We start from the raw sequence: 72,089 nt of genomic DNA on the forward strand, positions 1-72,089 counted from the left end.
GGACCCAAAGAATTGGCTCACAATGGTCCAGGAGAAATACTTAGATTTCAGTCCGGAAAATGTAAGGTTGGCGTTCAACTTGCCCATGATGCAAGGAAATGCACGCCCCTACACTAGAAGGGTCAACTTTGATCAAAGGTTGGACCAAGTCCTCATAGACATTTGTGAAGAGGGCGCTCAATGGAAGAGAGATTCAAGAGGGAAACCAGTTCAACTAAGAACGCATGACCTCAAGCCCGTGGCTAGGGGATGGTTGGAATTCATCCAACGCTCAATCGTTCCCACTAGCAACCGGTCTAAAGTTACTATAGACCGGGTTATCATGATCCATAGCATCATGATTGGAGAGGAAGTAGAAGTTCATGAGGTTATATCCCTAGAACTCTACAAGGTGGCGGACAAGTCCTCTACTTTGGCAAGGTTAGCCTTCCCTCATCTCATTTGTCACCTCTGCAATTCAGCTGGAATTGACATAGAGAAAGACATCCTCATTGATAAGGACAAGCCCATCACTAAGAAAAGGATGGAGAAAACAAGAGAGCTCACTCATGAACCTCACCAAGAGCATGAGGGAATTCCTCATCATGAAATCCGTAAGATGCCTCAAGGGATGCATTTTCCTCCACAAAACTATTGGGAGCAAATCAACACTTCCCTAGGAGAATTAAGTTCCAACATGGGACAACTAAGGATGGAGCACCAAGAGCATTCCATCCTCCTCCATGAAATTAGAGAAGACCAAAGAGTCATGAGGGAGGAGCAACAAAGGCAAGGAAGAGACATTGAGGAGCTAAAGCACTCCATAAGATCTTTAAGAGGAAGAACAAGCCGCCATCACTAAGGTGGACCTGTTCTTTAATTTCCTTGTTCTTATTTTTCTGTTTTTCGAAAATTATGCTTTATGTTTTATTTATGTTTGTGTCTTATTACATGATCACTAGTGTCTAAGTATCTATGCCTTAAAGCTATGAATGTCCTATAAATCCATCACCTTTCTTAAATAAAAAGTGTTTTTAATTGCAAAAAGAAAAAGAAGTACATGAATTTTGAATTTTAAAACAGATTAATTATTTTGATGTGGTGGCAATACTTTTTGTTTTTCTGAATGAATGCTTGAACAGTACATATTTTTTGAATTTGTTGTTTATAAATGTTAAAATTGTTGGCTCTTGAAAGAATGATGAAACAGGAGAAATGTTATTGATAATTTGAAAAATCATAAAAATTGATTCTTGAAGCAAGAAAAAGCAGTGAAAAGCTTGCAAAAAAAATAAAAAATAAAAAAAATAAAATAAAAGAAAAAGAAAAAAAAGAAGAAAAAGCAAGCAGAAAAACCCAATAGCCCTTTAAACCAAAAGGCAAGGGTAATAAAAAGGATTCAAGGCTTTGAGCATTAGTGGATAGGAGGGCCCACAGGAACAAAATCTTGGCCTAAGCGGCTAAACCAAGCTGTCCCTAACCATGTGCTTGTGGCGTGAAGGTGTCAAGTGAAAAGCTTGAGACTAAGCGGTTAAAGTCGTGGTCCAAAGCAAAAAAAGAGTGTGCTTAAGAACTCTGGACACCTCTAATTGGAGACTCTAGCAAAGCTGAGTCACAATCTGAAAAGGTTCACCCAGTTATGCGTCTGTGGCATTTATGTATCCGGTGGTAATACTGGAAAACAAAATGCTTAGGGTCACGGCCAAGACTCATAAAGTAACTGTGTTCAAGAATCAACATACTGAACTAGGAGAATCAATAACACTATCTAAATTCTGAGTTCCTATAGATGCCAATCATTCTAAACTTCAAAGGATAAAGTGAGATGCCAAAACTGTTCAGAAGCAAAAAGCTAATAGCCCCGCTTATCTAATTAAGACTGATCTTCATAGATATTTTTGGAATTCATTGTATATTCTCTTCTTTTTATCCTATTTGATTTTCAGTTGCTTGGGGACAAGCAACAATTTAAGTTTGGTGTTGTGATGAGCGGATAATTTATACGCTTTTTGGCACTGTTTTTAGGTAGTTTTTAGTATGTTTTAGTCAGTTATTATTATATTTTTATTAGTTTTAAATAAAAATCACATTTCTGGACTTTACTATGAGTTTGTGTGTTTTTCTGTGATTTTAGGTATTTTCTGGTTGAAATTGAGGGACCTGAGCAAAAATTTGATTCAGAGGCTGAAAAAGGACTGCATATGCTGTTGGATTCTGACCTCCCTGCACTCAAAGTGGATTTTCTGAAGCTACAGAAGCCCAATTGGCACGCTCTCAATTGCTTTGAAAAGTAGACATCCTGGGATTTCCAGCAATATATAATAGTCCATACTTTGCCCGAGATTTGATGGCCCAAACTGGCGTTCCAAGTCAACATAAAAATTCTAGCGTCAAAACGCCAGAACTGGCATAAAAGCTAGAGTTAAACACCCAAACTGGCACAAAAGCTGGCGTTCAACTCCAAGAAAAGTCTCTACACGTGAAAACTTCAATGCTCAGTCCAAGCACACACCAAGTGGGCCCGGAAGTAGATTTCTGCATCATTTACTCATTTCTGTAAACCCTAGCCTACTAGTTCTCTATAAATAGGACCTTTTGCTATTGTATTTTCATCTCTAGAAGACATTATGTAATTTATACGTTCTGAGACCTCCATGGTAGACTGGCCACTCGGCCATGTCTACCCTATTTTCACTTATGTATTTTCAACGGTGGAGTTTCTGCACCCCATAGATTAAGGTGTGGAGCTCTGCTGTTCTTCATGAATTAATGCAAAGTACTATTGTTTTTCTATTCGATTCAAGCTTATTCTTATTCCAAGATATTCATTCGCACTCAAGAACATGATGAATGTGATGATTATGTGACACTCATCACCATTCTCACCTATGAATGCGTGCTTGACAACCACTTCTGTTCGACATGCAAACAGGCTTGAATGTGTATCTCTTGGGTTTCTAATCTAAGATTGGAACCTTCGTGGTATAGGCTAGAATTATTGGCGGCCATTCCTGAGATCTGGAAAGTCTAAACCTTGTCTATGGTATTCCGAGTAGGGTCTGGGAAGGGATGAATGTGATGAGCTTCAAACTCGCGAGTGTTGGGCGTAGTGACAGACGCAAAAAGATCAATGGATCCTATTCCAACATGAACGAGAACCGACAGATGATTAGCCGTGCGGTGACAGCGCATTTGGACCATTTTCACTAAGAGGATGGGAGGTAGCCATTGACAACAGTGAAACCCAACATATAGCTTGCCATGGAAAGGAGTATGAATGATTGGATGAAGACATTAGGAAAGTAGAAGTTCAGGAAGAATAAAGCATCTTCATACGCTTATCTGAAATTCTCACCAATGAATTACATAAGTATCTCTATCTTATTTTATATTTTATTCATCTTTTAATTATCAATTCTCTATAACCATTTGAATCCGCCTGACTGAGATTTACATGATGACCATAGCTTGCTTCAAGCCGACAATCTCCGTGGGATCGACCCTTACTCACGTAAGGTTTATTACTTGGACGACCCAGTGCACTTGCTGGTTAGTTGTGCGAAGTTGTGACAAAAAGTTGAGATTACAATCGTGCGTACCAAGTTGTTGGCACCATTGATGATCACAATTTCGTGCACCAATTCAAAACAATATAAAAGGGTAATCTAAATTAAAGGATTTTCTAACTAACAATTCTCTGCTGTCCCACAGCCTTCACCATCCTATCCTCCATGCGATCCCATCGCCACTGCCTTCCGAGCCTCCTCAATCCCAGTAGAAAGCACAATTAAGTTCAATACAAGTAAAACACAAGTATAGGCATATATATCAAGTAATTCAAGTAGGCAACTAGACATGTTAAACAAATAGGCAAGCAATTACAAGTCGGCAAAGCATACAAACAGACAGAAGATGCATATGATGAATGCCTATCCTACTGGCTATAATATCACATTGTCAATTCAACTACCAACCCGACACATCTCCATGGAGATGTCGCCCTTCGGAATCATCATTGGGAACCCCCGATATATGGTGCTCGGAACACCGTCCAGGATTTTGTGCCTGCACACTCTATTGATCCGAAGGGATGCGAGCGGGATACTCTTGCCACAGACCTCACATCTCAACGCAAGCAGGACGAACCACCGTTCTTACGCCACCGCCACTACCTCGACAGGCGGGATCCAACCGCCGTCCCTGTCGGGCGCATAGCGTCTCAACAATCTCAATATAAAACAGTGATACAATGGTTTTCAAAAAAACATTTTTTAGTATAGCATAGATCCATCATTTCATTCCGAGTCCTCGACTCATCTCAACCACTGTCAATTCAACATTTCCATTCCAAACTCATTAGTTCGTCAATTTCTCAATTCATATACCATTCTTCATTCTCACTCCACCAAACCTATCCTCAGTACACCAGAAACCTAAGCCTCCGTTCTCTAACTTTTTACAATAATACCAAATTAAATCTCCTAGGACCTTTCCCATGTTCTAATATCCAAAAACAAGCTAAAGAGTCTTAAATTGGTGTCACAGAAGTTTACAAGCTTGTTGGGAAGATGAAATAGTCAAAAACAAGTTTAAGTTGAAAAACAGGGCATGTGCGTACGCACAGGGCGGGTGCATGCGCACGCCCAAGGAGATTTTCAAAAAGTGTGCGTACGCATAGAGGTGTGCATATGCATGAGTGCAAAATTTTCCAAACTCTGTTTGCTCACACAAGGCGTGCGAACATCCTCAACAGAGTGCACCTTCCAACGTGTGCGTGCGCACAGGGTTGTACGTGCGCACAGGTTGTAAAACTCCATTAGTTATGTGTGCGCACAGGGCATACTAGCGCTCTTACCAGTAGCCATGTCCCCGTGTGTACGTACGCACAAGGCTGTGCATGCGCACAGGTTTTAAAATTCACGGGGTGTGCGTGCGCACACAAACCAAAAATCACAAAATTCTGCAACATTGTAGGATTTCAGATTTTGACACCAAACTTCCCACAATCATATCTTCCTCTACCAAAATCGGATTTCCACAAAACTTAAACCATTTTAAAGCTTGTTCAATCATCTTTCATTTGGTATAAAAATCATTGAATTTCAAGCAAGGTAACTTAAGATATGATTCATGGAAGTTCACTAAAATTTTAATTTTACCAAAAGTTCACAAACTTCAATTTTCCACAATCCTCAACCAAAATCAAACCAAAACCCTTCCAAATTCAATTTTTTACATCAAAACCTACCCCTTTTTGTCATAATTCACCCCTCATTCAAATTTTCCACCCACATTACCATACCATCAACCTCAACATCACATATATCATACTAAATTATTTTTCAATCCACACAATCATTCATCACCATCATATCATTATCAATCATTGATGAGCGAATAATTTATACCCTTCTTGGCATTGTTTTTACATAGTTTTTAGTGTGTTTTAGTTACTTTTTATTATATTTTTATTAGTTTTTATGCAAAAATTACATTTATAGACTTTACTATGAGTTTGTGGATTTTTCTGTAATTTCAGGTATTTTCTGGCTGAAATTGAGGGACCGGAGCAAAAATCTGATTTAGAGGCTGAGAAAGGACTGCAGATGCTGTTGGATTCTGACCCTCCTGCACTCGAAGTGGACTTTTGGGAGCTACAGAAGCCCAATTGGCGCGCTCTCAATTGCGTTGGAAAGTATACATCTTGGGCTTTCCAGAAATATATAATAGTCCATACTTTGCCCGAGATTTGATGGCCCAAATTGGCTTTAAACGCCAGCTAGAGACCATTTTCTAGCGGAAAATGCCAGAACTGGCACATTTCTTGGCGTTAAACGCCCATTTTGGCACCCAAGGTGGCGTTTAACTCCAACTTGAGGCATATGCACGTGAAATCTTGAAAGCTCAGCCCAAACACTCACCAAATGGGTCCCGAAAGTGGATTTCTACACTATCTGCACTTAGTTACTCATTTTCTGTAAACCTAAGTTACTAGTCTAGTATAAAAACTACTTTTAGAGATTCATTTTGGAACTCATGACATTTTACATTTCAGATTGTATCTTATACGGCATGAGTCTCAAAACCCCATAGGTAAGGGTGAGGAGCTCTGCTGTGTTTCAATGGATTAATGCAATTACTACTGTTTTCTATTCAATCACGCTTGATTCTGTTCTAAGATATCCACTCGTATTTCAATATGGAGAATGTGATGATCTGTGACACTCATCATCATCCTCAAACTTATGAACGCGTTCCTGACAACCACTCTTGTTCTATCTGAGCTCAACGTAGTCATTGGGCGACAGCTTCAGTGCGTATCTCTTGGGTCTCTAATCCACGGACCGAGTCCGTGAGATTAGAACCTTCATGGTAGAGGCTAGAATCAATTGGCAGCATTTCTGGGATCCGGAAAGTCTAAACCTTGTCTGTGGTATTCTGAGTAGCATCTGGGATGGGATGACTGTGACGAGCTTCAAACTCACGAATGTTGGGCGCAGTGACAGTGTGCAAAAGGATAGAGAGATCCTATTCCGACGCTAGTGAGAACCGATAGATGATTAGCCGTGCGGTAGCTGTACTTGGTATTTTTCATCCGAGACGAGAAATCTGACAGTTGATTAGACGTGCAAAGATCGTACCTGGTATTTTTCATCCGAGAGGATCATACAACTTGCCATTGAAGGGAGCCATGCATGTTTGGAGAAGAAGCCAGTAGGAAAGCAGAAGTTCAGATGACAGAGCATCTTTGGAACCTCAACCTGTTCCTCATTACTGAATCACAAGTACCATTTATTTCATGTTATTTACTTTTCATAAACAAAATCATTTTTATCATTAATCTCCTGACTAAGATTTACAAGATAACCATAGCTTGCTTCAAGCCGACAATCTTCGTGGGATCGACCCTTACTCACGTAAGGTATTACTTGGACGACCCAGTGCACTTGCTGGTTAGTTGTGCGGAGTTGTGAAAAGTGTGATCACAATTTTGTGCACCAAGTTTTTGGCGCCGTTGCCGGGAATTGTTCGAGTTTGGACAACTGACGGTTTATTTTGTTGCTTAGATTAGGAAAAATTTATCTTTTTGGTTTAGAGTTACTAAATTTGAGTCTTTTATTTTCTTTTCAAAAAGCCTATTTTTCTTTATTAATCTTTAATTTTCCTTTGAGTTTTCTGTTTGAATTTAGTTTCATGCTTTAAGTTTGGTGTCAATTGCATGTTTTTACTTTCCTCCAAATTTTTTGAATTTTATGTTCTTTTTGTTCTTCATATTTTTGAGTTTTATGTTCCTTGTTCTTTCTTAATCTTCAAGTTGTTCTTGTTTATTTTCCTTGTTTGATCATTAGTTTTTCTTGTTTTGTGTCTTTCCTTGTTTTTCTTGTGCATTTTCGAATTATTAGTGTTCAAAGTATAAAAATCTTTAAGTTTAGTGTCCTTTGTGTTTTTATTTTCTTAAAAATTTCCAAAATTTGTTCTTGGTGTTCATCTTGATCTTCAAAGTGTTCTTGGTGTTCATCTTGACATTCAAAGTTTTCTTGTTTGTTTTCTTTGTTTTGATCTAAAAATTCTAAGTTTGGTGTCATTTTATTGTTTTTCTCTTTCCTCATTAAATTCAAAAAAAAAATAATATCTTTTCCTTTATTTACTCATCATTTTCGAATTCTTTAGGTTGACTTATTTAAAATTTTTAAAATTTGGTAGTTTCTTGTTAGTTAAGTTAAAATTTCAATTTTAAAATTTATCTTTTTAAATCTTTTTCAATTTTCTTTTTATATTTTTTGAAAATCCTTTATAAAAATTTTCAAAATCTTTTTCTTTTCTTATTCATAATTTTCAAATTACTTGTCCCATTTTATTATTTTGATTGAAGAATTTTAAGTTTGGTGTTTCCTTGTTAAGAAAGTTTCAATTTTTAAAATTTTAAAATCATATCTTTTTCAAATCTTTTTTTTATTATTTATTTTCTTACAAGTATCTTTAATTTTAAGACATATCTTTTTCAAAACTTCCTAACCACTTTCTCTCTCTTCATTTTTCGAAAATCATATCCAAAATTTTTCAAATCTTTTTAATTAATTGATCATTTTAGTATTCGAATTTCTTTTATTTTTTTTTCTTTTAGTTTTCGAAACATATATTCTATTTTTCAATTATTTTATTTTATTTTCTTTCAAATTCGGTTTATCCTTAATTAAATAAAATTAAAACAAAAATATTCTATTTTTTTTATTTTTCAAAAAAAAAGGGGAATAAAATTTCTATTTACAATCCGCATCATCTCCCTTTCTCCATCATGGACCCAAGTGGAAATGAACAGTTTAGAAGGACTCTAGGGTCGTATGCTAACCCCACTACTGCTTCATATGGGAGTAGTATCTGTATACCCCCCATCAGAGCCAGCAGTTTTGAGCTAAACCATCAGCTCATTATCATGGTGCAGCAAAATTGCCAGTATTCTGGTCTTCCACAGGAAGAACCTACTAAGTTTCTGGCACAGTTGTTACAAATTGCTGACACAGTACGTGATAAGAAAGTAGATCAGGATGTCTACAGATTATTACTATTTCCATTTTCTGTAAAAGATCAAGCTAAGAGGTGGTTAAATAAACAACCTACAGCAAGCATAAGAACATGGAAACAGCTATCAGATAAATTTCTAAATCAATATTTCCCTCCAAAAAGGATGACACAGCTAAGGCTAGACATCCAAGGCTTTAAACAAGAGGATAATGAATCTCTTTATAATGCCTGGGAGAGGTACAGAGAGATGCTAAGAAAATGCCCATCTGAAATATTTTCAGAATGGGTGCAGTTAGATATCTTTTACTATGGGCTTACAAAAAAGGCCCAAATATCTCTAGACCACTCAGCTGGTGGATCTATACATATGAGAAAGATAATTGAAGAGGCTCAAGAGCTCATTGGTACAGTTGCTAGAAATCAACATCTGTATTTAAGTAGTAAGTCATCCATGAAAGAAGAGGCTAAAGCAGTATCCATTGAACTTAGCCCTCCAGAACAAGTTGTTGAACTCAATCAGCAATTGCTTCTTATAACAAAATAGTTAGCAGAATTTAAAGAGATGCTCCAAGACACTAAAAATGCTAACAAGAATATGGAAGCACAATTGGATCAGACAAGACAACAACTATCTAAACAGATAATAGAAGAGTGTCAAGCTGTTCATTTAAGAAGTGGGAAGACACTGAATGTCCCAATTCAAGGCAACAGAAAGCTAAGAAAGGAACAACTGAAAGAGGATGACCAAGCCACTGCCCAAAATCCATCTGAGGACAGTAAGAGCCCAGAGAGGAATGATTCTAGCGTTCAAACGCCAGAAAATGGTGAAAAACTGGCATTAAACACCCACTGGATGCCCAATTCTGGCATCCAAACGCCAGAAAAGGGTGGCAGTCTGGCGTTAAATGCCCAAAAAGCACCCAATTATGGCGTTCAAATGCCAATAAGCAGACACCTGCAAGTACTGATAACAACCCCCTTAAGCAGGCTTCTCCAACCCCTTTTGTAGGAAATAAACCTGCAGCAACTAAGGTTGAAGAATATAAAGCCAAGATGCCTTATCCTCAGAAAATCCGCCAAGCAGAACAGGATAAACAATTTGCCCACTTTGCAGACTATCTCAGGACTCTGGAAATAAAGATTCTGTTTGCAGAGGCACTTGAGCAAATACCCTCTTAAGCTAAGTTCATGAAAGAGATCTTAAGTCATAAGAAGGATTGGAGAGAAACTGAAAAAGTTTTCCTCACTGAAGAATGCAGTGCAGTCATTCTGAAAAGCTTACCAGAGAAGCTTAAAGATCCCGGAAGCTTTATGATATACCATGCACATTAGAGCGTGCTTGTACCAAGACAGCTCTATGTGATCTTGGAGCAAGTATCAACCTAATACCTGGATCCACTATCAAAAAGCTTGGCTTGACTGATGAAGTTAAACCAACCCGGATATGCCTCCAACTTGCTGATAGCTCCATTAAGATTCCATCAGGCGTAATTGAGGACATGATTGTCAAGGTTGGGCCATTTGCCTTTTCCACTAACTTTGTAATGCTGAAAATGGAGGAGCACAAAAGTGCAACTCTCATTCTAGGAAGACCTTTCCTAGCAACTGGACAAACCCTCATTGACGTCCAAAAAGGGGAGATAACCCTGAGAGTCAATGAGGATGAGTTTAAGTTGAATGCTGTCAAAGCTATGCAGCATCCAGACACATCAAAGGACTGCATGAGCACTGATATTATTGACTCCCTAGTGGAAGAGATCAATATGACTGAGAGTCTCGAATAAGAGCTAGAGGACATTTTTAAAGATGTTCAGCCTGATCTGGAGGAACCAGAGAAAACGGAAGAACCTCCGAAAACTCCTCAGGAAGAGAAGAAGCCTCCTAAATCCGAGCTCAAACCATTACCACCATCCCTGAAATATGCATTTCTGGGAGAAGATGACACTTTTTCGGTAATCATAAGCGCTGCTTTAGAGCCACAGGAAGAGAAAGCACTAATTCAGGTGCTAAGGACACACAAGGCAACTCTTGGGTGGTCCATAAGTGATCTTAAGGGCATTAGCCCAGCTAGATGCATGTACAAGATCCTGTTGGAGGATGATGCTAAGCCAGTGGTTCAACCACAGAGGCGGCTGAATCCAACCATGAAGGAGGTGGTGCAAAAAGAAGTCACTAAGTTACTAGAGGCTGGGATTATTTATCCTATTTCTGATAGCCCCTGGGTGAGCCCTGTCCAAGTTGTCCCCAAGAAGGCAGGCATGACAGTGGTTCATAATAAAAAGAATGAACTGGTTCCTACAAGAACAGTTACAGGGTGGCATATGTGTGTTGACTACAGAAGACTCAATACAACCACTAGAAAGGATCATTTTCCTTTACCATTCATAGACCAGATGCTAGAGAGACTAGCAGGCCATGAATACTACTGCTTTTTTGATGGCTATTTAGGTTATAACCAAATTGTAGTAGATCCTCAGGACCAAGAGAAAACAACATTCACATGTCCATCTAGAGTATTTGCCTACAGAAGGATGCCATTTGGTCTGTGCAATGTACCTGCAACCTTTCAGAGGTGCATGCTCTCTATTTTCTCTGATATGGTAGAGAAATTTCTGGAAGTCTTCATGGATGACTTCTCAGTATTTGGAGACTTATTCAGCTCCTGTCTTGACCATCTAGCACTTGTTCTGAAAAGGTGCCAAGAGACTAATCTGGTTTTAAACTGGGAGAAATGTCACTTTATGGTAACTGAAGGAATTGTCCTTGGACACAAAATTTCGAACAAGGGAATAGAGGTGGATCAAGCTAAGGTAGAGGTAATTGAAAAATTACCACCACCTGCCAATGTTAAGGCAATCAGAAGCTTTCTGGGGCATGCAGGATTCTATAGGAGATTTATAAAGGATTTTTCAAAAATTACGAAATCCCTGAGCAATTTGCTAGCTACTGACATGCCATTTATCTTTGATACAAAGTGTCTGCAGGCGTTTGAGACTCTGAAAGCTAAGCTGGTCACAGCATCAGTCATTTCTACACTAGACTGGACATTACCATTCGAACTAATGTGTGATGCCAGTGACCATGCCATTGATGCAGTATTAGGACAGAGGCATAACAAGCTTCTGCATGTCATTTATTATGCTAGCCGTGTTTTAAATGACGCGCAGAAGAATTATACAACCACAGAAAAGGAGTTGCTTACAGTGGTTTATGCCATTGACAAGTTCAGATCTTATTTAGTAGGATCAAAAGTGATTGTGTACACTGACCATGCTGCTCTAAAATATCTCCTCACAAAGCAGGATTCAAAACCCAGACTCATAAGATGGGTGCTGCTTCTGCAAGAGTTTGATATAGAAATAAGAGACAGAAAAGGGTCAGAGAACCAAGTAGCTGATCACTTGTCCCGAATAGAACCAGTAGCAGGAGCTTCCCTCCCTCCTACTGAGATTTCTGAAACCTTTCCGGATGAACAACTCTTTGCCATTCAGAAAGTACCGTGGTTTGCAGACATTGCAAACTATAAAGCTGTGAGATTCATACCCAAAGAGTATAGTAAGCAGCAAACAAAAAAATTAATTTCTAATGCAAAGTACTACTTGTGGGATGAACCATATCTCTTTAAGAGGTGTGCAGACGAAGTAATTCGTAGATGTGTTCCTAGCGAAGAGGCACAGAAGATCCTATGGCATTGTCATGGATCACAATATAGAGGACATTTCGGAGGTGAGCGAACAGCCACAAAAGTTCTCCAATGTGGCTTCTACTAGCCTACTCTCTATAGAGACTCCCAAGAGTTTGTACGTAACTGTGACAGTTGCCAGAGAGCTGGTAATCTACCTCACAGTTATGCCATACCTCAGCAAGGGATCTTAGAGATTGAGTTGTTTGATGTATGGGGTATTGACTTCATGGGGCCTTTCCCACCATCGTACTCAAACACTTATATTCTGGTGGCAGTAGACTATGTATCTAAATGGGTAGAGGCAATTACAACACCCACTAATGATACTAAGACAGTGATGAAGTTCCTCCAGAAGCATATCTTCAGCAGGTTCGGTGTCCCTAGGATACTGATCAGTGATGGAGGCATTCATTCCTGCAATAAACAGCTTGACTCTACTCTGGTCTGATACGAAATTAACCACAAAATGGAAACTCTGTATCATCCACAGACAAATGGGCAGGCTAAAGTCTCGAATAGAGAACTAAAACGAATCCTGGAACGGACTGTAAGTACCCGTAGAAGGGATTGGGCAAGAAGTCTGGATGATGCTCTGTGGGCATACAGAACCGCATTCAAGACTCCTATAGGGACCTCTCCATACCAGCTTGTGTATGAAAAAGCCTGTCATCTGTCAGTGAAACTAGAACACAAGGCCTACTAGGCAACCAGGTTCCTAAACCTTGATGCGAAGTTAGCTAGAGAGAAGAGATTACTCCAATTGAATGAGCTGGAGGAGTTCAGACTCAATGCTTTCGAAAATGCTAAAATTTACAAGGAGAAAGAAAAAAGATGGCATGACAGAAAGCTGTCATCTAGAGTCTTTGAGACAGGACAGAAAGTTCTGCTGTTTAACTCTAGGCTCAGATTGTTCCCTGAGAAATTGAAATCCCAGTGGAAAGAACCATATGTGATTACAAGTGTGTCACCATATGGATATGTAGAGCTTTAGGATATTGACTCTGATAAAAAGTTCATTGTCAATGGACAAAGAGTCAAACATTATCTCGAAGGCAATGTTGAGCAAGATTGCTCAAAACTGAGACTAAATTAAAAGCTCAGTAAAAGTCCAGCTAAAGACAGTAAAGAAGCGCTTGCTGGGAGGCAACCCAGCCATTATAAAAAAAACTTAGATGTTTATAGCATTTATATAAGTCCATTTAATTTTGCTATTCATGTTTGTTAATGCTTTTCAAGTGAACAAGTCAGGAAAATGAAGGTTCAGAACATAAAGCAGAGAAATCACAGAGAAAAATAGCTCACTGGCGTAAAAACGCCAGTAAAGGTATCATTTTGGGCGTTAAATGCCAGAATGGGCAAAATTCTGGGCGTTTAACGCTAGAAATGGCAGCATTCTGAGCGATCAGAAAAATGCCCAATAAAGAAGGATTTCTGGCGTTTAACCCTGGCTGGGCATTAAACGCCCAAAATGGCCACCAGATGGGAGTTAAACGTCAGAATGGGTATCATTCTGGGCGTTTAACGCCAGAACAGCAAGGGGAGAGGTAATTTCATTTCCAATTCAATTTTTTTCAAATTTTCATGTTTTAATTCAAAATTTTCTGCATCCAAATATTACAAACATTCATTTTTTACTTTCCATTCCCAAAAATTCATAATCTTATAAATTCTTTTTAATTCTTTTTCCATTCTTTTCAATTCTTTTTTAAAAACTCATTCATCTTTCCAATTTCTTTTCAAATCTTTTTAACTCATTCATATTATCTTTTATTTCTTAGATGCATAAACAAAAATTCAGATTTAACTTCCTCATATCTTTTTCATATCTTTTAAATTTTGAAAAAAAAATTTATCTTTTTCATATCATGTTTATCTTTTATCAATCATATCTTTCAATCATATCTTTTTTCTAAAATTCGAACCCATTCCCTCCCTCCCCTTTAAATATACATTCGGCCACCCCCTTTAACCCATCATTTGAATCCTTCTCTCCATCTATTCATCTTCTTTTTCTTCTTACTTGAGGACAAGCAACTCTCTAAGTTTGGTATGATTTCCGTGATCCCTGAGCTAAAACAAACGAATCTCATGGCTCCCAAAGGAAGATAAACCGCTTCAAGAGGTAAAAAATAAAGTAATCCAAAACTACCTTGGATGCATGAGAATTTCTGCACCAAAGAACATACAGACCATTACTTCAAAATTGTGTGCAGAAGATCAATGATCCCGGAAGTTAAGTTCAATCTAAAAGAAGATGAATACCCAGAGATCCAAGAGCAGATTCAAAACAGGGGCTGGGAAGTCCTGGCTAATCCTAAGATACATGTTGGAAGAAACATGGTCCAGGAATTCTATGCAAATCTATGGATGACAGAGAAGCAAAGATTAGAGGGAACTGCTTTCTACTCCTTTCGGACTATGGTCAGAGGGAAGATTATTTACTTCCACTTTGACAAAGTGAGAGAAGTTCTCAAACTTCCTCAACTATATGATGATCCAGAGTCCTTTAACATGGCCAAAGATAAAAGGCTAGATCAAGTTCTAGAGGACATATGCCTCATTGGAACCAAGTGGATTACTAATTCAAAAGGTGTCCCAAACTAGCTAAAGAGAGGAGATCTCAAACCAGTTGCTAGAGGTTGGCTGGATTTCATTGGGCGTTCAGGAATTCTATGCAAATCTATGGATGACAGAGAAGCAAAGATTAGAGGGAACTGCTTTCTACTCCTTTCGGACTATGGTCAGAGGGAAGATTATTTACTTTCACTTTGACAAAGTGAAAGAAGTTCTCAAACTTCCTCAACTACATGATGATCCAGAGTCCTTTAATAGGAGAATGGCCAAAGATAAAAGGCTAGATCAAGTTCTAGAGGACATATGCCTCCTTGGAACCAAGTGGATTACTAATTCAAAAGGTGTCCCAAACTAGCTAAAGAGAGGAGATCTCAAACCAGTTGCTAGAGGTTGGTTGGATTTCATTGGGCGTTCTATACTACCAACCAGCAACCGATCTGAAGTCACTGTCAAGAGGGCAGTGATGATTCACTGTATTATGCTGGGGAAGGAGGTAGAGATCCATCAGCCGATCCCTGTTGAAATTTACATGTTTACAAACAAGGAATCCACTGAGGCCAAATTAGCTTACCCATGCTTGATTAGTCTGTTATGTAAAGATGCGGGGGTAAAGATGGGTGTGGATGAATATATCCCAGTTGAACGCCCAATCACCAAAAAAGTGATGGATGGACCTCAAATTCAAAATAACCTCATCAAGCGGGGGGCGCATGAGCTCCTCCTAGAAATTTCTCAATTTGACTATTGGGCTCGCTTAGAAGCATTTGTCACCAAGCTGCAAGAAGCTGTGAATCAACTCAAATAAGAGCAGCAGAATCAAAACAGCATGCTCTGCAAACTGCTCATAGAACAAGAGAAACAAGGGCGCGAGATACAGGAGCTAAAGTGCCAGAAGCTGTCCCTTGAAGAGCCAGACGTCCCACAGATTGAAGGAGCACTTACCTCTCAAAATGAAGGTTGTTGAGTCCTAACTCTGTGATAACTTTTATTATTAGAAACCTATTTTAAGAGTTACATAAGCATTAGTATTAGAGTCATTTATTTTTATGTCTTTAATTTCCTTTCTTTTATTTATTTGTCTGCTTTTATGTTTATTTTATGTCTTATTTTTATTACATGATCATTAAAGTTTAGAGTCTATGTCTTAAAGCTATGAATGATTTCATGAATCCCTCACCTTTCTTAAATGAAAAATGTTTTTAATTGCAAAAGAAGAAGAAGTGCATGGATTTCGAAATTTATCTTGAAATTAGCTTAATTATTTTGATGTGGTGGAAATACTTTTTGTTTTCTGAATGAATGCTTAAATATTGCATATTTTTGAAATTGTTATTTATGAATGTTAAAATTGTTGGCTCTTAAAAGAATAATGAAAAAGGATAAATGTTATTGATAATCTGAAAAATCATAAAATTGATTCTTGAAGTAAGAAAAAGCAGTGAAAAATAAAAGCTTGCGAAAAAAAATATAAAGAAAAAGAAAGAAAAAGAAAAAGCAAGCAGAAAAAGCCAATAACCCTTTAAACCAAAAGGCAAGGGTAAAAAGGATCCAAGGCATTGAGCATTAATGGATAGGAGGGCCCAAAGGAATAAAATCCTGGCCTAAGTGGCTAAATCAAGCCGTCCCTAACCATGTGCTTGTGGCGTGAAAGTGTCAAGTGAAAAGCTTGAGACTAAGCGGTTAAAGTCATGGTCCAAAGCAAAAAGAGTGTGCTTAAGAGCTCTGGACATCTCTAACTGGGGACTCTAGCAAAGCTGAGTCACAATCTGAAAAGGTTCACCCAGTTATGTGTCTGTGGCATTTATGTATCCGGTGGTAATACTGGAAAACAAAATGCTTAGGGTCACGGCCAAGACTCATAAAGTAGTTGTGTTCAAGAATCAACATACTGAACTAAGAAAATCAATAACACTATCTGAATTCTAAATTCCTATGGATGCCAATCATTCTGAACTTCAAAGGATAAAGTGAGATGCCAAAACTGTTCAGGAGCACAAAGCTACTAGCCCCGCTCATCTAATTAAAACTAATCTTCATTGATAATTTTGGAATTTATTGTATTTTTTCTTCTTTTTATCCTATTTTGTTTTTAGTTGCTTGAGGACAAGCAACAATTTAAGTTTGGTATTGTGATGAGCGGATAATTTATACCCTTTTTGCCATTATTTTTACATAGTTTTTAGTGTGTTTTAGTTAATTTTTATTATATTTTTATTAGTTTTTATGCAAAAATCACATTTCTAGACTTTACTATGAGTGTGTGGGTTTTTCTGTAATTTCAGATATTTTCTGGCTGAAATTGAGGGACCGGAGCAAAAAATACGATTCAGAGGCTGAGAAAGGACTGCAGATGCTATTGGGTTCTGACCCTCCTGCACTCGAAGTGAATTTTTGGGAGCTACTGAAGCCCAATTGGTGCGCTCTCAATTGCGTTGGAAAGTAGACATCTTGGGATTTCCATAAATATTTAATAGTCCATACTTTGCCCGAGATTTGATGGCCAAAACTAGCTTTAAACGCCAGCCAGAGACCCTTTTCTAGCGTAAAACGCCATAACTTGCACATTTCTTGGCGTTAAATGCCCATTTTGGCACCCAGGGTGGCGTTTAACTCCAAATTGAGGCATATGCACGTGAAAGCTTGAAAGTTCAGCCCAAACACTCACCAAGTGGATCCCGAAAGTGGATTTCTGTACTATCTGCACTTAGTTACTCATTTTCTGTAAACCTAAGTTACTAGTCTAGTATAAAAACTACTTTTAGAGATTCAATTTGGAACTCATGACATTTTACATTTCAGATTGTATCTTCTACGTCATGAGTCTCTAAACCCCATAGGTGGGGGTGAGGAGCTCTGCTGTGTTTCAATGGATTAATGCAATTACTACTGTTTTCTATTCAATCACGCTTGATTCTGTTCTAAGATACCCACTAGTATTTCAACATGGAGAATGTGATGATCCGTGACACTCCTCATCATCCTCAAACTTATGAACGCGTGCCTGACAACCACTCCCATTCTATCTGAGCTCAACGTAGTCATTGGGCGACAGCTTGAGTGCGTATCTCTTGGGTCTCTGATCCACGAACCGAGTCCGTGAGATTAGAACCTTCGTGGTAGAGGCTAGAATCAATTGGCAGCATTCCTGGGATCCGGAAAGTCTAAACCTTGTCTGTGGTATTCCGAGTAGCATCTGGGAAGGGATGACTGTGACGAGCTTCAAACTCACGAATGTCGGGCGCAGTGACAGTGTGCAAAAGGATAGAGAGATCCTATTCCGACGCTAGTGAGAACCGACAGATGATTAGCCGTGCGGTAGCTGTACCTGGTATTTTTCATCCGAGACGAGAAATTTGACAGTTGATTAGCCGTGCAGAGATCGTACCTGGTATTTTTCATCCGAGAGGATCATACAGCTTGCCATTGAGGGGAGCCATGCGTGTTTGGAGAAGAAGCTAGTAGGAAAGCAGAAGTTCAGATGACAGAGCATCTCCGGAACCTCAACCTGTTCCTCATTACTGAATCACAAGTACCATTTATTTCATGTTATTTACTTTTCATAAACAAAATCATTTTTATCATTAATCTCTTGACTAAGATTTACAAGATAGCTTGCTTCAAGCCGACAATCTCCGTGTGATCAACCCTTACTCACGTAAGGTATTACTTGAATGACCCAATGAACTTGCTGGTTAGTTGTGCGGAGGTGTGAAAAGTGTGATCACAATTTCGTGCACCAATCATCATAATTAAACTCATTCAACCTCCATCTCATTCTTCAACATCACTTTATCAAGATTACATAACAATTCATCAAAATAGCCAAAACTCATCAATTCATCAACAATCCCAAATCAATAAATTACCACACATCATCATACCATAATTTCCAACAACCAATTTAATTCAATCCTATCCTACGGGTCACTAGTCTAAGTGTCCAGAAATATTATATACTACATAGAGGAAACTGAAACCATACCTTGGCCAATTTCCAATATGAACCAAAACTCAAATTGAGTACAAAACAAGCTTCCAATCACAATCCAAATCACCAAGAATCTCCAACAAGCATCAACACTCACCAACAAGCTCCAATATTCAAGCTAATACCACACATTTTATATAAATCAAAACCTAATACTCACAATTAATCATTTTACTAGGGTTCTTGGGAATCTTACCTCATCCACTGAAATTTGGGCTAGAACCCAACATTTTCTCACTAAGGAATAGCACCTAAACAACCAAAACACAAGGTTTTCTCAAAATCATCACTCATCAAACTCAAATTTCCTAGGGCAGCAGGAAGGAAGGGAAATTTTGAGAAACTTACCACAAAGCTTGGATAGAAATGACGGGCTCGGCGAGAGTTTCGCATAGCCGCTGACGGCACGTGAATCGAAGCGCCGTAGTAGCTCAAAATATCGCGGATTGAAGTGATATGTGAATAGTGCTTCTTCTCTCTTCTCCTTCTTCTCTCAATTTCTGGTGTGTGTTGTGTTTGTAAGAGTGTTATGGCTGATGGGTTCACTTAATGAACCCTTATATATGTTAGGCTTCAGCCCAACTTGGGCCCGGTCCAACTTGGGCCCGGTCCAACCCGTTAGCGTTTTTAGCCCGTTTGGCCTAACTTTAGGCCAAACCTTTAAAATTAATGCCCGATTTTCCATTTCTAATATTTTTCTAAGGTTTTTGACTATTTCTAATTTTTCTTGCACAGTACTAGACAGACTTAAACCGGTTCGACCGGTTCAGCTGTCGATTTGCGATTTTTCTCAGTTTTTCGCAGAAAATACGTTTTCTGACTCAGAAAAATCTACTGAGTCCAAAATCACATCTAAATCCTCAAATTCTCATTCTAAATTTTTGGATCCTATTTTGGGCAATATTAATTATTTACTTAAACGGTTAATTAGTCTTGGTTCTTATATTCTCCCCACCAAATAAGAAATTTTGTCCTCAAAATTTAGTGATTACCTGAGAATTGCTCGGGATAATCCTTTCGCATCTCGAACTCCAATTCCCAAGTATGCTCCTCAACTCCTGCTCACTTCCACGCAACTTTAACCAATGAAACTTCCTTTCTTCGCAGCTTCTTCACACTAGTGTCATCAATTCTCACTTGTGTTACTTGAAATGTCAAGTTCTCCCTCAACTCGACTGACTCGGGCTCTAACATATGACCTGCATCCAACGTGTACTGACGGAGTTGTGACACGTGGAATACATCATGCAAGTTAGACAAGTGAGGCAACAAAGCTACTTGATAAGCCACCGGCCCGAATCGCCTTAGAATCTCAAACGGTCCAATGAACCTTGGATTCAACTTCTTTGTTTTGATTGCTCTTCCAATCCCAGTTGTCGGTGTAACCCTCAAAAATACATGCTCTCCCACTTCAAATTCTAATGGTTTTCTTCTCTGATCTGCATAACTTTTCTGTCGACTCAGTGCCATTAGAATCCTCTCTCGGATCTTCTTAATCTTCTCAGTAGTCTCTGCTACCAAATCAAGACCTAAAATACTTACCTCACCAGACTCATACCAACAAAGTGGAGATTGGCACTTTCATCCATACAAGGTCTCATACGGAGCCATCCCAATGCTCGCATGAAAGCTATTGTTGTACGCAAACTCCACCAATGGCATGTAACGGTCCCAACTTTCAGGTTGATCCAAAACACATGCTCTCAGCATATCTTCCAACGTCTAAATAGTCCTTTCTGACTGTCCATCCATTTGGGGATGATATGTGATATTGAGACATAGTTTCGTATCAAAAATTTTCTGGAAAGCTCCCCAAAACCTTGATGTGAATCGGGGATCATGGTCCGACACTATGCTCGATGGTACACCGTGCAACCTTACTATCTCCTTGATGTACAACCTCGCCAACTCTTCCATATAATAGTTCACTCGGATAGGCAGAAAATGAGCGGATTTGGTTAAGCGATCTACGATCACCCAAACCGCATCAAATCCCGACCTAGTCCTTGGTAAACCGGTCACAAAGTCCATCGCAATTCCTTCCCACTTCCACTGAGGAATCTCAAGTGGCTGGAGCATTCCCGATTGTTTCTGCTTTTTGACATGTCAGGAATTTGGATACCACTGTAGCTACGTCGTTCTTCATCCCAGGCCACCAAAATATTTTCTTTAAGTCATAGTACATCTTCGTACTTCCGGGATGAATGAAAAACCCACTATTATGAGCATCCGATAATAAGTCTTGCCTCAAACTCCCTACATCTGGTTTACAAATTCTTCCCTTATATCTCCACAACCCTTCATCCTCCTTAGTGAATTCTCCATGCCTCTTCTTACCAACTCGTTGAAATAGTTGCTGAAGCTTTTGCTCGTCTTGCTGAGCCCTTTGTATCTATGATTTAAACGTGCTTGAGATCAGCAACTGATTCAAACAAGCTCTTCTGGCTTTACTTCACCAATATCCAGCTTAAGATCTACAAACTTATCCACTAGCTCCTCTTCCTTGATTCTCATCCAAGCTATCGTTAAAGACTTCCGACTCAAAGCGTCTGCTACGACATTCGCCTTTCCAGGGTGATAACTCAATTCAAAATTATAATCTTTAAGCAACTCCATCCACCTCCTCTGACGCATATTAATCTCTTTCTGATCAAAGATGTATTTGAGACTCTTGTGATCAGAAAAGACGTTAAACCTCACTCCGTACAAGTGGTGTCTCCAAATCTTTAATGTAAACACAATCGCCGCTAATTCCAAGTCATGAGTGGGGTAATTTACCTCATGCGGTCTTAGCTGACGCGATGCGTATGCCACCACATTCCAGTGTTGCATCAACACGAAACCCAAACCCTTTAAGGAAGCATCACAGTATACCTTAAACGGTTCATGCGGTTCCGGTAAAATCAAAACAGGCGCTGAAGTCAACTTTTGCTTCAAGGTCTGAAAACTTTCTTCACACTCCGACGTCCACACAAACAGCACCTCCTTCCTTGTCAACTTAGTCATCGGTAATGTAATCCGAGAAAATCCTTTAATGATCTCTGGTAATATCCGGCTAAGCCCGAGAAAATTCTGACTTCCGTCATTGTTGTTGGTCTTTCCCATTCCATCACCGCCTTTACCTTAGAAGGATCCACCGCTATTCCTCCTTTGCTCACCACGTGACCTAGGAACTTCACTTCCTCCTTCCAAAACTCGCACTTGGACAACTTAGCAAACAATTTCCGCTCCTTCAGGATTTGCAACACAATTCTCAAGTGTTCCTCATGCTCCTTCACCGTCTTAGAATAAACTAAGATGTTGTCTATGAAAACCACCACGAATTTGTCCAAAAAGGGACGAAATACTCTGTTCTTGTAATCCATGAACACAGTAGGTGCATTCGTTAACCCAAAGGTCATCACCGCAAACTCGTAGTGTCCATAGCGCGTCCTAAATGCAGTTTTCAGAATGTCATCCTCTTTCACCCTTATCTGATGGTAACCGGATCTCAAGTCGATCTTGGAAAACACCCCAGCTCCTTGCAGTTGATCTATTAAGTCATCAATCCTTGGCAGCGGGTATTTTTACTTCACAGTCACTTTGTTCAACTGTCGATAATCCACGCAAAGTCGCATTCCTCCATCCTTCTTCACCAATAAAACAGGCGCTCCCCACGGAGATACACTCGGTCGAATGAACCTCTTGTTCAGAAGCTCTTCCAACTGAGTCTTTAATTCTGCCAGCTCTATCGGAGCCATTCTATACGGCGCAATCGATACTGGTCCGGCTCCTGGCACCAATTCAATCGCAAATTCAATCTCCCTTTGAGGAGAAAAATCAGGAATATCTTCCGAGAACACCTCCGGAAAGTCTCTAACTATCAGGATCTGATCTATCTCCTGATTGACACCTAACGCATTAGCAGCCAACAAGATGTAAACCTGACTCTCTTCTCCACTACAGTGCACCATTACAGAGTTCAGATAATAAACCTCAGCTATCACTGCTCCATTTTCTCCTTCCGACATAAACTGAATTGACCGCTCAAAGCAATCCAACAAAACTCGATTCTTCAACAACCAATCAAACCCCAAAATCATCTCCAACCCAACCATTGGTAAACAAATCAAGTCGTGCACAAATTCTCTACCCTCAAGCTTGAAACCTACTTGCCTACAACCTGACCTAGTCATAACTGTCTGATGCGGAGTATGTACATGCAATTCAAATGCTAACTCTGACACTTTCAAGCCTAATACCTCAACTTTGTCAAATGAAATAAACGAATGCGAAGCTCCAGTATCATACAACGCAACTAAGGTTTTATCACTAATTAAGCATATACCTCTGGTGCACGAAATTACAATCACACTTTTGTAACTCCGCACAACTAACCAGCAAGTGCACTAGGTCGTCCAAGTAATACCTTACGTGAGTAAGGGTCGATCCCACGGAGATTGTCGGCTTGAAGCAAGCTATGGTTATCTTGTAACTCTTAGTTAGAGTATTAACAATTCTCAGATTTAATTGTAAAAAGTAAAAGAACATGAAATAAATACTTGTTATGCAGTAATGAAGAACAGGTTGAGGCTTTGGAGATGCTTTGTCTTCTGAATCTCTGCTTTCCTACTATCTTCTTCTTCATGCACGCAAGGCTCCTTCCATGGCAAACTTTAAGTTGGGCATCACCGTTGTCAATGGCTACTTCCTTTCCTCTCAGTGAAAATGTTCTAAATGCACTGTCACTGCACGGCTAATCATCTGTCGGTTCTCGATCATGTCGGAATAGGATCTATTGATCCTTTTGCGTCTGTCACTACACCCAACACTCGCGAGTTTGAAGCTCGTCACAGTCATCCCTTCTCAGATCCTACTCAAAATGCCACAGACAAGGTTTAGACGTTCCGGATCTCAGGAATGGCCACCAATAATTCTAGCTTATACCACGAAGACTCTGATCTGAATCATGAGGCTAAGAGATATGCATTCAATCTAAGGTAGAACGGAGGTGGTTGTCAGGCACGCGTTCATAGGTGAGAATGATGATGAGTGTCATGGATCATCACATTCATCAGGTTGAAGTGCGAATGAATATCTTAGAATAGAAGCAAGCGTGATAGAATGAAAAACAGTAGTAATTGCATTAATTCATGAAAAACAGCAGAGCTCCTCACCCCCAACAATGGGGTTTAGAGACTCATGACATAGAAGATACAATATAAAACGTGTAGAATGTCATGAGGTACAAGATGAATCACTAAAAGTAGTTTTTATAGTAAACTATTGACCTAGGGTTACAAAAAATGAGTAAGCTAGGGTGTTTAGTGTAAAAATCCACTTCCGGGGCCCACTTGGTGTGTTCTTGGGCTGAGCATTGAAGCTTTCATGTGTAGAGACTTTTCTTGGAGTTAAACGCCAGCTTTTGTGCCAATTTGGGCGTTTAACTCCAGCTTTTATGCCAGTTCTGGCGTTAAACGCCAAAATTCTTAAGCTGACGTGGAACGCCGGTTTGGGCCATCAAATCTTGAGCAAAGTATAGACTATTATATATTGCTGGAAAGCCCATGGTGTCTACTTTCCAACGCAATTGAGAGCGTGCCAATTGGGCTTCTGTAGCTCCAAAAAATCCACTTCGAGTGCAGGGAGGTCAGAATCCAACAGCATCTGCAGTCCTTTTTCAGCCTCTGAATCAGATTTTTGCTCAGGTCCCTCAATTTCAGCCAGAAAATACATGAAATCACAGAAAAATACACAAACTCATAGTAAAGTATAGAAAAGTGAATTTCAAAAAAAAACTAATAAAAATATAATAAAAACTAACTAAAAACATACTAAAAACAGTGCCAAAAAGCGTATAAATTTTCCGCTCATCACAACACCAAACTTAAATTGTTACTTGTCCCCAAGCAACTGAAAATCAAATAGGATAAAAAGAAGAGAATATACAATGAATTCCAAAATCATCTATGAAGATCATTATTAATTAGATGAGCGGGGCTTTTAGCTTTTTGCCTCTGAACAGTTTTGGCATCTCACTTTATCCTTTGAAGTTCAGAATGATTGGCTTCTATAGGAATTCAGAATCCAGATAGTGTTATTGATTCTCCTAGTTAAGTATGTTGATTCTTGAACATAGCTACTTTATGAGTCTTGGCCGTGACCCTAAGCATTTTGTTTTCCAGTATTACCACCGGATAGACAAATGCCACAGACACATAACTGGGTGAACCTTTTCAGATTGTGACTCAGCTTTGCTAGAGTCCCCAATTAGAGGTGTCCAGAGCTCTTAAGCACACTCTTTTTGCCTTGGACCACGACTTTAACCGCTTAGTCTCAAGTCTTCACTTGACACCTTCACGCCACAAGCACATGGTTAGGGACAGCTTGGTTTAGCCGCTTAGCCCATGATTTTTTTCCTGTGGGCCCTCCTATCCACTAATGCTCAAAGCCTTAGATCCTTTTTATTACCCTTGCCTTTTGGTTTAAAGGGCTATTGGCTTTTTCTGCTTGCTTTTTTTTCACTTTTTTTTCGCATATCATTCTCTCTCTTTTTTTTCTATTCACTGCTTTTTCTTGCTTCAAGAATCAATTTTATGATTTTTCAGATTATTAATAACATTTCTTCTTTTCCATCATTCTTTCAAGAGCCAACAATTTTAACATTTATAAACAACAAATTCAAAAATATGCATTGTTCAAGCATTCATTCAGAAAACAAGAGTATTGCCACCACATCAAAATAATTAAACTATTTTAAAATTCAAAATTCATGTATTTCTTTTTCTTTTTCAATTAAAAACACTTTTTATTTAAGAAAGGTGATGAATTCATAGGACATTCATAGCTTTAAGACATAAACTTTAAATTTTTATTGATTATGGAATAAAAATAAGACTCAAAAATAAATATAAGAGCAGACCCATAATAATAGAAGACAGAAAATTGAAAGCAGAAAAATAAATGACTCTTAAAATATACTCTTAATAATAAAGGTTATCACAGAGTTAGGACTCAACAACCTTGATTTTGAGAAGTGGATGCTCCCTCAATCTGTGGGGTGCTTGGTCCTTCAAGGGAGAGCTTCTGGCGCTTCAGCTCCTGTAGCTCACGCCCCTGCTTCTCCTGTTCCTTCAGCAGTTTGCAGAGCATGCAGTTCTGATTCTGCTGTTCTTCCTTAAGTTGTTCCATAGCTTCTTGCATCTTGGTAATAGATGCTTCTAGGCGGGTCCAGTAGTCAATTTCAGGAATTTCTGGGAGGAACTCCTGCGCCCTCCTTTTGATGGAGTTGTCTTGCACTTGTCCTTCCATTGACTTCTTGGTGATTGGGTGTTCGATTGGGATGAATTTATCTACTCCCATCCTCACCCCAGCATCTTTACATAGCAGAGAAATTAAGCTTGGGTAGGCCAGTTTGGCTTCAGTGGAGTTCTTGTTTGCAATTGTGTAAATCTCACAGGAAATCAGATGATGAATCTCCACTTCTTTTCCAAGCATAATACAATAAATCATCACTGCTCTTTTGACAGTGACCTCAGAGCGGTTGCTAATGGGCAATATAGAACACCCAATGAAGTCCAGCCAGCCTCTTGCAACTGGTTTGAGATCTCCCCTCTTGAGTTGGTTTGGGACACCTTTTGAATTGGTTATCCACTTAGTTCCAGGGAGGTATATGTCCTCTAGAACTTGATCCAACCCCTTATCTACTCTCACCATTCTCCTATTAAAGGATTCTGGATCATCTTGTAGTTGAGGCAATTTAAAGACCTCTCTTATTTTGTCCAGATGGAAGTAAATAAGTCTTCCTCTGACCATGGTTCGGTAGGTGTGAAAGGCGGTTCCAGTTATTCTCTGCTTATCTGTTAGCCACAGATTTGAGTAGAATTCCTGAACCATGTTTCATCCAACCTTTGTTTCAGGATTAGCTAGAATTTCCCATCCTCTGTTTCGAATTTGCTCTTGGATCTCCAAATATTCATCTTCTTTCAGATTGAATTTAACTTCCGGGATCACTGACCTCAGACCCATTATTTTGTGGTAATGGTCTGCATGTTCTTTGGTTAGGAACCTCTCTTGATTCCAAAGACTCTTTGGAGTATTCTCTTTCTTGCCTCTTGATTTGGTTTGTTTCCCCTTAGGTGCCATGATCTTGATGAGTCTTAGCTCAGTGATCATGGAAAAACACACCAAACTTAGAGGTTTGCTTGTCCTCAAGCAAAACAAAGCAAAGGGGAGAGAGAGGAGAAGAGGCAAATTCGAATGGTGGAGAGGAGGGGATGGCCGAATGTGTATTTATAAGAGGAGGGGAGGGATTTCGAAAATTTTGAAAGAGATATGCCATAGAGATATGATTGGTGGAAGAAAATAAAATCATGATATAAAAAAGATGAGATTTTCAATTGAAAAAGATATAAAGAGGTTAAATCTTAAAATTTGGTTATGCATCTAAGAAATAAGAGATGATATGATGAGTTGAAAAAGATTTGGAAAGAAATTAAGATAATTGAGTTTTTGAAGAAGATTTGGAAGGATTTGAAAGAAAATTGAAAAGAGATTTAGAAAATTGTTGAATTTTTGAAAATTGAGGGTGAATGATGAAAGTTTGAAACATGTTTATGCAGAAAATTATGGGTCAAAACATGAAAATTTGAAAAAAATTGAAGTTGGAAACAAAATCTCCTCCCCCTGCCTTTCTGGTGTTAAATGCCCAGAATGGTATCCATTCTGGCGTTTAACACCCAATTGTTGGCCATTGTGGGCGTTTAACGCCCAGCCAGGTACCCTGGCTGGCGTTAAATGCCAGATGATGCCAGGGCATCATAGGCTAGTTTCACTAGCATTTTTCTGTTAGTTTTAGTTGTTTTATGCATTTTCTTGAGCTTTAAGTAACCAAGAAGGGTTAAAAGAGTAACAAAGCAATGAACCATCCAAACAGTATGATTTTGATGCAAATTCCATGAGTTTTTAGTTATATTACTTGAATGCTATGAATGGAAGATTTCTCATGAAATTTTGCAAGACTTTGATGCAATTGTTTGGATGATTTCAGGGAAGAAGAGGCTAGGCAAGGAAGCAACAAAATCAATAAAGGAAGCTTGAATATCACATGTGGAGTTTAAGTTCCAGTTTAAGCCTAAACTGGAGCTTAAACGCCAAAAATCATGAAGGATAAGAAATGCTGGAATTGAAGTTTAACCTCCAGTTTGACCTCAAACTGGAGGTTAAACGCCAGGAGTGGGAAGAGCACCAGGGAGCCATTTCCACGTTTAAGCTCCAGTTTGACCTCAAACTGGAGCTTAAACGTGTTCGACCAAGAACTTTCCTCCAGGGTTGCTTTCTCCATTTCCACGTTTAACCTCCAGTTTGACCTCAAACTGGAGGTTAAACGTGTTCGACACCTCCAGGGCTACCATTCTAAGCTTCCACGTTTAACCTCCAATTTGACCTCAAACTGGAGGTTAAACGTGTTCGACCTCCAGAATGCCTCCTTCCTTTTCCACGTTTAACCTCCAGTTTAACCTTAAACTGGAGGTTAAACGTGTTCGACCTCCAGGGCTGCCCTTCCTATTTCCACGTTTAAGCTTCAGTTTAACCTTAAACTGAAGCTTAAACGTGTTCGACTACATTACTCTCCAGGGCTACCTTTTTCCATTTCCACGTTTAAGCTTCAGTTTAACCTTAAACTGAAGCTTAAACGTGCTTCTACAAAAGGCCTCACTGGAAGTATCTGGCGTTTAAGCTGCAGTTTAAGCTTAAACTGCAACTTAAACGCCACTCTTGGAAAAGGTTTCTGGGCCAATAATCTTGTGGTTTAAGTTACTCTTTGAGCACAAACAATAACTTAAACTTACTCTGGTATGAAACCCAATTGAATATCATGGTTTATGGGATTGGGCCTGAAGGATTGATGAGTTTGAAATCTCAATTTGTTGAGTCATGTGTCATTATTTGATTATCACTAAGTTGGCTCAATGAAATGTTACAGAATTTGGATCAACAACCTCATCAAGATTATGGATCATAAACCCAAGGCAAAAGGAAAGCAAGGAGAGGCCTCAAAGCCCAAGAAGCACAACTGAAGCTCAATATAGAAAGTGTATAAATAGGATAGAATTTAAGTTAGAGAGGACGCTTGGAACTTTTACTTTCACTTTTAGCTAGTTTTCCTTTTCTTGTAATTGCATTCAGAGCTATGATTCACTAAACCCCCTTCATTGGGTTAGGGAGCTCTATTGTAATTCAATGAATCAATAATAGTTTATCTTCTTCTTCAATCTTTTCTCTTGAATTTTGTTAGAAAGCTTCTCGATCTAATTCCATTGAGTAGTTGTCTTGGGAAAGAAACTACTCATACTTGGAATCCTTCGGAGCCTTGGGAAAGGAATGGAGGATTCATGCTAGAGAAGCTTTCTCACAGTGAATTGGATTGGGGTTTGGATGGATATTGTGACATGTAATCCTACCAAATTGTGGTTCATGAAATTGTGTGGTATAATCAGTGATCAAGCATCATCTCTTCTAATGAACATTTAAACCAAGGGATTGGGAATTTGTTTGTTTTTAGAGAGAATTGGTGAGCCAAGGGATTGGGATCCAATCATATAAGATTGCCAAGCAAAATTCAATGAACGCATTGGTTGAGGAAGAGATAAACATGTTTTGATTCGGAGATCTCAATATCTCCTATAACCCAATGAATTCCCCATTTCTGATTTCCACTTTCTCTTTACATTTTGCAACTCAATTCTTGCAATCACCCCATTCCCTTTTAATTTCAGCAATTTACATTCTGCTCTTTAATTCATGCAATTTAAGATTCCGCCATTTAATTTTCTTGTCATTTACTTTTCCCGCCAATTTTACATTCCGCAATTCTCATCTCAAATCTTGATTCCGCTCAACTAGAACACACTTCTAATCCGAATTGCTCACTCAACCAATCCTTGTGGGATTCGACCTCACTCTATTGTGAGTTTTTACTTGACGACGATAACCGGTGCACTTGCCAGAAGGAATTTTGCCGATCGTGCAATTTCCTAAATCGTAGCATAACAAGTTTATGCGCATCAAGTTTATGGCGCCGTTGCCGGGGATTGGTTTTCGATTGACAATTCTCAAATTGGAAGCTAACTAGATTGAGCAATTTTCTCTTGCTTTGTTAATTCTGTTCAAGATACTTGTTGAATTTTAATTTCTGCACTCGGTTACATGCTTTCCTTCTTTATGCCTTTAAATTCATGCAACTAACTCACTGACTCACTAACTGTTTGAATTAATTCCTCAATTGATCTAACCATACTCTTCCATTAACCAAGAGTATTTCACTTGTTTGTGTTTGAGCTGTGTTCTTGTATGACAGGTAGGAGAGGAGAGACATCAACTCCTCCATATACCGAACCAGAGAGGACCCTTCATAGACTTAGAAGGGAAGCAAGAGGGAAGAGAGTAGTGGGAGAAGAGGAATCTGAAGGAGAATCTGAGGACAATTTTGAGGAAGCTTTAGATCTCAACATGGATAGAGAAGTTTACAACCATGAGAGAGCTGATGGAAACGATGCCATTCCTGAGAGGAGGGTTCTTAGTTCATACATAAACCCAACCTCTAGGAATTGTGGTAGTAGCATCCAGAAACCACCCATTCAGGCCAACAATTTTGAGCTCAAGCCACAGCTAATATCACTTGTGGAGAATCATTGTTCCTTTGGAGGAAGTGCTAATGAAGACCCAAACCAACATCTCACAAAATTCCTGAGAATTTGTGACACTGTGAAGTCCAATGGAGTCCAGGAAGATGCCTATAAACTGCTTTTGTTCCCATTTTCACTTAGGGACAAAGCAGCTAAGTGGCTGGAATCATTCCCAAGGGGGAGCCTAACAACATGGGATGAGGTGGAAAGCAAGTTTCTGGCACGTTTCTACCCTCCACAAAAGGTCAATAGGCTTCGATCTGAGGTTCAAACTTTTAGACAACAAGATGGTGAAACTCTCTACGAGGCATGGGAGAGATTCAAGGACTTGACAAGGAAATGCCCACCAAACATGTTCCATGATTGGGTGCAATTGCACATCTTCTATGATGGGCTCTCTTATGAATCAAGGAAGGCTGTAGACCATTCATCAGGAGGTTCATTGAATAGGAAAAAGACTGTGGAAGAAGCCATTGAAGTGATCGAGACAGTGGCTGAGAATGAGTACTACTATGCATCAGAGAGGCACAACACTAAGGGAGTCATGGAGCTGAACCAGGTTGATACAATTCTAGCCCAAAACAAGGTGTTTGCCAAGCAACTAGCAGAGCTTACCAGGCAATTAGAAACAAAGCAAGTGGCTGCAATACACACACAAGATCAAGAGGAAGTAAGCATTGAAGGAGGTGATTGGGATGAGGCTAACTATGTGGGAAACCAACAAAGGCAATCATATGATCCACATTCCAACACTTACAACCCAGGCTGGAGAAACCACCCAAACTTTGGGTGGGGAAACCAACAAACTCAACCACAAAACCACAAACCTTACAACCACAACCAACATAACAATTCCACATACCAAAACTCCAACCAAAGATCATACCAAGCCACACAAAACACTTACCCCCAACCATCATATCATGGCCAAAATAATCAACATACCCAACCTAATCCGAACCAACAATTTCAAGATCAATTAAACCGGATAGAAGGAATGATGGCAACCATGAGTCAAGACATAATTGAATTGAAGAGCTTCAGGGATGATGTGAGAACTACCTTAAGAAACCATGGTGAAAAACTCAAGAGGATGGAATCTCAAGTAGGAGAGCTATCTCAACAGGCACCCAAATCAACTGCAGTGTTCCCTAGTGACACGGAAAAGAATCCTAAAGGGGAACAAAAGAGAGTAAGATGGGAAGAATGCAAGGCCATCACCATATTGAAGGAAGTCTCAGAAGAAGAAGGAATCAGGCCCTCAGAGCAGGAACCAGAAATCTTGAAGGAAGGTGGGGAAGAAGTTAAGCAGGAAGGTGGAACTGAGCAAGCCAAGGAACTACAAAAAGGCATGATGGAAATATACCAACCAAAAGCACCATTTCCTGAAAGGTTAGGAGGAGGTGAAAAAAGGAAAACCTATTCAAGGTTTCTAGAGACATTTAACTCTCTTCATGTAAATATTCCCTTTCTTGAGATTCTTCATCAAATGCCCACACACATCAAGTATTTAAAGGAATTGTTAAGCAAGAAAAGAGTTTTGAAGGGAGGACAAACGGTAACAATGAACAAAGAATGCAGTGCTCTCATCAAGAAGGACACACTCTCTAAGAAAACGGACCCAGGAAGTTTTCATATCCCTTGCATCATAGGGGAAACAAAAATTGACAGAGGATTCTGTGATCTAGGAGCTAGCATAAATGTGATGCCTCTAACTCTTATGAAGAGGCTACAACTGAATGAGGTGAGATCCACTGATGTAATCATACAACTGGCTGACAAAACTCAGAAGCAAGCTGAAGGGGTAGTTGAAAATGTGCTGGTGAAAGTGGGGGATTATTATTTCCCCACAGACTTTGTCATTGTGGACATGGAGGAAAGCTACTTACACCCTATAATTCTGGGCAGACCATTTCTAGCCACTACTAGAGCGCTCATAGATGTAGAACAAGGAGAGCTAATTCTGAGAATACATGATGAACAGCTCATTTTCAAAGTTTTCAAAACTGCATCTGAGCCTGAACCAGAACCTGAAAAGCTTAAGGATGATAGTAGCCATCTGTGTCTGGAGGAAAGTAATCCAGCAGCTGAAACTCTAAAACAGTTCTTGGAAGGCAAACAAGAGCTGCAAGAGTTAAAGCCACAAGAATCAGTGGAAACAGATCAGAAGGATCCTCCTGACATAAGGGTCAATGAAGAAATCCTCAAGAGAAAGGGAAGAGTGATAGGGAGATTGCCAAGAGGGTGGAGAAACAAGAAAATTCCCACTGAAGGTTTTTCTCCGGGAGATAAAGTGATATCAAGTCATTATCTGGAAATTCCACCTGACCTCAAAACCATTCCTTCCCAGCTCCCTCAAGTGTTCACAATCAGGAAAGTTCTTTCTATGGAACATTTAGAGGTCATGAATGAATCAAGTGGGGACGTTTTCATAGTAAGAGGAGAAGACGTCAAGCACTACAATCCACCCTAACAAGGGACAACCGTCAAGCTAGTGACGTTAAAGAAGCGCTTCATGGGAGGCAACCCATGTTTTAATATCCTTATATTTTTTTTGTTTTGTTGTGCATCTAATAAAGCATGGTTTCTTATGCATGAACTTGAATCCTCAGGACAACTTCTTAAAGAGTGCACTGACATTTTGCATATAAAATAAGTTTGGTGTGCCTGAAAGCACCCCAAATTTTATTCAAAATGCATTCAATTTTTAGTGCACAACCAAAAATTAAGTTTGGTGTTCCTCTTTGAACACGGTTTATGAAAAGCAAGAAGTTCCTCTGGATTTCAAAATTCTTGACAAGTATACCACTCGCTTGTTTTAATACTTTGGTTTCAATTACTTAGGGTAGTAACTTTGTTTAGAATCAAAGAGCCAAGGTGACTATGATTTATTAGAATTATGCACACTCATTAAGGACAACCAACATGGATTTCATGTCATTAGGAGACTTTACCAAACACTAAGTTTGGTATCCAAATAATAAGTGTGCATACATGTAGAAGTCACGGCTATAAGCTCATAAAGACAATCATTGATTTACATGTGCAAGTACTATTCATAATTCACATGGACCGAAAAATGATAGCAAACTTGTTTGTTGTGCAGGTACAAAAGAAAAGACAAAAATGGAGGAAAAAGACAAAGGGAGGTACGTGCTTGGTCAAAAAGAAAATTCACAAATCTTTGAAACTAACACATGGGAAAAGGAAGTTCTGCAAGAAAAGAAAGCTACATGTACAACCTAATGCACCCAGAATACTTCCAAGAGAATGAAAAGCAAATCGTCCTTCTCCACAATGCATATATTTACCATCAAGCCACCCTTCACAAACCACCCTAGCCGTCCATTTTTCACTTATGGGCACTATAAAGAATCACTTGGGGAACGAGTCCCACACCACCAATTCTCCTTCATACACATTTTCCTTCATCATAGCATAACTATCTCTTGCCGAAAACAACCTTACCACACTTCCAACAACACTTCTTGCTTTACCTTGTCAACTTTAGCTTGTCACTTACCAAAACTAAAGAACCAATGGCAGCTTCATCTAGCCACAAAAGAAGAAAAGACAAGCAGCCAATGGAGGAAAACAGGGAATTCGATGCATGGAGATACAGATCAGTTTTCCATGAGATTCAAGCCGAATGGATGAGACCTAAAACGGTACTAGCTGAGGTTCCCTTTGACCTTGAAAAGGATGAGTTCACAGGTGTTTGGGAAAAGATCAAAAAGAGGAAGTGGGAGCTCCTGACTAAGCCAATCACTAAAATCAACATCAACTTGGTGAAAGAGTTTTATGCAAATGCAGTAAGGGAGGATCCAACCAAGAAACCCACATACAAAAGCTATGTGAGAGGGGTGGAAGTTGACTTCAGTCCCAAAGCAATCATGAAAACTCTTGGCCTGAAAAACATACATTTCAGCCAAGCAAGTTATGAAGAAAGGATGATAGGAGAACCTGACTATGCAACTATTGCTGAAGACCTTTGTGCCATCAGAGCTGAATGGGTGAGAAAAACAAGAGGGGCTCCAAGAGTCTTGAGAAGGGGAGACCTAACACCTGAAGCTAAAGGGTGGTATGCAATAGTTAGGAGATCCATCCTACCCACTGCAAACTCTTCAGAAATAGTCCCTAAAAGAGCCATCTTGCTACATTGCATTATGGTTGGAGGGGAGATCAAAGTTCATAAACTCATTGCTGAACAGATACAAGAGTTTAGTGAGAAAAGTGACCCTGAATCCTGGCTCCACTTCCCTAGCACTATCATTAGACTATGCATCGATGCCCAAGTACCACTTGAGGATGAAAGACCTAATTGGTTATATCCTGGATTGGCCATAACTGCGCACAGAATGACTCTTGGCCCAACCCCTCCAAGACATACAAGAAGAAGAAATGAAGAAGGGCAACAAGTGGAACCCGAGCAAGAAGCAGAACAAGAAGGACAAGAAGGAGAAGACAGAGAAGAAGAGCAAGAAGAGCAAGCAATTCCAGAAAGAAGACAAAGAATTCCCAGAGACCCCATGGATATGAGCAGAATGCAGGAAATCATGGAAGGAATGTCTCAACAATACATGAGGTCTCAGGAGAGACAAGAGGACTTTCACTTAAAAATGATGGATATACAAAGGAACTTTGAATCAAGATTCTTCGATCTGCAAAGGGAACAAAATTTACACTTACAGGAATCCTTCAGCCACATATGCCAACACCAAGATGCCAATGTTTTGGCAATCAAGGAAGCCACCACTTTACAGAATGCAAGATACTCAGTCCAAGCTGATTACAACATCAGTTCGCAAATCAAGCTTAACTACATAGGGGAACATCTACACAAGATGGACCCAGCATTCCCAGCTTTTGATGAGTATTTCAAAGGGAGGAAAGAAGGAGAAATAAACAAGGCAATGATCCTTGAAAAAGGAGTGGAAGAAACGATGAAAAAGGCTGGATTCTGGAAGAAGCTCATGAGAAAAGACAAAGGAAGCACAAGTGGTCAAAAAGAGGCAGGAAGCAAGAAGAAGCAGGATCCTAAGAATTAAGAAGAACCAAGCAATAAATAAGAGGTGGTCTCGTTCCTTAATAATCAAATGATAATTGGTGAATTGTCTTTATGAGCTTTCTTTCATTATGAGTCATTTAAGTTTTAATGTGAAGTTTCTAGTATGTGTGTTTGTTATTTGCTTTGAATAAAGTGAATGCCTGGATGTTTGGATATAACTTCACCTTCTTAAACAAGTGCGTGCCATGCTTGTTCTGTTTCCAAAAATAAAAGAAAAGTTTGAACAAAAGTAACTTGGCTAAATTAGTGACAAATCAAGTAGAATTAAGTGGTGGTATGCATGCTTGATTGTTTAGTCAGATCACTGGAATTAGAGTGTAGAATTATCATTTTTTTTTTAGAAAGTGAAAATTGTCTATGGATCTTGATGAATAAATGTCTTTGGCCATGAAAAAGAAAGAAAAAGAAAGAGAAAAAGCCAAAGGGCAACCAAAAAGCAAAAAAAAAAATTGAGAAAATAAGCTAGGTACCAATGGTTTGAACTTCTGAGACAAATGCCTGTGGTGTTTATGTATTAAGGATATGCTTGGATGAATAGGTTCTGAGGAGTGTTTCAACACTTGGTAACTTGGGTTAACTAACCCGGGATTATCAACCAAAAGTCCATTATCAAGAGCAACCTAAATACAAAACATTTAGTCACACAAAGAGGTGCTGGGCACCAATGTCTCAAGAAGAAATGTGAACTAAAATGCCTAAAGTGGATATGTGTAGTGCACTTATAAGAAAAAGAAAATGCCAAAGGCTTGTGCAACACATGACACTAAGCAAACAAGGAGCAAAGGAGCTCTAAGAAAAAGAAAAGAAAACAAAGAAGAGAAAAGTGCCAAAGACATAAGAATAACAAGAGGCCATAGCAATGTTTGATGGATGCAATGAAAAAGTGATAATCTTACCTGATAAGTATGAAAAAGTGATGCTGCAACTTTCTGCATAAAACCCTTCTGATGAACTTCAGATGCTTGCTAATATAGCCAATGTAATTGCTTTCTGTTTCATACTTTCTTCTCAAATAATTCAGGACTTGCTTAGGGACAAGCAAGTATTAAGTTTGGTGTTGTGATGCCAGGGCATCATAGGCTAGTTTCACTAGCATTTTTCTGTTAGTTTTAGTTGTTTTATGCATTTTCTTGAGCTTTAAGTAACCAAGAAGGGTTAAAAGAGTAACAAAGCAATGAACCATCCAAACAGTATGATTTTGATGCAAATTCCATGAGTTTTTAGTTATATTACTTGAATGCTATGAATGGAAGATTTCTCATGAAATTTTGCAAGACTTTGATGCAATTGTTTGGATGATTTCAGGGAAGAAGAGGCTAGGCAAGGAAGCAACAAAATCAATAAAGGAAGCTTGAATATCACATGTGGAGTTTAAGTTCCAGTTTAAGCCTAAACTGGAGCTTAAACGCCAAAAATCATGAAGGATAAGAAATGCTGGAATTGAAGTTTAACCTCCAGTTTGACCTCAAACTGGAGGTTAAACGCTAGGAGTGGGAAGAGCACCAGGGAGCCATTTCCACGTTTAAGCTCCAGTTTGACCTCAAACTGGAGCTTAAACGTGTTCGACCAAGAACTTTCCTCCAGGGTTGCTTTCTCCATTTCCACGTTTAACCTCCAGTTTGACCTCAAACTGGAGGTTAAACGTGTTCGACACCTCCAGGGCTACCATTCTAAGCTTCCACGTTTAACCTCCAGTTTGACCTCAAACTGGAGGTTAAACGTGTTCGACCTCCAGAATGCCTCCTTCCTTTTCCACGTTTAACCTCCAGTTTAACCTTAAACTGGAGGTTAAACGTGTTCGACCTCCAGGGCTGCCCTTCCTATTTCCACGTTTAAGCTTCAGTTTAACCTTAAACTGAAGCTTAAACGTGTTCGACTACATTACTCTCCAGGGCTACCTTTTTCCATTTCCACGTTTAAGCTTCAGTTTAACCTTAAACTGAAGCTTAAACGTGCTTCTACAAAAGGCCTCACTGGAAGTATCTGGCGTTTAAGCTGCAGTTTAAGCTTAAACTGCAACTTAAACGCCACTCTTGGAAAAGGTTTCTGGGCCAATAATCTTGCGGTTTAAGTTACTCTTTGAGCACAAACAATAACTTAAACTTACTCTGGTATGAAACCCAATTGAATATCATGGTTTATGGGATTGGGCCTGAAGGATTGATGAGTTTGAAATCTCAATTTATTGAGTCATGTGTCATTATTTGATTATCACTAAGTTGGCTCAATGAAATGTTACAGAATTTGGATCAACAACCTCATCAAGATTATGGATCATAAACCCAAGGCAAAAGGAAAGCAAGGAGAGGCCTCAAAGCCCAAGAAGCACAACTAAAGCTCAATATAGAAAGTGTATAAATAGGATAGAATTTAAGTTAGAGAGGACGCTTGGAACTTTTACTTTCACTTTTAGCTAGTTTTCCTTTTCTTGTAATTGAATTCAGAGCTATGATTCACTAAACCCCCTTCATTGGGTTAGGGAGCTCTATTGTAATTCAATGAATCAATAATAGTTTATCTTCTTCTTCAATCTTTTCTCTTGAATTTTGTTAGAAAGCTTCTCGATCTAATTCCATTGAGTAGTTGTCTTGGGAAAGAAACTACTCATACTTGGAATCCTTCGGAGCCTTGGGAAAGGAATGGAGGATTCATGCTAGAGAAGCTTTCTCACAGTGAATTGGATTGGGGTTTGGATGGATATTGTGACATGTAATCCTACCAAATTGTGGTTCATGAAATTGTGTGGTATAATCAGTGATCAAGCATCATCTCTTCTAATGAACATTTAAACCAAGGGATTGGGAATTTGTTTGTTTTTAGAGAGAATTGGTGAGCCAAGGGATTGGGATCCAATCATATAAGATTGCCAAGCAAAATTCAATGAACGCATTGGTTGAGGAAGAGATAAACATGTTTTGATTCGGAGATCTCAATATCTCCTATAACCCAATGAATTCCCCATTTCTGATTTCCACTTTCTCTTTACATTCTGCAACTCAATTCTTGCAATCACCCCATTCCCTTTTAATTTCAGCAATTTACATTCTGCTCTTTAATTCATGCAATTTAAGATTCCGCCATTTAATTTTCTTGTCATTTACTTTTCCCGCCAATTTTACATTCCGCAATTCTCATCTCAAATCTTGATTCCGCTCAACTAGAACACACTTCTAATCCGAATTGCTCACTCAACCAATCCTTGTGGGATTCGACCTCACTCTATTGTGAGTTTTTACTTGACGACGATAACCGGTGCACTTGCCGGAAGGAATTTTGCCGATCGTGCAATTTCCTAAATCGTAGCATAACAAGTTTATGCGCATCACCAGAAACCCCTTTATCACTGGGCGTTTTTCTGAACGCCCAGGATGCTGCAATTCTAGCGTTAAACGCCCAGAATGGTACCCATTCTGGCGTTTAACGCCCAAAATGCCCTTTACTGGCGTTTTCTTGCCAGCAAGCTCCTTTTTTCTGCTTTTTGCACTGAATCCTTCTGTAACTCTGTGAATTCCTTCAATTTTGGTGATTAACCTTTGAAAAAAAATGTATATCAAACTTCTACAAGTATTAATTAAAACAAATAACTTGCTAATGGTTGGGTTGCCTCCCAGCAAGTGCTTCTTTATTGTCTTTAGCTGGACCTTTACTGAGCTTCATTCAAGCCTCAGTTTTGAGCATTCTTGCTCAAAATTGCTTTCAAGATAATGTTTGATTCTCCGTCCATTAACAATGAACTTTTTGTCAGAATCAATATCTTGAACAGCAGAACTTTTTGTCCTGGCTCAAAGACTCTGGATGACAATTTCTTGTCATGCCACTTTTTTGCTTTTTCCTTATAAATTTTTGCATTTTCAAAAGCATTGAGTCTGAACTCCTCTAGCTCATTTAGCTAGAGCAATCTTTTCTCACCAGCTAACTTAGCATCCATGTTTAGGAATCTGGTTACCCAGTAGGCTTTATGTTCTAGTTCCACGGGCAGATGACAGGCCTTGCCATACACAAGCTGGTATGGAGAGGTTCCTATAGGAGTCTTGAATGCTGTTTTGTATACCCACAGAGCATCATCCAAGCTCTTTGCCCAATCCTTTCTACAGGAAATTACAGTCCATTCCAGGATTCTTTTTAGCTCTCTATTAGAGACTTCAGCCTGCCCATTTGTCTGTGGATGATACGGAGTTGCCACTTTGTGGCTAATTCCATATCTCACCATAGCAGAGTAAAGCTATTTATTGCAGAAATGAGTGCCCCCATCACTGATTAGTACTCTGGGAACACTGAATCTGCTAAAAATATGTTTCTGGAGGAACTTCAGCACAGTCTTAGTATCATTAGTGGGTGTGACAATTGCTTCTACCCATTTAGATACGTAGTCTACTGCCACCAGAATGTAAGTGTTTGAGTATGATGGTGGGAAAGGACCCATGAAGTCAATACCCCATACATCAAACAACTCAATCTCTAAGATCCCTTGTTGAGGCATTGCGTAACCATGAGGCAAGTTACCAGCTCTTTGGCAACTGTCACAGTTATGCACAAACTTTCGGGCATCTCTATAGAGAGTAGGCCAGTAGAAGCCACATTGGAGGACTTTAGTGGCTGTGCGCTCACTTCTGAAATGTCCTCCATACTATGATCCATGGCAATGCCACAGGATCTTCTGTGCCTCCTCTCTAGGTACGCATCTGCAGATCATCCCGTCTGCACATCTCTTAAAGAGATATGGTTCATCCCATAAGTAGTACTTTGCATCAGAGGTTTGTTTTTTCTTTTGCACCCTACTATACTCCTGGGGTATGAACCTCACAGCTTCATAATTTGCAATGTCTGCAAACCATGGTGCTTCCTGAATGGCAAAAAGTTACTCATCCGAAAAGGTTTCAGATATCTCAGTAGAAGGGAGGCACGCCCCAGCTACTGGTTCTATCCGGGAGAGGTGATCAGCTACCTGGTTCTCTGTCTCTTTTCTGTCTCTTATTTCTATATCAAACTCTTACAGAAGCAACACCCATCTTATGAGCCTGGGTTTTGAATCCTGCTTTGTGAGTAGATATTTAAGAGTAGCATGGTCAGTGTATACAATCACTTTTGATCCTACTAAATAGGATCTAAATTTGTCAATGGCATACACCACTACAAGCAGTTCTTTTTCTGTGGTTGTGTAATTCTTCTGTGCGTCATTTAGAACACGACTGGCATAGTAAATGACGTGTAAAAGCTTGTTATGCCTTTGTTCCAACACTGCACCAATGGCATGGTCACTGGCATCACACATTAGTTCGAATGGTAATGTCCAGTCTGGTACAGAGATGACTGGTGCTGTGACCAGCTTATCTTTCAGGGTCTCAAACGCCTGCAGACACTCTGTGTCAAACACAAATGGCGTGTCAGCAGCTAGCAGGTTGCTCAAAGGTTTTGCAATTTTTGAAAAATCCTTTATGAACCTCCTATAGAATCCTGCATGCCCCAGAAAGCTTCTGATTGCCTTAACATTGGCAGGTGGTGGTAATTTTTCAATTACTTCTACCTTGGCTTGATCCACCTCTATTCCCTTGCTTGAAATTTTGTGCCCAAGGACAATTCCTTCAGTCACCATAAAGTGACATTTTTCCCAGTTTAAGACCAGGTTAGTCTCTTAGCACCTTTTCAGGAGAAGTGCTAAATGATCAAGACAGGAGCTGAATGAGTCTCCAAATACTGAGAAGTCATCCATGAAGACTTCCAGGAACTTCTCTACCATATCAGAGAAGATAGAGAGTATGCACCTCTGAAAGGTTGCAGGTGCATTGCACAGACCAAAAGGCATTCTTCTGTAGGCAAATACTCCAGATGGACATGTGAATGATGTTTTCTCTTGGTCCTGAGGATCTACTGCAATTTGGTTGTAACCTGAATAGCCATCCAAAAAGTAGTAATAGTCATGACCTGCTAGTCTCTCTAGCATTTGGTCTATGAATGGTAAAGGAAAATGATCCTTTCCGGTGGCTGTATTGAGCCTTCTGTAATCAATACACATGCGCCACCCTGTAACTGTCCTTGTGGGAACCAGTTCATTTTTTATTATGAACCACTGTCATGCCTCCCTTCTTGGGGACAACGTGGACAGGGCTCACCCAGGGGCTATCAGAAATAGGATAAATAATTCCCACCTCTAGTAACTTAGTGACCTCTTTCTGCACCACCTCCTTCATGGATGGATTTAGCCGCCTCTGTGGTTGAACCACTGGCTTAGCATCATCCTCCAATAGGATCTTGTGCATGCATCTTGCTGGGCTAATGCCCTTAAGATCACTTATGGACTACCCAAGAGCTGTCTTATGTGTCCTTAGCACTTGAATTAGTGCTTTCTCTTCCTGTGGATCTAAAGCAGAGCTTATGATCACTGGAAAAGTGTCACCCTCTCCCAGAAATGCATATTTCAGGGATGGTGGTAGTGGTTTGAGCTCGGGTTTAGGAGGTTTCTCCTCTTCCTGAGGGATTTTTAGAGGTTCTTTTATTTCCTCTGGTTCCTCCAGATCAGGCTGAACATCTTTAAAGATGTCCTCTAGCTCTGATTCAAGACTCTCAGTCATATTGATCTCTTCCACCAAAGAGTCAATAATATCAGTGCTCATGCAGTCATTTGATGTGTCTGGATGCTGCATAGCTTTGACAGCATTTAACTTGAACTCATACTCATTGACTCTCAGGGTCACTTCCCCTTTTTGTACATCAATAAGAGTTCGTCCAGTTGCTAGGAAAGGTCTTCCTAGAATGAGAGATGCACTCTTGTGCTCCTCCATTTTCAGCACTACAAAGTCAGTGAAAAAGGCAAATGACCCAACCTTGACAATCATATCCTCAATTATGCCTGATGGATATTTAATGGAGCCATCAGCAAGTTGAAGACATATCCGGGTTGGTTTGACTTCTTCAGTTAACCCAAGCTTTCTGATAGTGGATGCAGGTATTAGGTTGATACTTGCTCCAAGGTCACATAGAGCTATCTTGGTACAAGCACCCTCTAATGTGCATGGTATCATAAAGCTTCCTGGATCTTGAAGCTTTTCTGGTAAGCTTTTCAGAATGACTGCACTGCATTCTTCAGGAGAAACACTTTTTCAGTTTCTCTCCAATCCTTCTTATAACTTAAGATCTCTTTCATGAACTTAGCATAAGAGGGTATTTGCTCAAGTGCCTCTGCAAATGGGATCTTTATTTCAAGAGTCCTGAGATAGTCTGCAAAGCGGCAAATTGTTTATCCTGTTCCGCTTGGCGGAGTTTCTGAGGATATGGCATCTTGGCTTTGTATTCCTCAACCTTGGTTGCTGCAGGTTTATTTCCTACAGAGGTGGTTGGAGAAGCCTTGAGGGATTGCCATCAGCACTTGCAGGTGTCTGATCCCTCATTGGGGTTTGAACGCCAGAACTGGGCAAGGAATGGGCGTTTAACGCCAACTTTTCTCCCTTTTCTGGCGTTTGAACGCCGGAATTATTCCTCTCTGGGCTCTTGCTGTCCTCAGAGGGATTTTGGGCAGTGGTTTGATCATCCTCTGTCATTTGTTCCTTGCTTGACTTTTTGCTACCTTGAACTGAATTATTCAATGTCTTCCCACTCCTTAGTTGGACAGCTTGGCAATCTTCTGTTATCTGTTTAGATAGCTGTTGTCTTGTCTGATTCAATTGTGCTTCTATATTTTTGTTAGCATTTTTAGTGTCTTGGAGTATCTCTTTAAATTCTGCTAATTGTTTTGTCATAAGGAGTAATTGCTGATTAAGTTCAACAATCTGTTCTTGAGGATTATGATCAGTAGTTGCTGTCATAACTTCTTCTTTTATGGAGGGCTCATGTGTATAGATCTACCAGCAGAGTGGTCTAGGGACATTTGAGCTCTTTTTGTAAGCCCATAGTAGAAGATGTCTAATTGTACCCACTCTGAAAACATTTCAGAGGGGCATTTTCTTAGCATCCCTCTGTACCTCTCCCAGGCATTATAAAGAGATTCATGATCCTCTTGTTTAAAGCCTTGGATGTCCAGCCTTAGCTTTGTCATCCTTTTTGGAGGGTAAAATTGATTCAGGAACTTGTCTGTCAACTGTCTCCATGTTTTTATGCTTGCTGTGGGTTGGTTATTTAACCACCTCTTAGCTTGATCTTTTACAGCAAATGGAAACAATAATAATCTGTAGACATCCTGATCCACTTCTTTATCACGAACTTTGTCAGCAATTTATAAGAATTGTGCCAGAAACTCAGTAGGTTCTTCCTGTGGAAGACCGAAATACTGGCAATTTTGCTGCACCATGATAATGAGCTGAGGATTTAGCTCAAAGCTGCTTGCTTTGATGGGAGGTATACAAATGCTACTCCCATATGTAGCTGTAATGGGGTTAGCATATGACCCCTTTTGGACTGTTCATTTCCACTTATGTCCATGAGGGAGAAAAAGGAATTGATATGAATTGAAAATAAATTATATTTATATTTTTATTTATTTAATTAAAGTGACCGAAATTAAAATAAAATAAAATAAATGGAAAATAAAATAAAATTTCGAAAAAAAGAAAATAAAATAAAAGCAAATTGAAAACTAAATTAATTAATTTAATTAAAAAGATTTTGAAATTAGCAATCAAAAAGATATGATTGAAAATTATGTTGAAAAAGATATTATTGAGAAGATATGATTGCAATTTAAAAAAAATAAAGATGTGATTGAAAAGATATGATTGAAGAAATTGAAAAGATTTGATTTTTGAAAAGATTTGAAAAGATCAATTTTTGAAATTGGAATTTTGACTTAACTAAAAAGAAAAGATATGATTTTGAAAATATTTGACTACTTTAATGCCAAATTTCAAAAATTATGAGTAAAATAAGGAAAAGATATTTTTTTATTTTTGAATTTTAATGAGGAAAGAGAAAAACAACAAAATGACACTAAACTTAGAAATTTTAGATCAAAACAAAGGGAACAAACAAGAAAACTTTGAATATCAAGATGAACACCAAGAAAACTTTGAAGATCAAGATGAACACCAAGAACAAATTTTTGAAAATTTTTTTTAGTAAATAAAAGCATAAAACACACTAAACTTAAAATTTTTAGAAAATCAAACATAACTTTTCGAAAATTTAAAGGAAAACACAAAGAAGACACCAAACTTAGAATTTTTAAAGATCAAGAAAGAACTAAGGACATGCAATTTCAAAAAGTTAAAAGAAAATAAAATCATGCAATTGACACCAAACTTAAAATATAAAACTAAACTCAAATAAAAGACTCTAAACTAACAAAAATAAAATATTCCTAATCTAAGCAACAAGAATAACCGTCAGTTGTCCAAACTCGAACAATTCCCGGCAACGGCGCCAAAAACTTGGTGCACAAAATTACAATCACACTTTTGCAACTCCGCACAACTAACCAGCAAGTGCACTGGGTCATCCAAGTAATACCTAACGTGAGTAAGGGTCGATCCCACGGAGATTGTCGGCTTGAAGCAAGCTATGGTTATCTTGTAACTCTTAGTTAGGATATTAACAATTCTCAGATTTAATTGTAAAAAGTAAAAGAACATGAAATAAATACTTGTTATGCAGTAATGAAGAACAGGTTGAGGCTTTGGAGATGCTTTGTCTTCTGAATCTCTACTTTCCTACTATCTTCTTCTTCATGCACGCGAGGCTCCTTCCATAGCAAGCTTTAAGTTGGGCATCACCGTTGTCAATGGCTACTTCCCGTCCTCTCGGTGAAAATGTTCCAAATGCGCTGTCACCGCACGGCTAATCATCTGTCGGTTCTCGATCATGTCGGAATAGGATCCATTGATCCTTTTGCATCTGTCACTACGCCCAACACTCGCGAGTTTGAAGCTCGTCATAGTCATCCCTTCCCATATCCTACTCAGAATACCACAGACAAGGTTTAGACGTTCTGGATCTCAAGAATGGCCGCCAATAATTCTAGCTTATACCACGAAGACTCTGATCAGAATCATGAGGCTAAGAGATATGCATTCAATCTAAGGTAGAACGGAGGTGGTTGTCAGGCACGCGTTCATAGGTGAGAATGATGATGAGTGTCACGGATCATCACATTCATCTGGTTGAAGTGCGAATGAATATCTTAGAATAGAAGCAAGCGTGATAGAATGGAAAACAGTAGTAATTGTATTAATTCATGAAGAACAACAGAGCTCCTCACCCCCAACAATGGGGTTTAGAGACTCATGCCGTAGAAGATACAATATGAAACATGTAGAATGTCATGAGGTATAGGATGAATCACTAAAAGTAGTTTTTATAGTAAACTAGTGACCTAGGGTTACAGAAAATGAGTAAGCTAGGGTGTTTAGTGTAAAAATCCACTTCCGGGGCCGACTTCGTGTGTGCTTGGGCTGAGAATTGAAGCTTTCATGTGTAGAGACTTTTCTTGGAGTTAAACGCCAGCTTTTGTGCCAGTTTGGGCGTTTTACTCCAGCTTTTATGCCAGTTCTGGCGTTAAACGCCAGAATTCTTAAGCTGACTTGGAACGCCGGATTGGGCCATCAAATCTTGGGCAAAGTATGGACTATTATATATTTCTGGAAATCCCAGGATATCTACTTTCCAACACAATTGAAAGCGCGCCAATTGGTCTTCTGTAGCTCCAGAAAATTCACTTCGAGTGCAGGGAGGTCAGAATCCAACAGCATCTGCAGTCCTTTTTCAGCCTCTGAATCAGATTTTTGCTCAGGTCCCTCAATTTCAGCCAGAAAATACCTAAAATCACAGAAAAACACACAAACTCATAGTAAATTTTAGAAAAGTAAATTTTAAATAAAAACTAATAAAAATATAATAAAAACTAACTAAAATATACTAAAAACAGTGCCAAAAAGCGTATAAATTATTCGCTCATCAACCTCTCATCAACGGATCCGCCTTAGCAGCATCCTTGGCATTCACAGAAAATACTCGCCATTGGTGCTGACTCTGACCTGCATTCGGGTTCTTCCCTCGAGTGCAATCCCTCGCAATGTGACCAGGCAAACAACAGTTGAAGCAACCACCTAAACCAATCTTACAAGAGTCATATGGATGAAAATGCCCACAACACACACAAGTTAAATCCAGAGAAGTCTTACTCTGATTTCCTCTCCCTTTGCCACGCTGAAACTGATCATGAGTGTTCTTTCTGAAGCCTCCTTGTCCTTGAGGCGCATGTCCTCCTCTCTTGAAATTCTTCCCCCTCGGCTGAAAGTACTTGCCACGTCCCTTACTAGTGTTTCCTCCATGAGTGTCTTTGGACGAAGCTACTGTCTTTGCATATTCTTCCACAACTCTAGCCTTGTTCACCAAATCGGAGAAAATATGAATCTCCATAGGAGCCACAGCAGTCATGATTTTGTCCTTTAAATCCCTTTGGTACTTAATGCATTTCCAGCTTTCGTAGGTCTCTGGGGCACCCTGACACACCCTAGAGAACCTACAGAACTCCTTGAATCGGCTAGTATAATCAGCCACTAACAAAGAACCTTACTTCAGCTGCATAAGTTCCATCTCATTCGCTTCCCTTGCAGACTCAAGAAAGTACTTCTTGTAGAAGGCCGTCTGGAATACATCCCAAGGAACATCGACTTTCTGAAGCTGTAGCAAGCGGCATTCTCCTTGCCACCAATGTTGGGCCTCTCCTAGAAGCTGGTAGGCAGAAAATTCTACATATTGGTTGTTTGGAACATGCTGTGATTGTAAAGCATGCTCCATGGCTTGAAACCAATTTTCCGCCTCTGTGGGGTTGGTTGATCCTCTAAAACTTGGTGGATGAACCTTGAGAAAAGTCACCAAGGTCATCGGAACACCTCCCAAGTTATCTTCATTCCCTTCAACATTATCATTCGCATTTCCTTCGTCATTTCCATTTCTGCTCCCAGCCGGTTGGCCTAACCTCTGCACAGCTTGCAGAGTCACAATAGCATTAGCTTCCATGGTGTTCGCAAGATTCGCCATTGCCGCCATGAATTCGGCATGGTTATCGGCCGGTTATGCATTTTTACTCTCAGCTCGTGAACGTGTATGACCTCATCCGCGACTGGCCATTAGGGTTCCTATCTACATCAAACAATCGATATCAGGGTGATCAGTCTCAATATCAAAAGCCTAGTGCTTCAATTATTCCAAAAAGGCACTCACAAACAAGCATGCTATGCATATATCAAATAGATAACCTAATAGCATCAAAGAAAAGACAGACAGAGTATGCAATGAAGCACAATCGGTCCATGCTTCAGGCTCACGAGGATGAACCGCTCTGATACCACTAAATGTAACACCCTAATTACCCTAAGCCTTACCTCGCGTCGTAAAGCAAAGGTTAATCAAAGGTTACGACAGTTCTAAGCTCATACATATAATATATAGAAGAAATAATATAATCTAGAAGCCCGATGAAGGATATAGCTCAAAAACAGGATTTGAAAAGCGCAAAACATACTCACGATGCTACTAACTTAAAGGACAAGATATAGATATAATATAACAAAAGATAAGAGTATAATAGTATAAGAAATCTAGCCACGGCTCGCGAAGTTTAAACCGGCTAGTCATATACAGACCATACAGAAGTTTGGAAGTTAAAAACAGCTTATACAAGTTTTTCTCTCAAAATAAGCCTCTAGGCAAAAAGTAAAATACAAAAGATGAGAGATAAATACAAAATAAGCAAAAAGACTCCAAAACATGTCCAGATCCTCCGCTCAGTCACCATCGAAGTAACTCACCGAGGTGGGTTGCGACCTGCATCTAAAAAATACAACAGAAATATGGTATGAGAACCAGAGGTTCTCAGTATGGTAACAGTGCCCAGTGATGTAAGATATAAGACCCCGGGATGCCAGAGGCAATCCTAGAACTTTATACCCATCACAAGATTCAACTCAAATCATTTCTAAAACAATAAAGCATAACTTGATCCATAACAATATAAAAGGGTAATCTAACTTAAAGGATTTTCTAACTAACAACTCTCCGCTGTCCCACAGCCTTCACCAACATATCCTCCATGCGATCCCATCGCCACTGCCTTCCAAGCCTCCTCAATCCCAGTAGAAAGCACAATTAAGTTCAATACAAGTAAAACACAAGTATAGGCATATATATCAAGTAATTCAAGTAGGCAATTAGACATGTTATACAAATAGACAAACAATTACAAGTCGGCAAAGCATACAAATAAATAGAAGATGCATATGATGAATGCCTGTCCTACTGGCTGTGATATCACATTGTCGGTTCAACTGCCAACCCGACACATCTCCATGGAGATGTCGCCCTTCGGAATCATCATTGGGAACCCCCGAGATATGGTGCTCGGAACACCATCCAGGATTTTGTGCCTGCACACTCTATTGATCCGAAGGGATGCGAGCGGGATACTCTTGCCATAGACCTCACATCTCAACGCAAGCGGGACGAACCACCGCCCTTACGCCGCCGTCACTACCTCGACAGGAGGGATCCAACCGCCGTCCCTGCCGGGAGCATAGCGTCTCAACAATCTCAATATAAAACAGTAATACAGTGGTTTTCAGAAAAACATTTTTCAGTATAGCATGGATCCATCATTTTATTCCAAGTCCTTGACTCATCTCAACCACTGTCAATTCAACATTTCCATTCCGAACTCATTAGTTCGTCAATTTATCAATTCATATACCATTCTTCATTCTTACTCCACCAAACCCATCCTCGGTACACCAGAAACATAAGCCTCCATTCCCTAACTTTTCACAATAATACCAAATTCTTGGAGTTTTTCCTAGCCCACGCGTGTGTGAGCGACGCGTACGGGTCGCATTGCTACTGCAGCTGCATGGTTCAAAATCCAGAGAGTTGTGATGGAACCATGCAGGTATCGTGCGTTGGGCACGAAAAGTCTGCAAGCGCACGCGTGACCAACGCTTACGCGTTACCTTCTCCTCCCTACCTCCCACGCGTACGCGTGCCTAACGCGTACGTGTCACCCGCTTTTTCTCCCTCTCACATGTATGCATGACTGACGCGTACGCGTACCATCCCGTATTCAAATAAAGGGCGTGCTGCCCTGTTTATTCTCTCTCCTCTTCTACTTTCTTACTTCTTTCTTCTTTCTTCCCTTCCCTCATTTCTTTTCTTCCCTTTCTATCTTCCCATCTCACTTTTCTCATCATTTCTCACTCACAGTTTTCCACTTCCCTTTCACCCTCTTTTCAAATTTCACGTCTCATTTTCTTCCTCTTTCTTTTCTTTTGTTTCTTGCATTTTGAAAGAGCAAAAACGTTGGCTTAAAATTTTTCACAAAATAAATTCCGTTGTAAGTATAGTTCCAAGCCAACAAGTAATGCTCAAATCAAATTTAAATTTCTAAAGAATGTAACAATTCAAAACAAATATATAAACTGAGAGTATTTAACTCACGGGTCGTCTTCCCTAGGAGTTGCAATGAAATGTTCTATCATTGGCTATGGGAAATTTTGGGGTTTTGATAATAAGAGGCAAGAAATGTAAATTGCAAGTAATTAAATGAACATGCAAGAAAATAAATGAAAAGCAATTAAAGCAATAAAAAGGGAATTAAATACTAAAAAGGACTCTTGACGAGAATTGGGGAATTAGGGATTTCTATCCTAGTTATGGACCACAAACATGGTAATTGTGTGGAATTAATCCCAATTAGTCAATTCTAACATCGAGAATTAGTCAAAAGGGCATAATTAATCTCAATCCACAAGTCCTTACCAACTCTATTAATGGAAGGCTTAGTGTTAGTGGAAACCAAATCAATTAACAATCCTCACACAATGTAGAATGGACATCAACCACTCAAGTTCACCCAATGACCCAATTTCCCAACCAAGAGTGTGAAAAACTAGGCAAAAATCCAACCAAGCATTTTATCAAACACTTGGTGGGCATGAAAAGAAAGCATCATAAAATAACAAGAAATAATAAAATCTACAACTATTAAGCAAGGAAAGTAAGAATAACAACTTGATTAAGCAATAAAAGAACATAAAACATGAATTGCATTAAATGAAAATCAAAATAACAAGAGTGTTCATCAACATACAAAATAACCAAAATGAGAAATTAACAAGATAAACCAAGGAAATTAAGACAATAGAACAAAGAAAGGTAGAAGAAAATAGATGAAAACAAGAATTAAAAAGAGAAATTACAAAGAAATAAAACTAAGAAACCCTAATTCTAGAGAGAAGGGGGAGCTTCTCTCTCTAGAAAACAACCTACATAATGCTAAACTAACTCTAATCCCCACCCCCTTTACATGGAATGAGGCCTCATTTGATATAGCAAGAATCAGCTTCAGAGAGTCCCAAAATAGGGCTCTGGAGGCCTAGAAATCGCCCCCAACGATTTGCATTAATAAGGTCACGTGCTGGCTATGACGCGTATGCATGGGTCACGCGTACGCATCGTCTGGCGTTTTCTTTCCACGCGTACGCGTAATGTCACGCGTATGCGTCACCTTCGACGATGCACCTCTTCACGCGTGCGCATCTGTCACGCGTGCGCGTCGCTCTAAGCACTCTAAATCCTTGTTTTTCTTTGAATTCTCCACTTTGCATGCTTTTCTCTTCACTTCTTCCATCCAATACTTGCCTTATGAATCTGAAATCACTCAACAAATACATCAAGGCATCGAATAGAATGAAACTGGAATAAAATTGATTAAATTAAGTACAAAATAGCATGTTTTCACAATTAAGGTCAATTTAGGGAGAAAACACAAAAGTATGCTATTTGGATGAATAAATGTAGGTTTATATGATGAAATCCACTCAAATCAATCCAAATTTTATCGTCAAATATGGATTCATTAATTCCCCCACACTTAAATAATAGCATGTCCTCATGCTAATCACAATCAAAGGAGAAGGATAAAAGGGCAAGCAATATATTTAATGCAACTACCTACATGCATGCAACTATACTAAATACTATCTATATCCATACTATGGTTCCTATTGAGTTTGGGAAAAACAAACAAGAGAATCTCAATCAATCCAAAGTAGGCACTTAGGGCCAAGGCAAGAAAATGTAGCAATATGATCAATGTCTAAAGATTTGATTTGAAATTTTCAAAAACTAACAAGAAACTTGCAAGAAGACACAATATGAGAGATGGAATCATAGAATTGAGTGATCGAACCCCTCACCGGATGTGTATACACTCTAGTCGCTCAGTGTTTAGGGCTTAATCACTCAATTCTCCTTTAATCATGTTTCTAAAAAATTTGCAAGTCATCTAACAATCAACAAATACTTGATGAATGAATGCAAATATCATGAGGTCTTTGGAGGATTGTAATGGGGATAGGGTAAGGGTAGGATTAATATGGTTAAGTGGGCTAGTAGATTGGATCTTTGATTAGCTCAAGTATCCCACCTAATCCTATACTAACCTATTTACACCAAAGAAAAACAACCTAACTTCCCATTCATTTCCCTTTTTCTCATTCACTCATGCATTTTTTTCTTTCAAATTCAAACATATATGCATCCTTTATTTACATTCTTATTGTCATTTCTTTTCTTTTCTTTTCTTTTTCTTCTTTCTTTTTTTTTTTAAACAAAGTATGTACACAAGAATTTTTTTCTTTTATTATCAAAAAGAGATGCATATGTTTTAAGTAGTGGATGCATGAGTGTTTATCCATTTTCCAAAATTTCACAATAAAAACCCAAACTAACTTTCTCCAATGTTTCCCACAAATTTCTCCACATTTGAATAACACATACTCCTCAACCCAAGCTAATCAAAGATACAATACATGGACATTAATGATTTTTCACTTAGGGCAAAAGATGTGCTTAATATTAGAACAAAAGAGGAATTAAAAGGCTCAAAATTGGTTACAAAGGTAGATGTAAGGGTTGACCATATGGGTTAAGTGAGTTCAATTCAAAAACGGCCTCAATCATACTAAATGCATTCAAAACACCAAATATAGGACATAAAGATTCAAGCAAATCTAAGATCACAATTATAAAAGAGTATAACACACAACAAAATTTGTGGTTGAAGATGTGCAACCACACAATTAAGGCTCAAATCTCACTAAGTGTTTTGTTCAAGCTATTTTCTATGTTCCATAAAAAGCATACTTCAAGAAAGTTCAAAATAAGTTTTGAAATCTAATCAATGGAACGCCCTAAAAGAGATTTCTTGAAAATTCTTTGTTGTTTTACCAAACTTATTTACTCTACCATGCAAATACAAATACAAATATTTATTGCTATAAAACTATAACAAGCTAAGATATATACATATAAGCAAACTAAGCAAAATGCAATGAAATACCAACAAATATTCACAAAAGACAAAACTACTAAAAACTAGGAAATAGTGCAAAGTGTTGAGAAAAGAAAATGTACGCTGGTGCGCGAAATTGTGATCATCAACAATGGCGCCAAATGACTTGGTGCTCTCAAACGTGAATCACACTTTGTCACAATTCCGCACAACTAACCAGCAAGTGCACTGGGTCGTCCAAGTAATAAACCTTACGTGAGTAAGGGTCGATCCCACGGAGATTGTCGGCTTGAAGCAAGCTATGGTCATCTTGTAAATCTCAATCAGGCAGATTCAAATGGTTATGGAGTTTAAGGTGATGAAAATAAACATAAAATAAATATAGAGATACTTATGTAATTCATTGGTGGATTTCAGATAAGCGTATGAAGATGCTTTGTTCCCCTTGAACCTCTGCTTTCCTATTGCCTTCTTCCAATCATTCATACTCCTTTCCATGGCAAGCTTTATGTTGGGCATCACCGTTGTCAATGGCTACATCCTGTCCTCTCAGTGAAAATGGTCCTGATGCTCTGTCACAACATCGGCTAATCAGCTGTCGGTTCTCGATCATGTTGGAATAGGATCCATTGATCCTTTTGCGTCTGTCACACGCCCCACACTCGCGAGTTTGAAGCTCGTCACAGTCATCTCTTCCCAGATCCTACTCGGAATACCACAGACAAGGTTTATACTTTCCGGATCTTAGGAATGGCCTTCAATAATTCTAGCCTATACCACGAAGGTTCCAATCTTAGATTAGAAACCCAAGAGATATGCATTCAAGCCATTGCTAGTAGAACAGAGGTGGTTGTCAGGCACATGTTCATAGGTGAGAATGATGATAAGTGTCACGGATCATCACATTCATCAAGTTGAAGAACGAATGAATATCTTGGAGAAGAAATAGACTTGAGTTGAATAGAGAAACAATAGTACTTTGTATTAATTTCTGAAGAACAGCAGAGCTCCACACCTTAATCTATGGTGTGTAGAAACTCCACCGTTGAGAATACATAAGAACAAGGTCCAGGCATGGCCGTGAGGCCAGCCCCAAACGTGTCTAAGATAGCATAAGACTTATCAAAGATGAAAATACAATAGTATAGGGTCCTATTTATAGAGAACTAGTAGCCTAGGGTTACAGAAATCAGTAATTAATGCAGAAATCTTCTTTCAGGCCCACTTGGTGTGTGCTTGGGCTGAGCATTGAAGCTTCCATGTGTAGAGACTTTTCTTGGAGTTAAACGGCAGCTTTTGTGCCAGTTTAGGCGTTTAACTCCAGCTTTTGTGCCAGTTTTGGAGTTAAACGCCAGAATTCTTGAGCTGACTTGGAACGCCTGTTTGGGCCATCAAATCTCGAGCAAAGTATGGATTATTATATATTGCTGGAAAGCCTAGGATGTCTACTTTCCAACGCAATTGAGAGCGTGCCAATTGGGCTTCTGTAGCTCCAGAAAATCCACTTTGAGTGCAGGGAGGTCAGAATCCAACAGCATCTGCAGTCCTTTTTCAGCCTCTGAATCAGATTTTTGCTCAGGTCCCTCAATTTCAGCCAGAAAATACCTGAAATCACAGAAAAACACACAAACTCATAGTAAAGTCTAATTATAATACAAACTAATTAAAATATACTAAAAGCATACTAAAAACAATGCCAAAAAGCGTATAAATTATCCGCTCATCATACGCCCCAAAATTGCGGATCCTCTCCCACACTTAAACGTTGCACGGTCCACCGTGCATGCACTCAATTCGGGGGGTGAAGAACTATGAGGCTCCACCTTCAGCTGGTGGGCACCAGGGCTCAGGTTACTGTAGAAAACAAGAATTGAGAAAAAAGTCATATGAGTGTGGTATAATGAGACACAATGTGTGTATTCTAAGTGTGCACGATTTAGAAAATACACATTGGCCAGGTAAAGCGGCAAACACCCAAGCAAAAGAAAAACATGTGTTCCTCAATTAAGTGGTCTAGGTTGCAAGTAAAGAATAAGCAAGAGATTAAAGCACAAGCAAACCTAGGTAACCACAACTGAAGTGAATTGAGTATTTGATATTTGAAATTGAAATTGTGCAAGTGAAAGCACAAGATGAATGTAAAATGGCACAATCAACAATAATCAATTCCATGATGAAAAGAAAACCACTTGTTCATCCTTAAACATAATGAAATACTCACATGGTAAAGGTACTTGTTGCAAAAAATGATAAGCTTGATAAGGATTAAGTTAAGTCACTCAAACAAATGCGAAGCATTAAAAACAAACAAGTGCCTTGTAATGTGCTTGTATTAATTTTAAAATCATGGTGAATAAGTAATTCAACTCAATTCACTAAAGTAAAAGTGCACAATTCATAATTAAGTTGCCAAACAAGGATATAGTTTAATGCACATGGTCGCGACACATATGAATCAAACTCACAATTCATCTAGGCAATTAAACAAAGACTTAATTCTCAGTGCACATATTCATCAAAAAATTAAACCAAAATTTTAGAAAGCAAGAAGCAACCTAATCAACATCAATCAAACACTTTTAACTTATTCAATTAACAAATAAATAAACAAAAACTAATGTAATTACTAAAATAAAAGTGAGACGCAAACAAAATGAACAAGAACAAGTAGAAAATAGGGTGAAAGGGGAAGAAGAGAGGTGAAGAGAAAAGAAAGGAAGATATAGAGAGAAGGGTAGAAGAGAATAGTGTGAAACAGGGGAGGGACCCACGCGTACGCATGGGTGACACGTGCGCGTGGTGCTTGCAAAAATGGGTATCAACGCGTATGCGTGAAGGACGCGTGCGCGTGAAATAGGGAAAATGCAGGGTGACGCGTACACGTGAGTGACGCGTACGTGTGGAAAGCAAAATTTCAAAGATTGTGCGTTCGCACTACGTGTGCGAACGCCATGGGCAGAGGCCTTGAATGGACGTGTACCCACGCACGGGCCTGTGCCCACGCACAGAAAGGCAAAAAAAAATTTTTTGTGAAGGATCATGTGTGCGTGCGCACACAGGTCCGTGCGCTCACACAGGAACAAAATTGGACAGGGGTTCATGTGCACAGGGCGTGCCAGCGCTCCCAACAAAGGCTGCAAAGACTGGTGTGTGTACGCACAGGACGGAAAATTTAGTTGTCGTGTGCGTGCGCACAAGGGTGTGCGCGCGCACATGCCCTGTTTTTTCCCAAAAATTTTTCTTTAAAATCTAAGGCTTCAAGCCTTAACTCAACAAAAGCTCAACCCCAAAACATTCAAAAACCCATAAATTCATGATCCATACAGAAATTAACCTAATAATTCTCAAAATTAAACTAATTCTAAGCTAACCAATCAAACAAAAAATGCAATTATGGCAAATTATAAACAAAGAGAAGGGTTGAAATAATGTTACCATGGTGGAGTGTCTCCCACCTAACACTTCTATTTAGAGTCCTTAAGTTGGACTTTATTGAGAAGCTCTCACCCAAGCTTGTATTCTCCAAGGCAATTGAGATTCCCAAGCTTGTACACCCAAATCTTCTTGGGATTTCCTTTCATTCCATCTAGGCAACAAGCAATTGAAATTCCCAATTCCTATACACAATAGCAACAAAACTCACAATGCAATGGGTGAGAATTCATAAGATAAAAAGAAAATAAAAATCAAAAGTAATGAGAACAAATAAAATGAACTCATAAAACTAGCAAAAACAAGCAATCAATCAAAATAAACTATTCACATATTCACATATTAACATATTCACAATAACCAAACGTAAGCAAGCAACATATGCATAATCAACCAAAAATAAGCTATTCACACTATTCACAATATGAACAATAGCCAATAACAACACCATTGCAACTCCCCGGCAATGGCGCCAAAAATTTGATGTAGAGAGAATTGTAGGTTAGGAGTTTCACAAAATAGATTTTCGTTGCAAGTATAGCTCCGAACCAACAATTGACCCTAATCAAATTTTAATTCTAGAAATTGTCACAATTCAAAATAAATATATAAACCGAGAGTATTTAACTCCCGGGTTGTCTTCCCTAGGAGTTGCAATGAAATGTTCTATCGTTAGCTATGGGGAATTTTGGGGTTTTGATAATAAGAGGCAAGAAATGTAAATTGTAAGTAATTAAATGAACATGCAAGAAAATAAATGAAAAGCAATTAAAGTAATAAAAAGGGAATTAAATACTAAAAAGGACTCTTGGCGAGAATTGGGAAATTAGGGATTCCTATCCTAGTTATGGACCACAAACATGGTAATTGTGTAGAATTAATCCCAATTAGTCAATTCTAACATCGAGAATTAGTCAAAAGGGCATAATTGATCTCAATCCACAACTCCTTACCAACTCTATTAATGGAAGGCTTAGTGTTAGTGGAAACCAAATCAATTAACAATCCTCACACAATGTAGAATGGACGTCCACCACTCAAGTTCACCCAATGACCTAATTTCCCAACCAAGAGTGTGAAAAACTAGGCAAAAATCTAACCAAACATTTTATCAAACACTTGGTGGGCATGAAAAGAAAGCATGATAAAATAACAAGAAATAATAAAATCTACAACTATTAAGCAAGGAAAGTAAGAATAACAACTTGATTAAGCAATAAAAGAACATAAAACATGAATTGCATTAAATGGAAATCAAAATAACAAGAGTGTTCATCAACATACAAAATAACCAAAATGAGAAATTAACAAGATAAAATAATGAAATTAAGACAATAGAACAAAGAAAGGTAGAAGAAAATAGATGAAAACAAGAATTAGAAAGAGAAATTACAAAGAAATAAAACTAAGAAACCCTAATTCTAGAGAGAAAGGGGAGCTTCTCTCTCTAGAAAACAACCTACATAATGCTAAACTAACCCTAATTCCCCCCCCCCATTTTACATGGAATGAAACCTCCTTTGATATAGCAAGAATCAGCTTCAGAGAGTCCCAAAACTGGGCTCTGGAGGCCCAGAAATCTCCCCCAGTGATTTGCATTAATGAGGTCACGTGCTGGCTGTGACGCGTACGCATGGGTCATGTGTACGCGTTGTCTGGCGTTTTCTTTCCACGCGTACACGTCATGTCACGCGTACACGTCGCCTTTGATGATGCACCTCTTCACGGGTGCCCGTCGCTCTAAGCACTCCAAATCCTTGTTTTTCCATGAATTCTCCACTTTGCATGCTTTTCTCTTCACTTCTTCCATCCAATACTGGCCTTATGAATCTGAAATCACTCAACAAATACATCAAGGCATCGAATGGAATGAAAGTGGAATAAAATTGATTAAATTAAGCACAAAATAGCATATTTTCACAATTAAGCTCAATTTAGGGAGAAAACACAAAAGTATGCTATTTGGATGAATAAATGTGGGTTTATATGATGAAATCCACTCAAATCAATCCAAAATTTATCGTCAAATATGGATTCATCACATTTGCATACTTTTAGTCATTGCATTTTAATTTTGTTTTTGTAGCTTGTTCTTCTTTTCTTTTGTAAGTTTGTTATTTTAACATTGGTGTTGAATTTTTCTACTCAACTGTTGAGAATTTCCTGGATCATTTTGGTGCTTCTTGACTTGTTTGGTAATGTTGGGTGATGAAATTTTTAGGTCAATGCTTAATCTTTTATGACTCTTAAATTCTTTGTGCATTGATATAAACTCGCATTGTCTTTTATAACCCACTTTTTCTTACTTATTATTTGCAAATTTTGCCCCACAAGCAAGATTAGTGCTTTAGTCCCTTCTAACTCATTATTGTCTGTTTTTGTGCCTAATTATCATTGAGTTAGTTTGGGACCAAAATCTCCAATGCTTATCATTAATCTTGTTTGTGTCAATTCTTGTTTGAACTTTATTCTCCAAGTTCTCTTCATGTCATTTACTTATGCTTTGACTTTACTCTTGCATCAAGTATTAGTTGATATGCCTTAGCTCATATTGTTTTCTCACTTACATGTTGTAGCTACTATGTAGTCGAGAATCCCACTCTTATTTGGCATTAGCCCCTACCTATATTCTATTTGTTTTGATGTCTTCGTTTGTGGGCTTAATCGTCTTTCTTTTTCTCTCCTTTCAGGCTTGCCACCAAGAGGGGAAAGGGAAAGCTTCGAAATGGGACAACAAGCAAGTCCTTCCGCACAACCTTTTGAAGGAGCTCATCAGTTGTAGCAACCCATCCACCTTGCTCTTCTTTTCATGCACCGAGGACAGTGCAATCTTTAAGTGTGGGGAGGTCGAGGACCGACTTCCGTGGGTATCCACTTCCTTTTCCAACACCAATTCTTAATCTTTTTGTTAGCTAGTCGTTGCATTGCATGATAGTTAGAGTTTGCACATATTTTACCACTTCTTTCTTATTAGGACTACTTGGTTGAAGTGATGATTTCTTTTCCAAAAAAACTTTTTTAGGGCACCCTACCAATTTGAATTAAAAAAAATTGTTGAACTTGCTTAAAGGAATTAATTATGGAACATGTTTTTTGAGCTGAGAACATATAAGCATGTGAGTTTTGAGCCTAATTGTGTGGTTACATCATATAACTACTATTTTCATTCTTGTGTATATTATTCTCCTTCTATGATTGTAATCTTTGATTTGTTTGATTCTTTGTGTCCATTATTTTGTGTATGAATGCATTTATATGATTGAGGCCATCATTTCAATAGCTCACTTACCAAATAGCCTTAACTTTTATTTACCATTGTTAGCAAATTTTGAGCCTATGTTAAATTCCCTTTTGTTCTTTAATGTAGCACATCGTTACCCCTAAGTGAAAAACAATAAATGTCCCTTATTTAGATCTTTGATTAGCTTAGGCTAGTGAGAGTGTCTAACATTCAAGTGTGTAAAATTTGGGAAATTATTGGTCGGGATAAAAGTGTGTTTTTGTATTTTTGTTGAAGATCTTGGGAATCGGATACACACTCATGCGTTGAATGTTTAAACCATATGCATTGATGCTCTTGTATATATTTTAGTTTGAAAAGAAAAAAAATGATGAGAAAAATAAAATAAAAATAAATAAATAAATAAATAAATAAATAAATAAATAAATAAATAAATAAAAGAAAAAAATAATAGAAAAAGAAAAAAAAAGAAAAGCAATAAAAAGGGGACAAAATGCCCCAAGGTAAAGTTTAATAATAACAATGCATATGGAATGTGAATTGAAGAGAATGCATGAGTGTATAAAAAAGTGAAGAATGAGTAGCTAAGTATTGTATTAGAATTGTATAGGTTGTTATATGTGTTAGGTGAGAGCTTAGGTTAATCAAGGATTCAAATTTCAAACTCACTTGGCCATATATATCCTTACCTTGACCCTTGCTCCATTACAACCTATGGATAAGTCCTCATGATAAATGTATGCATGTATTGAATAATTGTTGATTGTTAGATGAAAAACAAATCTTGGAAAGAATGATTAGAGGAGAATTGAGTGAATCAACCCTATACACTTGAGCGACTAGAGCGGATACACTTCCGGTGAGGGTTCGATGTTCAATTCCTTGTTCCCTGCTTTCACGAGCTTTCTTCTTGCAAGTTTATTTATGCTTCATTTTGATATTTGAATTAGTGAAATTCATGAATCATCATCTATGTTAGCCCTATATGTTCATATGTGTTCTTGGAATTTGATTTACTTTTAACCAAGTAGGTAGAAGCATTTTGCATTTAGTTGCATGCATGTAGATAGGTGCATATAGTTTATTTGCATCGAATAAATGTTCATACCCCATTTCTTGTCTTTCTTGGTTTAGCATGAGGACATGCTTAGTTTAAGTGTGGGGAGGTTTGATAAACCCCAATTTTGTGGTTTATCTTGTGTTGAATTTAGGGAATTTTATCAACTTATCTCGCATTTATTTAATAAAATAGCATGGTTTTGTAATTCTCTGTAATTTGTGCTTAAGAGTTAAAAATATGCTTTTTAGGCCTTTAAATTTCTAATTTTAATTCACTTTAATTCCATTCGATGCCTTGATATGTTTTTTGAGTGATTTCAGGGTCATAATGCAAGGATTGGATCAAAGAAGTGAAGAAAAAGCATGCAAAGTGGAGAATTCATGAAGAAATGAGGATTTGGTGGATTCAAGGTGTAAGACCCAGAACTTTTGAAAAGTCTTATTATGATCAAGTCTCAAATCATATAGTTATTTATAGCCTTAATTTTGGAAATCATTTTATTAAAGATGATTAAGGCAAGTTTTGATTTATTGAATTTGAGATAAGTTATGGTTATTATCCAATTTTATAATTATTAGATTATTTTCTATATTTAAATCATATAGTTGGTAGTTGTGAAATAATAAGGATTTTTATATGATTCGGATTAAATAATTAATATTTTAAATATTAATACTGTTACTTTGGAAAATAAAGGGTTTAATTATATTATTTCTAATTATTTTGATTTGGACATTTCATTGAAAATAAAGTGTGAGATTGATGAGTAAATAGTATTTTTATACATTATTATTGTTGGATTAGAATTTATTTCTAATTATTATATTATCCTTATTTTTAAGTAAAATTACTAAAATGCCCTTAACCCTAATTTTTGAAAATGAACCCTAACCCTGAAAAACCCTACCCGGTTACCTGGTTCCCCTGAACCCAACACACACACGCACCTAACACTACAACAGCAACAGCTGCTACCAGAAGAAACAAAAGAGAGAAAAGGGCCAGGAGGAAACAGGGAACGCAGAGGGAAGCAGGGGAGGAAGAGAGGCGTGGGCTGGCGCCGGCGGGCCTCACCGTCACCGCCGAGCTGCTCGCCGCTCACCGCCATCACGAGGACCAGAACCGAGCAACGGGGAAGAAGCCACGCGGCAGAGGAGAGAAGAAGGGGAGCTCACGGCATCGCCGCCACCCATGGAGCCGCGGGCTGCGCCCAGTCGCCGTCGGGGTCACCGCATCTTCGTCCCGTTCCTGGAGCCAGCAGTTGCGCCTCTGTCACGCGAGGAGGAGCGCGACCCACCGCACAGAGCTGCGCCGCCGTGTGCTATCGCCGTCGCCTCGGATTGATGCCGCCGTCGAGCTTCGAGGAGAGAGAAGAAGGTTGCAGGGAGGATGAGGCGCGATGGTGGTTTGTTTTGCCACCCCTACTGCCATCGCCGTCAGGAACGGCCACCAGAGCCGCCACGAAGGATAGCGAGAGGCAGAGAGCTCGTGGTGGGGGAAGGGCCAGGTGCCGTTGTGCTATGGAGCAGAGTGAGCCGCGTCGGCGCTGTTAGAGGTCTCACCGCCGCCGGAAAAGGGTTCAGGCCGCCGTAGGTGTCGCTGTCGGAGGGGTAAGCTGCGCCTCTGTGTTTCTGACCACCGGGGGTGGTTATGTGGTTTCCGGGATCACCGTCGGAGCTCCAGGCTGAGTTTCTGCCACTTGAGATCCTGCTGCCGTCACCGGAAAAGTTTGCCGGTAAGGGTTTTAATTGTGGTTTTTGTCCTTTTTGAATTCCGAGGATATTATAGTCACTGCGTGTTGGTTCTAGTTGTCGTTATCGGAATTTGTCACCACTGCCGCTTGAGGTGGCTGCTGAGTTGCCGCTGAACCGGCTCGGAGACTGCCGCTGTTTCGGTTCAGCCGTTCCTTCTTCGGTTCGGTAAGCGTTTTGATTTGAAAGCCCTTTCGTTACTGTTCTGTAATCTCACACTGAGGTTTATGGCGTTAATTGCTATAAGATTGAGTTTCGGTTGTTGTATGTTGCGATTAGAGTTGTTGAGACTGTTGCGAAAGTGGCTTGGAGCTGAGGTTTTGGTTGCCGTCAATTCGGGTTGAGGCGGAAAGGACTCTGTGAGGTGTTTGGGTTATGGAATTGTGTTTTGAGGTAGGGGCGCTTTCCGAAAACTATAGTTTATTATTGAAATTATTACATATGGATACTGATGTGAGATATGGTGTATTTAGTGATTGTATCTGCCTTATGTATTATTTGATTGAGTCGAATGATTATGGATGTTTGTTTGGCTGAATTGTTGTGCAGCTTTGTGAAATATAATGTTTTGAAGTGATTCTTTAAAGATTTGAAATCTGAGTTTAATCCGTTGAGGATTGATTTGATTTGAGTCAATTATTTGATGATGTGAAAAGTCGAATGCACTTTTGAATTCAGCCTGGTTTACTTTAATTGACTTGATCTTGGACAAATGATTTGTTACTGAACCGTTTCTTTAAAGCTTTGGAAACGAGTTAAATCAGTTGATATTGAGTTGACTTTGAAATGGTTTTCTTGAGATATCCCACTGAGGCGACTGTTGGATTTAACTTGCTTTGAATTTATTTCTGGTTTTGAGCTGTTGAAAAAGAATGGGAAACGGTTTAGTTGGGACCCGAACCGGGTGGCAAAAGTCCAAGTTTTAGGGGAGGTGCTGCCGAAATTTCTACAAAATCCTAGTCTTGTTTAAAAAGTTATTTAAAAAGGATTGGATTTGAGAAGTTGTATTATTTGATTTATTAAGAGAATATTTATATTTTCAAGCTTAATTTATTTAGTGAACTTTATGCCTTGAGTTTGACTTATTTAGAAATGAACTATTTTTACCGTTTGAATCACTGAAAGAAAGAATGATGCTCTAATATTGATTTCAATATAAAAAGGAGCTTTTAGTGATTTCAAAAGAATCTAGACTTTTGATTGAGTAATTAAGTTTGAGGCATTTTGGAAGAGTTAGAAAAATGGGTTCCAAAAAGAAACCTGAAAGTGGTTTGATTCAAATGAATCGGTTCCTTTTCAAATGAGTTGATTTTTGGACCGGGTTGGAACTTGTGATTTTGTATGGTCGGTTTCATAATAAATTCAGTTTTATTTACTTGAACCGAGAATCCATGATTATAAGAGTTTCAATGAATTTTAAGGAATTGATATAGGTTGACCTTCCCTATAGACTTGGGACTCTGCCGAGAAACTTTTGTTATAAAATCCCATTGTTGTATGGGTGATTTTGAATACTTTGAAATAAATTCTTAACTTGCCATGGTTTTGGAAGTTTTGGAAAGAGAATGCCGAGAGTGGCTTTGTTTTAAAAAGGGAACTCACTTTGAGTAAATTTGGCTTATAAGCCTGAGATGATTTGAGAAATGAGACCTTTAAAGCCAAGGCTGAAAAGAGTTGAAATTTGATTTCAAAGTGAAATGAATTGAGGAAATGATTTATGGCTTAAATGCCGATTTCATGAATTTGATGATTTTGAATGTGGAAGTGCTGTTTTGTTGAGAGCCGGGATGGCTGTGTATGATTATGAATAATGGCTAGTTCTGGCTTGAACTGTGAGCCGGATGGCTGAGTTATTGCCGGGTTACGGCAAGGCCATTATGGATTATGGCTGAGTATAAATGCATATATGATAAATGAACAAATATGATAAATGAATAATGATGGAAAATGTTGAATGTAAGTATGCTTGTGTTTTCTCTCTGGTTGTAAGGGTGACAGGGCACCGATACCCTCTAATGGCGACAGGGCGCAGATACCCTCTAATGGCGACAGGGCGTAGATACCCTCTAATGGTGACAGGGCACATATTCCCTCTAATGATATTAATGCGCAACAGAGAGACTGTGCCCGGGTTAGCTACCGGACACGTCGGGTTGGCTTGATAACCGACAGATGATATCATCAGCCACTAGGGATAGGCATGCATCATATGCATTTATGTGACATTGTTTGGGTGTGCATATTATACTTGGTTTGCCTATGTGATTAATTGCTAACTGTTCTACTTGCAATAACTGCTTATTTGTGCTTGCATCTCCCTATTTGTGTTTGCTACTGGGATTCTGTTGGACTGTGGTGATTGGTTGTTGTTGGATTGTTTGGGCTTAGGGCCGTGGTTGGAATGAGATAACTGATGGTTCATTTCAGTTTTGTGTTTCTGGTTTGGAATAAAATATGAAAGGCTATTTTGGTTCCTCATAGGTAAACCGTTTTGAAAGGCTTTTGAGTTTTTGAGAATTGAATGGTTCCTCTTTCAGAAAAGATTTCCGACTTTACTTTTATTGTAAACCGTTGTTTTTGAAAAGAGGCATAAGACGGTTATTAATCACTAGTACGGTTTATCTTCACGTATCCTATTACAGTAATTCCCAAAAACCCTCTACTGAGAACCCTTTCAAGGATGATGTTCTCACCCCCCCTACATTTTTTCCCTTTCAGGATATGGCGCAGAAGTCACGAAGAGTTTATTTAGTTGTTGAAATGCTCTGTATTGCTTTAGATTATGGTTTATTGTACCCTCGCCTTTATCTTGAGATATTTTGTAAGAGGGATAGGAATTGTATTGTCTAATGCTTGTAATATTATTTATATATATATGTGTATATATATGGATGTACTCTTTATGAGTTGTTGTAAGTTGTATGGTATTTATGGATGTACGTTATCGAACGTAAGTATCTTTGGGAGCGGTATTGCAGTTTAAAGTTTTAAACAGGCTCATATTTTAGTATTAAATAGTATAAGTGTCGTCGTAATGTCCGAGCTATCAGAGTCGCGCAGCCGGAAGTGTGAGCTTTGGTAGTTAGGGTGTTACACAAGGCCACGCGCACGCATCATCCACACGTACACGTGAGAAGGAATTTTGCCAAGCGACGCGCACGCGTCACCCACGTGTACGTGAGACACTGGTCACGTGACCTCATTAAAGGCAATATGCTGGGGGCGATTTCTGAGCTAAAGGAGACCAAAATCCAACTCCATTCTGATGCTATTGAACCCAAGGATTGAAGGAGAATGAACCAAGTAGTCATACTTTAGTTTTTATCATGTTTTAGGTTAGAATTCTAGAGAGAGAATCTCTCTCTTCTCTCTAGAATTTAGGGTAGTTTAGGTCAATCTTTCTTAGATCCAAATTTTAATTCTTGTTTTAGTTCAATTCCCTTTACATTCCCTTGTTCTATTGTTTTAATCTTCTTAGTTTTTCTTGTTAATTTTCTTATTTTGTCGATTTAGTTTATGAACTCTCTTGTCAATTTCAATTCTCTTTTAATGCAATTTTATGTTTCCATGTCTTTTTGTGTTTATCTTAGTTGCTATTGTTGATTTCTTGTCTGTGTTAGTTATAGTTTTCATTAATTTCTACATTTTATGATGTTTACTTTTATTGCACTCTAGGTGTTTGATAAAATGTTTTCACTAGTTATGGAGTGGTTTTCTATACTCTTGGCCTAGGCTAAGGAAATTGAATGACCTTGAGTCATTGGGTCTAATTGAATTGGTGATTTGGGAACCCTTGTTGGTTAATTTGATAACCATTAACACTAACTCACTACTAAGTTAATTAGTAGCTAGGTTGGGACTTATGGGTTGATATTGATCAAGCCTATTTGACATACTTCAATCATAGAAGTAGACTTGATGGGATTGGTCCCTCATAATTGTCAATATATGGTTTGTAGACAAAGATGTCGATCTCAATTTCTATGCCTTAACCAAGAGTTCTTTTCTTTTTTTTATTAGTTAATTGTCATTTACTTTCTTGTTATTTACTTTTCTTGTCAATTGCCATCAAAACCCCTTTGTTTCTTCATAGCCAATAATTGAGCACTTCATTGCAATTCCTTGAGAGATGACCCGAGGTTTAAATACTCTCGGTTTTTATTGGGGTTTGTACTTGTGACAACAAAATTAAACTTTGATTGAGAATTATTAGTTGGTTTGGGACTATGCTTACAACGAAGTTCTTTTCTATTGAGAAATTCTAGACCAACAAAAATTCTCACATCAAGTATCTACCCAAGCATGAAGATTAGGAAAAACTTTGGTCGACATATTTTTAATAACACGGCAAGACATAAAGGCTACACCTACAAATGCAAGAGATAAAAGAAGACAGTTACCAAATAAATCAGACATCATTCCACAGAGGTCGGGTAAAACAACCAAATTGAAGAAAAGGCCATTCTATTCAAAATATGTCTACACAAACAAACTAAATGGCGCCTCTTCGACACAACATTACATCAAAAAGGCATCATTAGGGGCAGTACAACACATAAAAGATAACAGTTATGCTAGTGCCAAGAAAGATTCTTTCAAGAAAATAAGAAACTCTTTCTTTCAAGAAAAGAAGAAACTCTTTCAAATTTTTTGACAACAAACGTTTTCTCTTCTGAAAATGCTCCACAAAATTTCCTCCAAAATAGCAAAAAGAAAAACACAACGACAGCAAAAGTAAACCCAATAGCAAGCAAGTCTCATACAAACCAGAAAGAAAAGTTGGAGGGAAAGAGAAAACGAGAACCAACCTCAAAGAAGACTAAGAAAAAGAGGAACACGCTTGTGAGCAGCACAAAGCCAAACAATCCTCGCGCCAAAAGCGAAACTCGTTAGAAACCAAGATGAAAAAGTCTTGGAAGCGGCAGAAAAGATCAAAAAGCACAAAGAAATTCTTTATGAAAGGAATAAATGAAACAGCTCTTTAGAAATAGGGAAAAGAAGAAAAAGATGCCGAAAAGCTCTTTTTATAAGAAACAATAAAGCCAAACAGCTCTTCTACTCCTCTTTAAGCATACACAAATCCCCAGGAGCAACTGCTGCACAGAGTTTGACAGTCATTAAAGCTCCACCAACGTTCAAAAATTCAAAAGAAGTTGAGTAATACCGACAAGGTCAAAACCCAACATCCACTAAAGGATCCACAAAATGCTTGAGCCCGACCTATAAAAGGTACGAGACTCGAACAGGGGCACTATTCATACCCTGACCCAACAGAATGAAAGACAAGCCCAATAATGCAAAAAGGCCCACCAATAAAGGTGGAATTGATGACAAGTCCGACCTCTTTAAAGAGGTCGGACAACAACCAAGAGGTCAACTATACTCGACCTAACAGGTAACTGCCTCCTTGAATCTCTCCTATTATCTCTACCTCATCTAGAAGGTAGATCTCAACAAACTCCCAATATAAAGGGAATGCTTATCTATCAGAGAAGATAGAACTACTCCATCAAAGGTGGTTATTTATTCTACTATAAATACACTGGAACCCCCAAGTATAACTCACGTTCTATTCTACTAAAAACCTGCTCAAAGCCTTTGCTAACTTAAGCATCGGAGTCTCTTGCAAGTACCACCCCCACCTCCTCACGAGGAATTTGGACTGGCGGCATCTCGGTACATCAGGTCGGGTGCTACCATACTAGGGGACCTGGACCTCACGTTCATGCCCAAATCACCGTTTCAGGTAACCCTCGAAACAGTAACTAACTAAAAAAAAGAACTATAAATGGTTTAAATGAATGCTTATTCAAGATCTAGTGCATAATTTAGAAATTATATAACCGATCTACTCTACTAATATTACTTCAATACATTTGACAAAATTACATTAAATTATATTTTACTTTTATTTTTGCAGTCCCAAATAATTGTATGTGTGGAAATAGAATTTTATTGCGAGGCTTCATAAAAGAATGAAAAAAGAAGAAATTTTATTAGGCTTCTGGGAAATTAAAGAATATAACACAAGAACATACATATTGATGATACAACTTAAAAGAATATAGTCAGTGCATGAAGAAAGATGATAGGATTAGTATTGAGTTAGTCCAATTAGAGAATTATATTATAAATAGAAATATGATGTAATAATGTGGAATATGCATGATGTAATTGAAAATTCTACTTTCTCTTTCTGGTCCTAATTCTAGGGATTTCTCTTCTATTCTCTCTGATTATCTCTAATTCTCTCTATTCTTGATATAAATTCGTATCAAATAGTGCTTTCATTGAACACCATGCATGCCACATTTCCATGGAGATTCACTGGACTTGATTTGGAATCAGATTTAAACTAATTTACAATGCTTGAATTCAAATTATCAAAAACGGAATAAAATACATGAAGAAATTAAAGCAACTTGTGCCAAAATTTGTACAACCTTAAACGATAATCAACAAATCCAACAGCAACTATTCTCCCAGATTCAAGCCAAATCAAGACCAAATTCATCAAGAGACAATCAAAATCTAAGCATTCAAGCTATTTCAGAGGTAGGTTTTTAATTATTCAGCAACAATTCAGCAAATTTGGAAGAAGAAAAGTTATTAATCACAGATCTACAATTACAAAATTTGAATTCTGAATATGAAGATGAAGCATTCGAGAATGCAGAAACAAATATTCCAGAGTTCGACAATAATGCAGAACACACAGAAGCAGAAGAATCATCATCAGATTTCAAGTTTGAGTTTCAACCACAACAAGCAAAGTCAACAGAAACTCCAGATCAAGCAATAATTCAGTACTCATCAGTGTCAATTTGTAATTACAAAGAAGCAGTAACACAATTTCAGCAACAACGACAAAATTCATGCCAAAATTCAAATATGATAGATGCAGAAAAAGAAGAATTCGATTTCAATTTTGAATTTCTACCTGAAGTATCAACAGAACTTGCAATTCAAGTAGAATGTCAACCAGCAGAACACACATTTGAAAACTCAATTCCAGGTATTCCAACCACAGCAGATCCGACAATTTCAGTGGCAAATGATTATCGTGCAGTTCCAAAACTTACGAACAAGAACGGTGAAGAACTTAAACACAAACCTGGTGGTAGCAATATTGTGTGGACCGGAAATAATCGACGGTGGTTCGAATCTGTGTTGGCACACAGCGAAGATTTGAGACAGGTCGCAATGAAGGAGGGGAGGAATGGCGGCGAGTTACACCACCGAAGCCGCCAGACCAATGGACGATAGTCACGAATGACGAGGAGAGGCAGCATGGCGGAGTTCCCAGCTGCGTCGAAGGCGACTCGGCAGCAACAGAGAGGGATGAGGGCGTCCGATCTCGGAGGCGATTATGCGACGTTGGCACGGCAGAGGAGGAGGGGGTGCTTCGCAACGGCGTTGTTGTGCCACGCGAAGGAGAACCACGAGCTCTTCGCAGATGTTGGCTCCACCGTTCTTTGCCAATAGTGGCTAGGCCACCACCGCTCAGGGCGGCATCATTTTCCTAGGATCGTGATGCAGAGGTGCCAAGCCTCGAGTTCCCCAGCAATGACGGCACACGCGATTGTTGGCTCATTCCGCGGTGGGTGGCGCGCAAGGAAGGAGAAAGAACAAAGCGCGAGGCGGTGATGGAAGGGGAAGAGGCACGGGCGGCCCCGGTGGTTCTCCTGACAACAGTGAAACCCAGGGCAGGGAAGGGATGAGCCACTGGGGATGCTGCAGAGAAGAGGAAAAGCGTTGCAATTCTGAAGAGTGGTGGACAGAAGAAGAGGACCCTAATTTTAAAGTGGCCTTTTTTGGTTGGGCCTTTCAGCCCAAATTCACATTTTGCTCATTATTGTGTTAATTTTTAAAAAATATTATTTTAATCAATTATTAGGTTTATTTTTTAAACAATGGGATCCTGGTGGTTAAAATTGTTTTTAGCAATAACACTGGGGATGCTGCAGAGAAGAGGAAAAGCATTGCAATTCTGAAGAGTGGTGGACAGAAGAAGAGGACCCTAATTTTAAAGTGGCCTTTTTTTGGTTGGGCCTTTCAGCCCAAATTCACATTTTGCTCATTATTGTGTTAATTTTTAAAAAATATTATTTTAATCAATTATTAGATTTATTTTTTAAACAATGGGATCCTGATGGTTAAAATTGTTTTTAGCAGTAACATAAAAAATATTATTTTAAAATTGTTGATATATTTTTTATTATTACTTGTAATTAGTTTTTACAATTTTTATTAGGATTTTTTTTTTCGCAACCTTGAAAATAAGGTAATTTTGAAAAATAAGCTAATAATAGGATTAATATTGGACTAGCCTAATTAAAAAATTATAGTATAAATAAGAGTATGATATAATAATATAAAATATATATGATGTAATTAAATTTTTTTTTAGCTCTAATTTTAGATATTTTTTATTTTTTTTTATTATTTTTAATTCTCTCTATTTTTGATATAAATTCGTATCAAAAGAATACAGAATGAAAAAAATTATAAAAACCATAAAATCATGTTGAAGCTGAGAAAAAGCATGTGGTTACCCCCACATGCATGCAACATTATATGATGAGTAGCATCAAACATCAAAAGAAAATGACCGAATGGAAGTTCATTAAGGATTGGATGAGAATGAATATTATTGACCAGATACAATGAAACGCATGCCGAAGGGAGCTGTCAATTTGAGACAGCATAGCATTGCATTGAATTAGAATAGCCAAAGATTAAAAGACGAACTACTAATAATTACCTGGATTCCCACCCTCCCATTATTCAATGGCCAATACTCAACCATTCTTTTATCACTACCGGTCCCACTACTACTACGGTGAGCCAATTAGCCACTCTTTCATAGTTTCATTGTTTTTCCCTAAAAAAAAAAAATTAACAATTTGGCATCAATTATTCTATCGATTATATATATATAACTCGGTTAGAAAAACACACTTAAGTTTTCAATTTACAAAAACATATATCTTATTGCATATCTGAAAGAAAAATATATATATACCATTCGAGCTTAACGAATATTCTTATTGCATATCTGAAAGAAACTAATATATAATAGATCATAGTTTCTAGCTCTAATATATCTAAAAGATTTAATTTTAATATGTCATTATAAATTGTTCCATATTATTACTCAAGCATTGAATAACATTTAAAAGTATTATTGTAAATTGGGAAAGTATGAGGAGCCAATAGAATATTTGTATAATGTGTACAATAGAGGATTAGGGAGTATTACAGATATAACTATTAGTGTTACTTTTTGCCATCAGCTAAATTTTTGGGATGAGTGGTATCATGACATGGTATTAGAGCTCTCGATCTGAAAGGTCAAGAATTCGATCTTTGGTGAACCCCAAAATCAATTGTATAATGTGTACAATGGGCTATTGAGTTACAAAATGAACATCCTCCATACTATCTAGAATAACCATCTGAGTAATAAGGATAATAAACATCTTCCCAAAAGTTTAAACTGATTTTTGAGTTCACCAAGAACCGAACTCTTGACTTTTCGGATCTAGAGCTCTAATACCATGACATGATACCACTCATCTCAAAAGCTTCAACTGATGGGAAAAGGTAACACTAATGGTTATATCTCTAATACTCCCTAAACCTCCATTGTACATATTGTATAAATATCTCATTGGCTCCTCATACTTTTTCTTTATATATACTTTACTTATTAATTAATAATCTAACAGTGCTACTAGTGTGACAGATGAATTTTTTATTGGTATAGGATTACACCAAGGATCATCCTTAAGTCCATATCTTTTCACATTAATCTTGGAAGTACTCACAGAGCACATCCAAGAGCCTGTGC

The 72,089-nt window shown here is 38.6% G+C and overlaps 1 protein-coding gene and 1 non-coding gene across 2 annotated transcripts; both read right to left on the bottom strand.

The window, feature by feature from the left end:
- Positions 1 to 19,811: 19,811 nt before the first annotated feature.
- LOC140183160 (uncharacterized) lies at positions 19,812 to 21,755 on the bottom strand. The gene is made up of 3 exons (XM_072231180.1): positions 21,528 to 21,755; positions 20,872 to 21,141; positions 19,812 to 20,327 (listed from the first exon to the last, which is right to left on the bottom strand). Exons 1-3 carry the CDS (start codon positions 21,753 to 21,755, stop codon positions 19,812 to 19,814), a joined length of 1,014 nt encoding a protein of 337 aa, XP_072087281.1.
- Positions 21,756 to 30,665: 8,910 nt separating this feature from the next.
- On the bottom strand, positions 30,666 to 30,769 carry LOC112788076 (small nucleolar RNA R71). The gene has a single exon (XR_003195457.1). It is a non-coding gene; the product is annotated as a small nucleolar RNA R71 (small nucleolar RNA).
- Positions 30,770 to 72,089: the final 41,320 nt, after the last annotated feature.

Source organism: Arachis hypogaea, chromosome 20 (genome assembly GCF_003086295.3).
Source record: "Arachis hypogaea cultivar Tifrunner chromosome 20, arahy.Tifrunner.gnm2.J5K5, whole genome shotgun sequence".
NCBI lineage: Eukaryota > Viridiplantae > Streptophyta > Magnoliopsida > Fabales > Fabaceae > Arachis > Arachis hypogaea.

Excerpts from the sequence above, each read along its gene's own strand:
- LOC140183160 (XM_072231180.1), bottom strand. The coding sequence starts at position 21,755 with ATGACTAAGTTGACAAGGAAGGAGGTGCTGTTTGTGTGGACGTCGGAG. Across the intron at positions 21,142-21,527 it reads GTCAGCTAAGACCGCATGAG|ATACAAAGGGCTCAGCAAGA; the intron begins GTAAATTACCCC and ends TTTAAATCATAG. Across the intron at positions 20,328-20,871 it reads AGAACGACGTAGCTACAGTG|TGCCAATCTCCACTTTGTTG; the intron begins GTATCCAAATTC and ends TATGGATGAAAG.